At 39.9% G+C, this 60948-nt stretch overlaps 2 protein-coding genes across 2 annotated transcripts; both read right to left on the reverse strand.

The window, feature by feature from the left end:
• Window positions 1–35768: 35768 nt before the first annotated feature.
• LOC135085162 (uncharacterized) lies at window positions 35769–52237 on the reverse strand. Its single transcript, XM_063979918.1, has 13 exons — window positions 52159–52237; window positions 51747–51911; window positions 49211–49418; window positions 48248–48351; window positions 47101–47658; window positions 46693–46879; window positions 42928–43316; window positions 41826–41988; window positions 41116–41219; window positions 39582–39750; window positions 38130–38926; window positions 37120–37673; window positions 35769–35792 (listed from the first exon to the last, which is right to left on the reverse strand). The coding sequence occupies exons 1-13, from the start codon at window positions 52235–52237 to the stop codon at window positions 35769–35771; spliced, it is 3501 nt and encodes a 1166-aa protein (XP_063835988.1).
• A 3480-nt stretch (window positions 52238–55717) lies between these two features.
• LOC135085163 (uncharacterized) lies at window positions 55718–59045 on the reverse strand. Its single transcript, XM_063979919.1, has 6 exons — window positions 59030–59045; window positions 58327–58467; window positions 57421–57646; window positions 56765–56862; window positions 55800–56194; window positions 55718–55738 (listed from the first exon to the last, which is right to left on the reverse strand). Exons 1-6 carry the CDS (start codon window positions 59043–59045, stop codon window positions 55718–55720), a joined length of 897 nt encoding a protein of 298 aa, XP_063835989.1.
• Between the last annotated feature and the right edge of the window lie 1903 nt (window positions 59046–60948).

Genomic DNA, 60948 nt, shown 5'->3' on the forward strand with positions numbered 1-60948 from the left:
GTCGGGTAGGGCGTGGCGGGCTGTTTGCGGGAGGTCCCTCGCATTTGGCGGGTCAATTTAGATAGCTATTAATGTGTCTCGCCTTGAGCAGGTTCGGAAAGTTAATAAATGTATTTTTATTACTTTATAGTTTATATTATCAATTAGATACTTGGTTCTTTATTGCAAATTCTTTGTTACTATGTAGGCCCTTTTCAGAGCATTTTTACACGCTCCGACGATCTCATAAAGGTAGCAGGAAGACGCTGGATGCAGGCCGTCACTAACCGGCCATTGTGGAAATCATTGGGGGAGGCCTATGTTCAGCAGTGGACGTCCTATGGCTGAAATGATGATGATACATGCCCCAATATAGCTTGCTCTACCACCACGTCGGGGCAACATATTCGCTGGTGCTGAGAAGAAGTGGCGGAATAATTGTGTCTTGTCTGCAAAAAGCACGCTGTTGGCCCGTGAAACGTTCATTAGTGACTAAAAATTCATGAAATTATGCAGTTTCCCATTTCTCACGCACGCGTCCCTACCTCGAACAGTTTTTAAAAAAATCTAACGTTGCCATTTGCAAAATTTTTGGCCCACCCTGTACTTTCAGTTGGTGTAAATAGCAGCCTACTTCGACTATAGAACACAGTGAAGTGATAATTTTATAGTAAAAAAAAAATGCAACATAATAGTTTAAAATATTATAGAACACAGCATTCCAGAATTCAAAACTTTAAACTTTCAACTGTTCCCAAAATTGACCTCTAAAAGCACCTAGCAGTGCCGCCAACATAACCACAAAGTACCGAAACGATTACTCGCTTTTCCACAAGCCAGTTTCGCCTCTATTCTTTTCTGTATACGATTTAATGATTAAACAGTTGAAGCTTAAACTGTTAACATTAAAATGGCAAATGTTTCCTGCTCAAATGGAGACGTGACCGAGAGTTAGTTCGCTATAAATAGGCTTTGTTCCTTGTGAAGAGAATTTAGAGTATTTACGGCTTGGTAGGCGGTTAACGGCCACGTCTTTGACAAAAAACTGATTATTACATTCCTGGTAGGGACAGTTTTGGTTTGACAGTAGGTATTTCGTAATCCCCTATTTTCATTGTATGTAACATGTTCGCCAAGGAATGCGAATAAGTATCGCAGGTTTGAAAATTTCGTTATCGTTCTCCTTAGTGTTTTAAAGAGCGTTTTGAGAGATTTGATTAAATAACATCTGAAAATAATCACTAAGTAATATTACAACTAGCTGACATTTAAATTCGTTAGACTACCAGACCAGCCATGGAACATCTAGGAATTCCAGGGTCCAATTTGGAAGGTATCTACAACTTCGAACATATTTTAGAATTTTTTTATCTTTCAATAAAATAAAAGTGCTGTAACTATTATTAGATCCAAAATGTAGCAAGGTCAAATCTTTCTTTTGCCTCTCTTAATATTAGAAGTCGTACCCCTACAGATGATTATAAATCTGTCAACCCAAATGAATACAAGTGCCTGATTATGCAACTTCAACAACTACCTATTGCAATCGTCTCCAGTTGCTCACACTTTAACCAGATTTTTAGGTGTAGAGCTGTCCGCGACAGAGGGCACTAGCCTAAAGACACGTGAAAATTAACTCCCACGAGTTTTGCTCACATATCCTTTTTCCCTTTTCTGGTATAACAACAGACAAAAACCACTCACATTACAGCATCTATCTTAAACGTTCTAACGTTCCCACAAACTATGAAGGTACTAGCCAAAGTACACCGCAAAACCAAATACGTTGGCCGCAAAAGGAGCCTAAAAGGTGTAATTTTAGCTAATTTTACCTAGAAACAAGAATGGGATGTTTGCCGCAGGATGTTTAAGTTAAACTTGCAGTTTGCTGTAACACTTAGTAGCGAGTGCTCCGCGAAACTGCGGTTCTCTTTTTCTAGGCAAATCTTTAGGTTTGCTTCCAGGGAAGGTTGTAGTCACAAAGGCTGAAAACTGATGTTTTTAAGTATTTTTAAAAACTATACAAAACGTGAAAATGTTCGTTAGCAAATCAATAGGGTATTTGCCACCACCAATCAATTGATGTACTTTTTAATACAGCCAGCCAGTGACGTCACTATTTTGTCAACTCAAACTACTTTTTCAATTACAATGAAACCAAAAATCTTACATACTTACAGGTCATTTAGTTTTTAAGACCAGAATGAAGTGCCCTTTTAAAAAAGTTGTGCTTTAGAATTATTGGGGAGTAGTGGCAAATACCCAATTTTTGAAAAAATCATCTCTACATAATATAGACACACTATTTAGCTACTACTTTAGGGGAGTTGAACTCCTCCTTCCTTTGTTCTTCTGCTTAATTTCGTTACAGGTTCAATGATAGTTTAACTTTCCCCCGGGACATACTTGACCTTCACTGGTTGGGTTTTTGGCGGTCAAGTTGTAGATCCTGGATACACAGGAGTTGCAGTGGTGGGAATGAGAGGTGGGATTAGTCTCGTACTTAGTTGCTAGCAGTGCAACCTTGACAATCCTCGTGGATTGCAAAATACAAAAAAAATGATGACAGTGCAGTTAATGAAGAACTCTCCTGACAATTTTAAATGTCGTTGCCAAAATAAAGGAAGAAGAACAAATTAATGTCCCTTTTGTAATTTAGTAATAAATAATTAAACTGAGTTTATTAGTATAACGATCACAGTAATATAACCTTTCGATTTTTAACGCCATGTGATTACATTAATGTCCAGCTGTAGCCGGCATACCCATTTAATTACGTTCAGACGAGAAACAATAAAAACAATATGGATCTCAATTCCAATGCACAAAATATCACCTTTTTATTCTTAATTGAAAACGGAACATTTTACAGGATCGCTTTTGTCATCCATATTTGAATGGCTGGTTATTACGTCATGGAAGCTCTAGCTATAACAAACGGAAATATATTTTAATTGCAATCGACAGAGAGTGCAAATTCAGTTGGCAGGATTTCGCTGCACACTTAAATAAAGACTTACATGCGGTGAAGTTTAGAACTAAATGCTTCAATACAAATTTTGACATCCCACAAAGACGCTAGCGCCACCCGCAACTGCAAACTTAAAATGGTCGTCCATTTTCCCTCGCTTTTTCACGAGGTCATTGTCGGTCAAGAAACAGGTATTTTGCAATGTCGCGATTGATTTTGAATATTAAAATAGTTGAGTTAAGGTGTATTTTTAATCGGTGGCTGAATTTTCTCACGATCAACATTATTTGGTGCAAGTTTTTGTAGCTCCAAATGTGTGCGTGATAAAGTTGGTTTTTGAGGAGCGGTGAAGACGTTTACACGTGGAGATTTGACATTCGTGTTTGCTATCGATACGGTTCCCTTGAACATGAAAGTTTGTGAAAGAGGTGCGATATCGCGAACTTAGTGATAGGGATACATTTTCTGGATTTCTTCGCTTCGTTTTTTACGCATCACAATGTTTTTGGATTTTTGGAATTCATTCGGACTGGAAAGAAGTTTCGACTGGTTTCGTCGACGAAATAAGAAGAAAATTTACTTTTTACGATTTTTTTACCATAATTCTTCAGTTGGCAGTCCTTAAAGCGTATCTCTGAACCTTTATTACATCAGACTTGGCAAATAAGTGTTAAATAACCAAAAAGTAAAACTGCAAAGCTAAAAATACATAGAAAGATAAGATTAGTTCCTTCAATGCTCTGGATTTTCAGCTGTGTGCTAAGCTGTATCGTGTAATTTGTAAAATAAGCGATCGCTAAGCTTCCCACCAGCATGTTATTTATTTACCTACCATTTTTTTCCTAAAACAAAAGAAATGGGCACTTTTACTGGCCACAAAACACAAAGCGGTCCCGTTCGGACCTTCCCGTGACAGCCACTCAGCTGATTTAGAAAAAATGGCCGCCCGAGCATAGTCTGTACCTGGTTTTATAAAAAAGCCAGCGTTCTCAGAAGGCGGTGGAATGCACGACCTGTTTGCTGGAGTAGGGCTGGCAGTGATGCTGTCTGCGACTCTAGATTAAAAAGTAGTTATTAAAAAACTCATTTATTTTTGCTAACAGGCTTTTAAAAAGCACTTTTACACGTCCCAGTACTTACCTATAATCTTAGATTAATAAAACCTAGATGGATAGTCTTCATACAAACGCTTCGTCAAGAGTGAGGCAAAAATCTTATGTCATTAGTGTCAATTTTGTTGGGGAGTGTAGACAGTGAAGGCGATTTTCCCGAAAGTAGGGAAATTTTTAATACGTTTTTAATTATTTTATAACTAACAAAAACAAAACGCATCATGTCCTTATTTATTTATTGAATTCAAAGTACCTACCTAATTACAATAAGATAAATCGACTGAAAAGTCTCGATTTCATAAAAAAGGAAGTGTATTTGTACGGCGAACAATTAGGAAATAAATTTTCTTGTTACTGGTATCATTCCCGTATTTAATTTTTGAAAGCCAAATTCAAGCAAAATACGCGTCGAATCGTAGTAGGGTAATTGCGCCGGTTTTCCGTCCAGCTCCTGTTTTCGTCCATTTGACCGACTTGCCACAAACAAATACGGAAAATTAGAATACAAACCTAACTTTCCGTGCAAGTTTGGACTTGTTACAATCTATAATATCGAAGTAACAGTTCTGCCTGCATGAAAATGTAATTTGACAAGTAATAACTCCAAAAAAATCTACGGAAGTTGCTGCTGCACACAGGTGAATGGAAAACGTCGTCAAGTTAGAAAAAAAACGTGCCGGTAGGGAACTTTCATGATATGTTTAATTACTGTTTTAGCTACTTTACGTAATGTTTTTGGCACATATGTCTAATTATTAGCATAATAAACACTATTTTAAGGGTTTATTAAAGTTTTTGTATAGAAATATTAGATAATTAAGTGGACTAATACTAACATAACAATTTTGGAAGATTTTGGTTTTCGTCCACGTGGACGGAAACCCTGACACCTAGTTAATATTTTTAATAATCATTTTACTTCAATGGACCTACAAAATACAATGTTTTTTCTTCCAATATGATCTTTATTGCTATTACATTAAACATTTTAGTTTACGTCCACTTTTTAACAGTGATAAACCCATAAAAACCGTTAAAAAGATGTGGACGAAAACAAAAAACAGCTTTAAACGTTGTTGTGTTTTCGTCCATGACGTCATGAGCAAGCACTGGGGTGGACGAAAACCAAAATTAGCTATTCCTGTAGATTAGTTTTCGTCCATTTATCCTTCGACCTATTGCAGTATTTTCCTAAATTTAGGTAAGAAACTTATTTAAATCTTTTTGATATCATTTGAAAGCTAACAAAATTACCTTTCAAATGATATACCACAATCCATAGTTACTGTATTGTAGAATTGGTTTTAAGTTAATAATTCAACTGCATCCTTTTTTCTACACAGTGGTCGAAAACTAGCGTACACTAGGACGAAAATTGATTTTTTTGGACGAAAACTAGTGAAATCGCCTCTTTTGCATAAAATATTTTTTATAAAAAAACCCGTGGTATTTACTTATTGTCATATAATATTAACGTAAAGTAGACTATAAGGACTAAAATGACATATGATACATATGAGTAAGGGTATTTTAAGATATTCATTTCGCATTACAAAGTTGGCAACTCCGATAATTGGACGAAAACTAACGCACTTACCCTACTTACTTATGAAATGTAACACTGGTCACTTTCTTTAGTTTTTCTGATGTATTTAGACACCCTTTCACAGCACAAACTGTCTTAATTAATTAAAAGTCGTCGGACGTGTTTACCAATTTTTCACTTTGACAGTTCATGTGAAGTTTACGAGTAAGCCATTCTGGCTTACTAAAATCTGCCTCACCTTTCGTGCACTGACTATCTATCTAGGTTTTATTAATCTAAGCCTATAATAAAATGTGAATGGAACAAGGAAATAGTCCAGGCAGGGAAGCGCTGGACGCAGGCCGCTACCTATCGATCAACATGGAAAGCATTGGGGGAGGCCTATGTTCAGCAGTAGACGTCCTATGACTGAAATTATGATGATGAAGATGATGAACAAGGAAATAGCTGCAACCATCGGTGTTTCCTATAGACTATTAACTGAAAAAATATGGAAAATGGAAAAAATCTAATGAAATAGAACGTGGGGTGAATTTTTAAACTACATAGTGACATTAAACATTTTAAGAGTCTAAACATTCCAAATACCAACATTCTCTAACATCATAATATTTTTTTTATTATTATTACTGTGTTGCCATCGACAACCCTGCGTTGATAAATGAAGCAAAAAGGCGGGCTGCGGCGAAAAGCGCGCCTCTCAGCTGATTTCGCCATTTTGAGGCGCCCGCGTACCACGACACTTGCCGGTCCAACTTATCGCTTTTGCTGTCGCTAACTATCTTGGCTTTAGCCTAGGCGCAGAACACCGACTTTTAGTTGGCCGATAGTTGGGCCCGATTTCAATTTCTATGAAGAATCGGCCGATGCCAAATTGGTGTAATGTGCGCACTTTCAAACACGCCCATACTGATTAACAGCCCGAACCAACTATCGGCCAACTAAAAATCGGTGGTCTTCGCCGCTTATTCTGTCTGTGCCTCAGTGACGTCAGTCACACAAAAAAACTAACGTCCGTATTCACAAACATTACTATGAGGTCTCACAGTGCGACACACAAACCAATCACAGTTCTCTATTCAACTCTGTGTATTCGATTTGCTGCTTCACTTAAGCAAGTATCGCTTGTGAATACGAGCGTAAATAAACATAGATTATCACATTGTGTGTGATGTTTTTAGCAAAGTAGATGGCAAACAGAAAATTCAGTTTAAAGGCTGTATTAGATTGCTATAAATTGGACTCTATCAAATTTTTTCACGCGCCATTCCTATCTGTGGTTGTAGAGGTGACCCCTACGTGATTTTTTGAAAATCGCGATTCGTATTTGTTTTAGTTATTTGACAACATTTTCACGCTCATTTTCTGTTTAAAGAAAAACAATTGCGCATCGTGAATTCTAGAGCGCTTTTTACTGGAGATAATAATAATAATTTAATTTTTTAGACCTGTGAAGAAAAATCTCAAAGCTTTTTTAAATGTGTCATAGGTCCTGTGATTGGACCAAATAAATAATGATGATGCTTGACATTTATTATTTATCATAATCTAGCTAGGGTTTAAATGCTTCGTTCTGTTAATAATAACGCACTTCAGTCGAATCAGCTGATCTGTATTAATTATCCACACAAAAATGCATTTTCAGTGTTACAGTTATGTATTCTAGTTAATGTTGCATTTAGACATTATTGTCTACACATAGTAACTGGCCTACTAATCCATTTTGCCTGTAGTAAATTTGATAGAGTCGTCCTCTTGGATTGGATACTAAATGACCTGATGGTGATGACAACTAAATAGTCTAGAAACTTCTTAAATCGACTATAAAGAATTGTAGATATCCCAATCTTCTACCAGACGTCTAGTTCTCTACGCATGCAAATAATGTTGAATTATATGATATAATTCCAATGCAAAGAATCCAAGAGGTCCCGTATGTAGTCAACAGCACATAAAACTGTACATTTCCTTTGCAAAATAGGTGTTATTCCAACCAAATAAGATACTACAGTGTCAAGCTTGATGTGCTCTCTATACCAACGAGTTTGGAACCTGCTTGAAGTAAAAAAAGCGATGAAACGAGCTCGCCAGAGAAAGGGACAGCAACTGTCTCTGAGGTCTGGGTGGTATTACTTTATCATATAAAAAGTTACACTGTCCGTCTGTTACGTTTACATAAAGTACAAGTAAACCGCTAAATTGTGGAAATCATTGGGGGAGGCCTATGTTCAGCAGTGGACGTCCTGTGGCTGAAATGATGATGATGATGAAACCGCTAAAATGTAGAGAGATGGACCTAGGATAACGCTTTTATTCACCAACATTACTATGAGGTCTCACAGTACGCGTGCGTGACACACACACGAACTAATCACAGCTCTATTCAACGCTGTCGTTCGATTTGCTGCTTCACATAAGCAAGCATCGTTTCTGAATGCGTAAAGAACGTAGAACTTAAGTAAGATACGGACGGAAATAACTTTATTCTGTAGGTAAATAAATATTATACATAGAAAATACCCAGACACTTAAATATGTCTGGGGATCGAATCTACGACCTCTAGCTGTCAAGGACAGGAATTAAAAACAAAATAAAGATGTCAGACTTTCGAACAAACGCAATAAGTACAGCTTTTTATTTTTGCTATTCGTAACAAAATTAAGAGAATCACTAGCAGTCCAGTATGCGAACCACTACACCACTAAGTGTGGGCTAGTCTTAGAGTTACCATTAGTCACGAAAAAAGTGAAAACGATGATGAAAGTGTGTACGAATCAATCATTTATCATGTTGGCGCTATGAAAACATTATTATGTTCTAGTTTAAATCATAGTTTTAGAGTAGACTACAACATAGGTAGTTACTAATAATATAATGTTAGTTGTTGTCAGTCTGGCTAACAATAACTCAACGGTGTAGACAGCAAGAGTTCGATTCCCGTCAAACGCTAGATTATTGTGGTCAACCCACTCTTCACACAAGCATAATATAGCTTACTTAGGGTTACGGGACTACTCCCACCTCTCGTGCCCACCGCTGCGACTCCTGTGTAGCCAGGATCTACAGCTTGACCGCCAATAACCCAACCAGTGAAGGTCAAGTTTCTATAGGACCTAGTAACGGACCCAGTGAGAACCCAGTGGTAGAACTGTTTTTACTAGGGGCTAGGGATATCGCTCACTAGAAAAAACCTAAAAAAGTCTTATTATAAAAAAAAAATAGCCTATACATGTCTCATTCTCTTTGTGCCCTACCAATGCTTCGATACAAACATTTGGCAAGTGCTGAGAAGAAGCGCCGCAACAAACTCAGTCATCACTGTCTGCCGGTATTGAAAGTAGGATTCGTGATGAAGATTTCGTACAGACGAAGCCGCGTGTACAAGCTAGTTGGCATAATAATTGGGTGATATAATACTGTAATATAGTTCGGAGTCAAGTGCATTTTGTTAAGCCCTAAGTTATATTATACACGCTAGTTTATTTTATTAGTTAGCGCGGATTAAGGACACCTGCCTAGTAGTAACTTTTGCTAAGTTCTGTGCATTGTCCTGTGGCTGATATTTTAAACTGATCTTTGGAAGTTTCAATAATATTCCTAGCCTCTTGATCGTGTGAGTGCGGTCAAATACTTGCCTTGTAACGCTTACACTTAGATTAATAAAACCTAGATAGATAGTCAGTGCACGAAAGGTGAGGCAGTTTTTAGGGAGCCGGCGGCACGGCTTACCCGTAAACGTCACATGAACTGTCAAAGTGAAAAATTGGTAAACACGTCCGACGAATTTTAATTATTAAAACGGTTTATGCTGTGAAAGGGTGTCTAAAATACATCAGAAAAACAAAAGAAAGTGACCAGTGTTACATTTCATAAGTAAGTACTACGATTCGACGCGTATTTTGCTTGAATTTGGCTTTCAAAAATTAAATACGGGAATGATACCAGTAACAAGAAAATTTATTTCCCAATTGTTCGCCGTACAAATACACTTCCTTTTTTATGAAATCGAGACTTTTAAGTCGATTTATCTTATTGTTATTAGGTAGGTACTTTGAATTCAATAAATAAGTAAGTACATGATGCGTTTTGTTTTTGTTAATTATAAAATTATTAAAAACGTATTAAAAATTTCCCTACTTTCGGGAAAATCGCCTTCACTGTCTACACTCCCCAACAAAATTGACACTAATGACATAAGGTTTTTGCCTCACTCTTGACGAAGCGTTTGTATGAAGACTATCCATCTAGGTTTTATTAATCTAAGCGCTTACAAATGTTGTGTAGTCTGTAGAGATAGGTTGGACTGTAGAGAAATAGGTACATAGGGTAACATTTATCTCAAGTTTGTACAACAGGTGTTCATCAAATTAACTATTCAAATCCTAGACAGCATCTCTTTTAAATCGGCTATGAACGCAGTCAAATATCTGCTTTTGTTCTGCATAAAAAAACAATATTTTTGAAGTGTCTCACTTTAGGATTTTTGATGATTGCTATATGTATACCATGTACCTTTTTATTTACGAGCCTCCGATATTTCGGCCATACCTACCGGCCATTGTGGAAATCATTGGGGGAGGCCTATGTTCAGCAGTGGACGTGCCATGGCTGAAATAATGATGATGATGATGATATTTCGGCACTGCTCCAAGCGCTATGATCACGGAGTAACTGAATATCTATCGGGTGAGTCTCACTTCAAGATTTCGATATTGCTGTTAAAATGTGTCTAGATCACCTGTTTTTCTTTAACTGAACTCCAGACGATCCTGTAGTTTAACAGTTAATGCTCAATTAAAACTACATCGATTCTCGTTCCAGCATCCGTTATGCCAAACTAGCCCGACCCAGAAACCGAACCTCTTGGTTCTACGTTCCCTAAACCGGTATCAACCACTGAGCCGCCTCGTTGACTAATTATTTTCTGGGTAATCAGCCGGCGGATCTCATGTGGACTCTCCAAAAACCAAAAACATTTTGATACAAGTAAAGATGGGCGATTAAATTAATATTTCATTATCAATTATGGATTTTGACGGATGAACGGACTGCATACTCGTACAAATCTATACTATTACATAATTATAAGTGCGAAAGCCCGCATCCCGGTCCTTCCCGCGACCTTCTAGATCGTCCTTCCACCTAGTGGAAGCCTCTAAGATGTACCATTAGGTATTCTATGCTCTTTGAGTGTGACCTCCGTTGCCACAATCGAAGAACAAAAGGTCATTATTTATGTCAGAGTGTGCCACAATAGGCATGTCTCATTCGACTGACACAAGGCAGATTACCGTAATTAATTAGGTTTTCGGGAAATCAACTAAATCCAAATGCCGTGTGGTGACGGCAGAGTAGAATACATTTCTCACCAACCCCTACTCTTCCCGCGGGTGTCGTAAGAGGCGACTTAGGGACTACACATCAAACAGAGAATGGGCAGCAGCGCTCTCTGAAAAACATCAATCTTTTAAACTGCGATCTCCAACCCGCCTGCCAAGCGTGGAGATTATGGCAAAACCCTCCACTATAGTGGAGGAGGCTCATAGTCCAGCAGTGGACTGTAAAGGGCTGTTGATGATGATGATGATTGATGATGACAGTGTTCCAAACGTCTAAGATGGATAGAGTCCAGTCTACCCACTGGATCACAAGACTTTGTCATTGTAACCATCGTTCGTTCGTTTGTTTCAGCCAAGACCGGTCCTGCGATGCCCGCATCCAGGTCCTTCCCGCGACCTTCACAGATCGTCGGTCCACCTAGTTATTGTAACCATATAAGATGTTTAACTGTAAAAACATATCCCGTTGCTACTAAATACCTTAAACAAGTCGCCCATTTTGAAAACTCAATTCCCACTGCATTTAGTACAAACTACAAATTCAAGTTCTTAGTAATGCGTGAAAAAACAAAAATTCTCCATGCCCGTGTCGTCTGTACCAGAGACAAAGCTAGAGCGTAAATCGAGCTTAAATCGTAACTGGTTTCGTCGCAAAAAAGCAAAAAAGGATTCGTTTCATAATAAAGGGCCGGGCAGTCAGCTGATTCCCGCCAAGCAAGGCGACTGGCGTCCAGTAGACACAATAATTGCTATTGTCCAAAATATCTTGTTAAATATTGTATTTCGGGACAACAATAGACCTTTTTGTCGTCTTAAGACGCATTTTCTCACGTAATTCTTCTTCAAACATTAACAGGAGGGCGCCACTGGCTTCGCGATACGAGCAAAGAGGTTGGGTGTGGTGCCTCACTTCGCCGGCCGCAAACGTAGCGTTGTCTGTGAACAGCTGATTTTTTTTTTTTTTTTTTTTTTTTTTTTTTTTTTATTTGGCTTACAAAACTGGTTACAATCAAATATCATGCAAAAGTAAGTAATGAGTGTAAAATCAATTCATACTGATTTACCCTACTCGATGTAAGCACAGCATGCATATAAAAATAATTAATTTAACCACCTTAAATTAAGAATATTACACAGATGAACCAGATCTTACATTTACACAGAACTAAACAAAATTTGGACTAATTTTAGACTATTTTAAATCAAGAATAGCCGTATTGATACGGCGCTTGGCGGAGACGAGAGAACCAAAAAAGATGTCAAAGACAAAACGCATAGAATTGTAGCAAGTACACATGCGATGTAACGGGGAGTGCTGACCGAGTCGAGTCCTGCACGGAGGGATAGAAAACGTCTTTCGATTTTGCACGCGGCTGCTACTACGAGGTACGGCAAATTTTAAACGTTCCAGTATATCCGGGGCATCGATAAGACCATTAACGACCTTGAAAAGGAAAAGTAAATCAGAAGCTTTCCTACGGATGTGCAATGGAGTAAGACCATAGTGTGAAAGGCGATTTTGGCGCGCTTTGCACTGGGGCGGCCATCTTTAGATATTTGGACGGAACAGGTTCAGTTGCTATGCGTTTGGGAGCGCATAGTTTGTATTCTTGCAGCGTTCGACTTGAGATGTTTATCACGGACCGTTATTCTGAATGAGGATCATTTCGATTTTTAGCTGTGAATGCAGATTTATAGGGCTAAGAAATCCTTAATATACAGTCCAAAAATTTTTGTTCTACGACAAAAATTGACGAAGTTATGGCCAAATTACTAAAAAAGTTCACTGACCGCCCGGCGCGGGGACGATGACGTCACTATATCCGATCCGAACGCTGCCGGCGTACTTCGTGGATAGAAAATATTTTTTTCTAGCCAAACTATCAGTTTTAGAGAAAAGCTTGTAATGACATTTATTCATCAGAATAAAGTAAGCTATCGATAGGTAATTTTTAAAAATAGAAATTGTGAAAAATATCGCAAAAAATCCATATGCTCATACGATTCAATGGAACGCGGAGACGCGATTGGGGTCTCCGCGGTGGTATATTTGGCGATTAATTCAAATAAAGTGTTCATAAGTGTTGTTAGTCATATCTTCTTCCAAGTAAAATATAAAAATGTATAAGTATTAATTTATTTACTTCTAACAATAAGGTATAGCTGAGGCAGATACACTCTGCCTAGGCTACAAGCAAGACATTGCTATGAAGATCATTTCGATGTACACGCAATACCTACCTGTTATTTAGTTTTTCTGAGTTTTACCTACGTACCTACCTATCTATTCGCCGTTCCCATGGGCGGGCCAGCTGCTGCAGGAAAGGACAGCTGCTCCCTCCCGGAAATTATTTAATCTTAGCCTTAGAAGCTGGGTATGACTCCCCTGCCCCCCTCCTCTCCCCAGGTCATAAACTGGGCATGACTTCCCCCTCGGCCAGAAGTTGGGTATGATTTACCCCTCCTTCCAGGCCAGAAACTGATTATGACTTGATCCCCCTCTCCCCTCAGGCCAAAAGCTGGGTAAGGCTGGCCCCTCCCCCCAGTCCATAAGCATAAGCTAGGTATGACTCCCCCTCGGCCAGAAGCTGGGTATGACTTAACCCCCCCCCCCCCCCCCAGGCCTGAAACTGGGTATGACTTGCCTCTCCCCCCTCCCACCAAGGCCAGAAGCTGGGTAAGGCTTGCCCCTCCCCCCTACCCCTAGCCCAGAAACTGGTTATTAGCACTCATATTATGTATTATTATGTTCAATACAAACAATCATAAAGTTACACTCACCCCAACCGCGTCTCCGCATTCCATCGAATCCTATGAATAGTAGGGAATTTAGTGCAAGAACCCCTCCACTTTGGTATAGAAGGCTCATTTTTGCACCAGTTGTTCTTTGGGTGCTCCTGAGTAGATTTCCGTCGGTAGACATCGGGAGCCCCCCCTGTGGTAGCAGGGGGAGGGGGGGCAAGTTTCCTTTTTCCGCGCTTCACTTTAAGGCCCATATCTTCAAAACTATGGATATTAGGGCAAGTGTGGTGTCATTTTTAGATAATTAAAGGATGGCGAATTCATTTCTAGAACAAACTTTTTGCCTTTTCATACAAAAAAATAGAAATATTGAGCAAAATTCACAAAAGCCAAAAAGTATTTTTTTAAATAAACGTCGTTTACTTTTAAACCACTGGAGATAATCTAATAAAAAAAATATATCCTGAAAGCTACATTTATCAGGATTATAAATATATACCATTGTATGGTACTTTTTCGAAAAAAGTAGGTGAAAAAATTTTTTTCTTCAGGACACAGCGGGCGAAATTTACTGCGCGTCGGAAAAAAATATTTATTTTATCCATGAATTCATACTATTTGGTTCATAAGCAAGTAAAGATTATTATTTTAGAATTTATTTAGAGTTCCTGGCACATCAATCTATCATGATTTGTATTTTTTCTTCTATTAATTTTGAACTCTATATGTTAGAAATAAGGTTGAAAATAGCTTAAATACATTTTAATGTTGAAAATATCTTAAGAAGAAAGCACTAAATAAACTTGAATTTGTCTAAACGTCTAATGATTATTATTATTTTAATTAACACTTATTTCTACATACTATTGTACCAGTGATTTAACGGAAAGGTAAGTGTGAGGAAAGTGAGGATTGATAATCATAGTACGGGAGATTATTTTTAGCATAAAGACTACGGCTGTGACCATTATAGTTGTTTTTTCAGACAGCACCAGCTTCTGCACTACTTCTTGCACTTACATCTTACCAGTTCCAGGCAAGCTTCAGCAGCTACGGGCAAATCGGTCCATGTAGGCTCCATGTTGCTATCGACTCTGGTCCATCCCCAACCAGTCGGGTAAAGGGAAGACTGAGTCGGTTGCTTGCAACTGATCCTATACACGAAACCCTTGATATACTGCCAGTAGCCAATGCTGATACAAAACTGTCTGAGTTATCTTATGTAGGGCCACACCTAAGCGTAGTCCACAGCGACCCATTAGGATCTTTATTCTCCTTTTTTATTCCCTATCATCTAAAATAATCCTTTCAATTAGTTAGGTGAATTAAGCGTCTGAGTGAAAGCCACCTAGTAGTCTTCTGATGCCGGATATGCTGACCCAAGCAGACCCATCCTTACAGTATTAAGTGTTTCATGGAACCCACACATTATTCCACATGCTCGAGAGCTTCTGTTGTTAGGCCCATTTTATGGGACATGTGGTTCGTTCCATAATGCCCAGTTTGCGTACCTGTAATTGCTTGGGCTTAACTTTGATGAGTTTTCTCCATGACCCTGTATTTCCCTTTAGGAATTATTTGGAGAGGCTTATATCGTTGGAGCTTTCCCATTCAGCCCTATGCTTCTTGGATATGGCCATATTATGGCCATGAGGTATGCTTTTAGATATAGAACTATCAGTTCTGACCCAATAGATATCGTCTCTGACCTTTGTCTCGCTAGACTGTCGGCTCTCTCATTGCATTCAATCCTTGTATGTCCAGGTATCCCACATCAGGGACACTTTGTCATGCCTTCCGAGTTTGTTCATCTTTAAGATTGCATCTAGAATAATTCTAGACTCAACCTTCACTGAGGCGATGGCTTTGTTTGAGTGCTGCCTGGCTGTGGCTCAGGATGTAGATATTGCGTTTTTTATTCCCCTGTTTTTTAGTGCACACATAATTATAGCGTAGAATTCAGCTTGAAATACTCTAGCAAACCTCCTTAAACGTTCACTGTGTTCGTAGTGTTTACAGTAGACGCCCGCTCCCGTTCCCAAGGCCATCTTGGCTTGGAGCTGTCAGTAAAACAGATTAGGCTGTTCTGTTGGGATTTTGGTCCTTTTTTCTAGTCGTCCCTTGTTCGAGATCTATCCACTTCTAAGCTCAATCTACTGTTTTTTCCCACTTATCATATTAATCCATTGGTATTGTTTTAGATCAAGTACCTCCTACTATTACTTACTACATGCTTGACTATGAACGAGTGCTGTAAGTGCACACCAACCTAGGCAGTTTTGTATCAGAATTGGCTACGGGCAGTATATCAAGGGCAGTAATCATGTCCTTATGATTTTTCCAAGTTATTTAAGATTTAGTAGGTTCAAGGGGTTCACGTATACATCGGTCACGTATACTGGTCAGTTGCAAGCAACCGACACAGTCTTCCCTTTACCCGACTGGTTGGGGGTGGACCAGAGTCGATAGCAACATGGAGCCTACATGGACCGATTTGCCCGTAGCTGCTGAAGCTTGCCTGGAACTGGTAAGATGTAAGTGCAAGAAGTGGTGCAGAAGCTGGTGCTGTCTGAAAAAACAACTATAATGGTCACGTAGCCGTAGCTTTTGTGCTAAAAATAATCTCCGCTACTATGATTATCAATCCTCACTTTCCTCACACTTACCTTTCCGTTAAATCACTGGTACAATAGTATGTAGAAATAAGTGTTAATTAAAATAATAATAATCATTAGACGTTTAGACAAATTCAAGTTATTTATTTAGTGCTTTCTTCTTATGATATTTTCAACATTAAAATGTATTTAAGCTATTATCAACCTTATGTCTTACCCATAGAGTTCAAAATTAATTGAAGAGAAAATACAAATTATGGTAGCTTCATGTGCCAGGAACTCTAAATAAATTCTAAAATAATAATCTTTACTTGCTTATGAACCAAATAGTATGAATTCATGGATAAAATAAATATTTTTTTCCGACGCGCAGTAAATTTCGCCCGCTGTGTCCTGAAGAAAAATTTTTTTTCACCTACTTTTTTCGAAAAAAGTACCATTCAATGGTATATATTTATAATCCTGATAAATGTAGCTTTCAGGATATATTTTTTTTATTAGATTATCTCCAGTGGTTTAAAAGTAAACGACGTTTATTTAAAAAAATACTTTTTGGCTTTTGTGAATTTTGTTCAATATTTCTATTTTTTTGTATGAAAAGGCAAAAAGTTTGTTCTAAAAATGAATTCGCCATCCTTTAATTATCTGAAAATGACACCACACTTGCCCTAATACCCATAGTTTTGAAGATATGGGCCTTAAAGTGAAGCGCGGCAGAAGGAAACTTGCCCCCCCTCCCCCTGCTACCACAGGGGGGGCTCCCGATGTCTACCGACGGAAATCTACTCAGGAGCACCCAAAGAACAACTGGTGCAAAAATGAGCCTTCTATACCAAAGTGGAGGGGTCTCCATACAAATCATTGCACTAAATTCCCTACTAGAAAATGTGGTCTTTGGACATAGCGATACTTATTTTTCACAATTTTTATTTTTAAAAATAACTGGTCGATGGGTTACTTTATTTTGATGAATAAATGTTATTAAAAGTTTTTTTCTAAAACTAATAGTTTAGCTGGAAAAAAATATTTTCCATCCCAATAGTACGCCGGCTGCGCTCGATTCGGATATAGTGACGTCACGCGGCCCTGCGTACGTTGACTTTTAGCGGCAAAAACGGCCTATGTTTATTACTTAATATCTTCGTAAGTAATGGTCCGATTTGGATAATTCAAAAAGATATATCTTTCTTATGTCTTAAAGATTAACGTAGATCCTAGTTTTATTGCATTTTCTACAACAGTACTGATCCTCATTTCAATGGTTTCAATGAACGATTCTTTTGGTTGCTACAAAAAATCTCTGCCTCTTTTGCACTGCACGTCAAAAAACTTAGAAAAACAATTCTTTAAAACGAAAGCGTAGTAATTTTTATGTAATAAATAATATAATTTATTACATTACTTACCGCTACCCATTATGTTAGTGCCAATTACTTTAGAAACTAACCTTCCTGCTGTTTCAATAAGCAAACAAGTAAAAAAATCCTTTGTTCAAAAATACGTCGCCATTGTTCAGTCTGCGTTTGTCGGCATAATTTACCAAAAACTACTTTCTATTCATAAATTATAATCCTATTTTAGGTAAAACTTATTCATAACTGACAAAAAAGTACCAGAACTTACTAGATAATAGCAATTTTTTGGTAATAAGAAGTTTTTAAAAGATATGGGCTACTTGTTCAAGACTAATCCCTTAATAACTTCTTGGTAGCGTTCAACCTTGAAGGGCGTTTAAAAATAACCATGAGAAAACGTAGATAATGGTCTCTAAGCTCTTATAAAATAATATGATCAGTCATTATTTATAGCATAACTAAATGCATTCTAAACTAAGTGGTTTAATCAAGCTCTAATTATTATTGGCATCAATTTTTGTAATAACGGACAACATTACATTAGATGGATTATTTCTGTAGGTTATTTTGTAGGTAGAGCCTACTTTAAAAGTATTTTAGCTATCTACTTACCTTAGTTTCTTGATATAGGTAGGTTAGATGTAGACTCTACATTGTAAAGCTTGTTCTAAGTCCGCCTGGAAAGCTTCCACTATCTTACATAAATGTCAATTGCCATGAAAACAAACTTAACGGCATTGTTCTGTTCCGGCAGTTGGAGATAAGATAGCCAGTTCCTTGTGGTTAAGGAAGCCGAGTGTAGCTCGTTTCCACCTTCGCCCTGATCATCACTTTCCATCAGGTGGGATGCAAGCCACTATCTTTCTCGTTGTCAAGTGGCTAAAACCACAGAACATTCTAAAACTTTAACTAATTATAAAAATTTCTTAGCAGTTAGCATCGCTTCTCAAACAAAATAAAAAACTTGAAAAAATCAAACTGTCTAAGGCGGGAATCGAACCCACGACGTTTCCAAGTAGCTCAGATGGAAGAGCGAAAGGTCGTGGGTTCGATTCCCGCCTTAGGCAGTTCGAATTTTTCAAGGTGTTTATTTATAATTTTAACTTTTAATTTTAACGTTTAAGCGCTAAAGTAGACGAGTGAATGTCCAGACATAAATTAGGTACGGTACAGTTAGTTCATATAAACTGAACTAAATTAACCCTCCGTGTACGAGGTGACTAAAAGTTACGTCCCGTACCAGGTGGGGTATGACACACCCCAATATACAAAGTGATAAAATTTTCATTCAACATTTTTTTAGGTGGAATTTAATATTTAATATTGATTATTTACGTATGCTAATTAGGTTTAAGAAATGCTCTGAGCTGAAAATATGTATTATAACATTTTTATCATAAAAAAACAAAAAGACACAATTTCCGTTGTTCTTGTAATTTAGGAATCAGTTTCCTATGTATAATTTTTAATTAGTGCCTTTAATTATGACAACCGTTTTTATTTAACAAAGTACAAGTATTTACTTATAATTTAAAAGTAAATTAAAAACTGGAAGGGTATAAATTTGTTTTGATCATCGGTTTTCAATTTACCACAATTCTGATGAAAGAAAATGAGTATGCTCAATGCATAAAATGGGAGCGTAACAAATTTATTTATTTATAAAATATGTTATTCCATTTCAGTAGCCCATAAATTGTATCACCAAGTATAAATTGTAGCCCATAAGTGTATGTTCACATACATCTTCGGATCTCAGTACTAAACTACCAGATTCGCACTAAAAGTCATCTCATTTGACTAAAAGTGCTTGAAAATTTCAGATACCGTAAAAATCACGAAAAATAATATTTGTATTAAAATTTATTCAATTGACAAAGCTAAAAATATATAAATTACACCAAAACTGTTAGATTTTTTTTTAAACTTTTTAACAACGTCCCGTACCAGGTGGGGTGTGTGACACCCACACGCACTTTAAAGGCATGTAACTCAGTTGGTAGTCACCGCTGGACTGATTTTGCAACGCTGATCGAAGCAGCAGTGTCATAATTCCAGCTACTGAGAATTTCAAATTCAGCACTTGCAAATTTTTAAAATTGTGGCTATTTTTAAAGGACTGGGGTGTGTCACACCCCACCTCGTACAGCGAGGGTTAAGAACAGAGAGATTAAGGTCAACTTATACAGTTTTAAAATATTATTAAATACAAAAGCAAGGATTGTCGAGCGATTTCAGAATAAACCGCCTCTGATTTAATGCGAGACGCTATAAAAATTACGCAAGAGACAGGTATCTATATTGCTTTACTGTTATCGACAACCGACTGTTAGCACGTGGTTGTTATTAATAAATACAATAATAACTAATTAACAAATTCATTGACTGGAGAAAGAAGGATAAAGAATTCTTTAACCGACTTCAAAAAAGAAGGAGGTTATAATTATGTTCCTTTATTTAGGTACGACTAGCTTTCCGCCCGCGAATTCGCCTGCGTGGAATTTTGTCTGTCACAGAAAAATTATCGCGCGCGTCCCTGTTTCAAAAACCGGGATAAAATTTATTATTTTCCCGGGACTCAAACTATCTATCTATGCCAATCTCATCAAAATCGGTTCAGTGATTTAGGTATCATAGCGACACAGACAGACAGTTACTTTCGCATTTATAATATTAGTATGGATTGCAAATTGCAACAAAGGTGAATAGATTTTAATTGCGAAAGTAACTCTATCTGTCCGCTTGTTAGATTTTCACTGTAGACCACTGAACCAATTTCGATGGTTTGGTGTAAAGATAGTTTGAGACCTAGATGAAAACTTCAGAGAGTTTTTATTGAGGTTTTTATAATTTTTGTATTGGTTTTTCAAAGAAAATGGATACATACTTGCGCGATAATGTCTTTTTGTATTTTTTTTAAAGAATGTTTCTTTTTGTATGTACTTAATTGAGATTAATATTTTCCCAGGTAAGTTAAAATTGTTTAAAATTATAAATTGTCGAAATTGGCAAATAAAGAAAATAAAGCCAGCCACTAGATAACCTCTACATAATAATACTGACCAAGAAGTTTAGACATTTATTAATACATTTATAGAAACTTTTTGCAAGCTTTTTGTTGATTTAGGTATAGGCACGTCGAGGTTCCTTGACCTGGGGGGGACTAACAGGTTGTACCTGTCAAGTGCGAGTCGGATTCATGCGCTAAGGGTTCCGTATTCCATTTAATTCCATCGTACATGCATCGTATCGTATCTCTCTATGTAACGTAACGCTATATATAAAATACAATAAGTAACAAAATAAAACTGCATAATTTAGGCGGTCTTATTGCTTCGAAGCGATCTCTACCAAACCCTGGCGAGATGACAAGCATAATTGAACACACAAACTAAAATACTTAATTGAATTATCCATTAATTTCATTAAATACTTTCGTAAATTGAACAGAGGCAGAGACTAATATGTATTACCACAGATAATAGCTATGTTACCTACATTCTGTGAAAATTTCAACTGAACTAAAATCATTAAGTTTTGAGATTTCGACAGAAACACCGCGAAGACATCTAATAGGGTTCCATTTTTTTCATTTCTGCATGGAACCCCAATGGATGGTCTCCTTAATAATAAAACATTATGGGATCGTCAGTCAGTCAACTTTTCTATCTTTTTATGGCCTGCCGAAACTGTTTTTCTAAATACTATTATTATTAATGCGTATGTAATATTCTATCTGACCTTCTGAGTCGTATTACGGGTAAAAAAAAGCTATAGCTTTCTGCTTGTCTGAAGAAAAATCCCCCACGGTATCAATAATTCCTTCTTTTTACTGTCAGTAGTAACTCCTCTTATGTTCTTCTGATTACTTTCGTTGCGTTGCGTTTCGGACAAACATTACCTTCACTGGTTGGGTTATTGGCGGTCAAGCTGTAGATCCTGGCTACACAGGAGTTGCAGGCTGCAACTTGCAGCGGTGGGAAGGAAAGGTGGGAATAGTCCCGTGTCAGTTGTAAAAGTTGTAATGACAATACATTGCTTCAATCAAATGAAGGAAATGTAAGCTTTATTTAAATGTATTTTTCTTCCTAATTATTCCTAGGTAGGTATTTTTTAAATTAATTGCGATTTTGTATAATTTAATCTAACTATTAATTTAACTGTCATTTTGGCGCCAACTAGACGGACTCTATATTTTTTTTCATCCATTGATGCTTCAATTCCGAATCGTATTACAACCTTTTTAATTGTTGAGAGGCATGTTTTTGTCTGTTTATTTGTAGAATTCCTTTTATCTGGATAGGAACGTACTTGTTATGGTACTTGTTGAAGATTCGCGCGTTCGTAGAATCCTTTAGGTTTTTTTTTATCTGTGAATGAACATCCGGCGTTTTGGCGCGCGTGGTTGACCGATTTGTTCGAATATTTGAATTTGGAAGCTATTTTTCTTTTGTCCGATTGCCACCTACGATCTTTATACGATTGTGATAGTGTTTGGTATTTTGATAGTTTTTTTTTAGTTTCGACAATGGAACGCTGTAAGAGTACCATTTTGTCGGCGTATTAAAGGCGGCGGAATGTTTGGGGAAATTCCCATGGATATGGGAATGTGAGATACAGGAGCTATTGGATTGAACATGGGAAACATCACATCTAATCCTTGTAACTATTGCTCTACCCCGAGGATCGGCGAGTTTGATGGAAATAATTGATTTTGAATCGAATAAAATGGTAATTATTGTAATTAACCGCTATGAGACAAAGACAGATTCGTGATAGATTCAATTCCTTGATCGCTATTAACGAAATTATTATGAATCTCTCAAATAAGTAGACAGAATCTATCACCCCAATAAAATTTATAATTTTGAAAATGTGGGATAATTAAAATTAACTTAAAAGGATGGAGAAATATTGTCTCAGTGTTCTTAACGTTTCTCTTTGCAATTAAAGAATAGGTTTACTCAAATAATTAGAATAGAATAGAATAACGTTTATTTTGCTGCCACATGAATACAATGCCAATGAATTAATAAGATGACAACTCTTATAAAAATGGATAAAAATTACCAGCTTTTATTGCTTTCCGTTGCAATATTGATGACTAATTTAGTAATACAAATTTTATATTAAAAAGGCCACTAGCTGTTTGTCACATCTTCTTTGCCACCTACCCTGCGGTTCAATGACATACTCTAACAGTCCTTGCCCCATTCTTATCCAATAATTGCCCCCAAAACGCAGGAAATTGTTCAACTTCTGCGAAATATGCCCATTTGGGGCAAAACGCGTGTCCCACGGATTGACACGGTTTGGTCACGGTGGCTTTCATCTGCGATTAATATCGGTATTTTTATTGAAAAGGCAAGATTTACAGACTATTTAGAGCTATAGACTCCGCATAGAGAATTCGGCATAATCTATACTAATATTATAAAGCTGAAGAGTTTGTTTGTTTGTTGAAACTACCGGTCCGATTTAAAAAAATATTTCAGTGTAAGATAGCCCATTTATCGAGGAAGGCTATAGGCTATATACCATCACGCTACGAGTAATAAGTGCAGAGCAAAAATGAAAAATGTTGCGAAAACGGGGTTTCACGCGTACGAAGTCGCGGGCACAGCTATTTCGGAGAATATGCCGAAAGAATGGTCTAGTGTCCACCCCAGGACGTTGGACTACCGAAGATAACTGAACACATAAAAATAATTGAAAAACACTGACCATCAGGCCATTTAGTCTCCACTGCAGGAGCCCAACCCTCTCTAGTTTACCAGAGGCAAATGGAGGAGTTGGCCTACACTCCCCACGCTGCACATAGGTGAAATTTACGTAATTTGTGGCCAAAATTAAAAAAAGCAAAGTTACTTCGATTCTAAATTAGTAACCTAATATAGGAACAAGACATATGGCGCCATCTATAAATGATATTAAAAAAGTTTAACACTTTTTATCCAGATACCCACAACATTTGATTTAAACAGTTTTTCTTGTTGAGTAATTTATTATAATTTTTAGCTCTTGTTTAACAACAACGTTTAACTTTTATTTAGTTGATATTTGGTATAAAACATATAGATTCTATACTTCCAGGTTAGTTTATTATTTCTGTATTACTAAACAGTCTACATTACTTACTGTTAGCGACGTCAAGAATAGTCGAGATTAATGTAGGCAGCATCATGTCAAATAGTGCAAATTAGCTAATTAATCTGTTTCATAATTAAGAAAATGAACATGAAATTTTCGCCAAAAAGGCAATACCGTAGCGAAAACCATCAGGCTCTCTCGCTTACTCACTCGGTAGGCCTCTTTCTTGCATTGTCTGATCTCTCACTTCCACAAAATAGCTTCTCTTTCACACTTTTCTGGAAAATCTGGAATGTTCAGGAAAAAATAGAGAAGAAACGAGACGGAAATATCGGACCTCTCGCTTCGAACATTCTAGAGCGCGAGATAGCAATATGTTTTGTCCTTGTCTTGCACGGATGGTCCGTTGCGCGAGGCAATACCGTAAAGAGAGCCGTTTTAGGTTTTTTGTCAATAACTTCGCCAATTTTGGGAATTTTGAGATGAAACTTTTTGTATAATGTAGATAATTTAATTACGCATCTGTAGAAAATAAGAAACCATTGTAAAACTACCTGCCAGTTGGAGAAAATTAGCAAAAACTGTGGATTTCCCGAAGACAGGGATAGCAATAGCATGTGAAAGCGGGACGGAGATAGCCGCTCCCCATAAATACGGAATGAACCGCTCCAGCTGGCATGATGTATTGTTTTGTTCAGTTCAGAGAACAAGTGCTCCAAGCAACAAGTGATCTGAAGAAGCAAGAACTGAGAAAAGGAAGCGAATAATAAACGCGAGAAGTCTCAGCAAGTGAAATAGTGGTTTTATTCCTGCAAGTAGCACCTACTACGCCTGACATAGTAAGGGCAAGCTCTCAACGGCAGTCATCATCGTCCGGTCAGCGCTCTCGAACACACACAAACGCATACAGTCCACTGCAATCCACCACATTTTCCTGGTCCTTCGAGTAGCCGGATTACGGGAATAGCGAAGATGCCTGTCACCAGGTCGGAGAAGCTACGAGGTGCCGCCGCCGCGGCTAGCGCCGCCGCCGCAGGGAGAATTACGTCGCCGCCGGTTCATGGAGGAAGTACTCCGACGGAAACCACGGATACTTCATCAACGCTGACCCCGTATCCCGCCGGGGGCGCGTCCTCACCGCGCATCGCCAGGGACCACGCCGCGCCGGCTGTTAGCACCCGGGTTATGGGAGAGCCCGGCGTGCATTTGGGAAGAGGGGAACCAGCACCGCGCTCCTACACAGAGGAGATAACCGCCGACGTCACGAAGCCACACGAAGCACTAAGGGCCCGTATCGCGGAAGCAGAGAAGAGACGTGCCGCCGCCGCCGCCGCCGCCGCCGCCGCAGCCGCCGCCGCCGCCTCCACGCCCACCGCGGCCAATGTTGCCGCCGCCACCGTCGCCGCCGCCAACGCCGCCGCCGCGACTCCCGCGACTACGGTGACCACCGTGCCGACTGTTGAAGGACAGTACGCGCCACCCACGCCGCAAGTGCATGAACAAACGCCGCGACTGTCACGAGTGAATCAAGACACGCGCTCCGTCCGCTCGTCAAGAAGAAGGGCAGAAATAGAGGCCAAATTAAGAGTGGCCCGCCAGGAACTGGAAGTTGCCAAAGCGGAATTGGAGTTGGCCCAATTGGATTCCGACATGGAAGAGGATCCAGAAGAAGTGCAGTACAGGCAAATGCAGGTCGAAAATTGGTTGGACCACTCAAACACCATCGCCGAGAGGGTCCCGCCGGAACCACAACCGATACCGCTGCCACCGCCCGCCGCGCCGCTGCCGCCGCCGCCACGAGTTCTACCGCTGCCGCCGCCACCGCCGCCGCAAGTGTTACCGCCGCCGCCACCGCAGCCGCTACCTACGGAAGGGAGAACAGACATTCAAGAGTTAGCCATGGCCATCACCAAGCTGTCACAGAGGGCAGAGGGTGGCCTCACGAGACAACTGGTCGACCTCCCAAGTTTCAATGGCGCATGTGAAGAATGGCTCGCGTTCAGAAGGTCATATGAAGACACCGCGCGCTCCTTCACGCCGGCACAGAATTTGGCGCGACTACGAAGGTGTCTCCAGGGACACGCGAGGGAGGCAGTCAAGAGCCTCCTGTTCACCGCCGAGGATCCAGAAGAGCTGATGAAGAGCCTGGAGGTCCGGTTCGGCAGACCTGGAGCCATAGCCCTGGCGGAGTTAAAGAAGATGGAAAGGCTGCCAAGGGTCAACGAGTCATCAGGGGAGATCTGCATGTTTGCCAGCCGAGTCCGCAATGCCGTGGCCACCATCAGGGCACTCGGCAAGACAGAATATTTGTGCGCACCAGGGGCCGTGGAGTGTCTAATAGAGAAGATGCCGCCGACCATGAAATCTCGGTGGCTGATGTACCAACGCGAGCGCCGGGCAGAGGGAAAACCAGCGCTCGAACTCATGTATGACTTCATGGAAGTTGAAGCAGATATTAACAGTGATTACGCTCCCCCGGAAGTGTCCTGGGACCAGAAGAGAAATATGTTCAAGAGGCCGGTTCACCATGTCCAACAAACAGAAGGACGCCGTGAAGAACCGAAGACTGACGCGAAGAAGTGCCCAGAGTGCCGTGAGGACCACTGGTTGTACGAATGTAAGAAATATAAGGAAGCCAGTGTTGAAGATAAGTGGGAAATGGTGAAGAAGGCAAGAATGTGCTTCAAATGCCTGCGCTTCAAGCACTCAAGGAACACGTGTCGGGCACAACCATGCAAGAAGTGCATGAGATGGCATCACATCAGTCTTCACTCAGAGAAGCCCGCAGCGGCGAAGACTCAAGAGAAGCCCGCCGAAGGAGTTGTATCGTCGGTACACACCACGAGCTGCGGAAAGGCCTACTTGAAGATGACGCCGGTGAACCTCTACGGGCCCAAAGGGACAGCAAAAGTGCTCGCGCTCCTGGACGAAGGGTCCACCGTCACGCTGCTGGACTCATCAGTGGCAAAGAAGATTGGGGCGCAAGGAAAGCCGGAAGCCATCACCATCGAGATGGTCGGGGGGAACGGTATGCAGAAGAGCAACTCCCAGAAAATCAACATGAAAATCAAAGGGGTCCATTGCAGAAATAAGCTCAACATGGAAGCAAGAACTATCGACAACTTGAAGCTGGTGAAACAAGGGGTCGAAGAAAGAATGCTTCAGAAGTGTAAACACTTACAGAAGATCAAGGACAAGCTGGTCTACGACAAGGAAGAACCACAACTACTGATCGGGCAAGATAACTGGGGGCTCATAGTCACACGGAGACTACGCAAAGGGAAGGCCTCCGAACCAGTTGCCTCCTTGACCAGCTTGGGATGGGTCTTACACGGATGCGACGCCGGAGGACGTGTCCCTGTCAAGTTCGTGCACCACAGCAGGTTGATGGAAGATGAAACAGAAGCCCTGGTCCGCCGGCACTTCGAGATAGAGTCGCTCGGGGTGCAAGCACGTCGGCCAAGTAATGACGCCGACAAAAGGGCACTCGACGTCCTAGAGAAGACCACGAAGAGGCTACCAAATGGACGGTTCGAGTCTGGGCTGCTGTGGAAAAATGAAAGGGAAACTCTACCGAACAACTACCATCAGGCACACCAGCGTCTCATCAACATGGAGAAGAAATTAGACAAGGACCCAGCACTGAAGACTACATATGAAAAACTCACCGGAGAAGAGAAGAATCCCCAAGTTGTTACCACATTGAAGGTCATACCACAAGTCACTCCGGACCCGAAGAGATTCTCCGACTGGACTCGACTGCTACGCAGTACAGCGCGCATATTCCAGTTCATCGACCTGCTAAGAAAAAGAGTAGCGGAAAAAAGAAGTGTCCACATCGTCAGGCACCGAGGATGGAAGAAAGCGCCGAGTCACGTCCCCCGGGAGAAGAAAGAAGAAAAGGTCTTCTTAACGCTGGAAGATAAGTTCATACATAGGGCAGAAGAGGAGCTTATCAAGAGGAGCCAGCAGGAAAGCTTCTCCAAAGAACTTTGCTGCCTCGAAAAAGGGAGGCCATTGGAGAACTCGAGCCGACTAAAGAAGATTGACATATACCTGGATGGCCGCGGAATCCTAAAACTGAGGACGCGCACCAGGAAGATTGGTTCGGGAGAAGGACGAACCAACCCGATCATACTGGACGGGAAAAGTCAAATCTGCCGGCTCATCATAGGGTTCTATCACAAACGGTTCTACCATGGCAACTCCGCAACGATAATCAACGAAATAAGGCAGAAGTTCTGGGTACTCGGCTTGCGCAGCACCACAAGATGGATCACACATGGGTGTCAATGGTGCAGAGTCCACAAGGGAGAGCCTCAAATACCACCCACCGGAGACTTGCCGGCCGAACGATTGCAGCATCATCAACCACCCTTCACCTGCACAGCAGTAGATTACTTCGGCCCGATGCAAGTCACGATCGGGAGGAGAACTGAGAAGAGATGGGGAGCCCTGTTCACCTGCTTAACGACCCGAGCGATACACCTGGAGCTGGCTAATTCATTAAGCACCAGCTCCATGATCATGGCCCTGCGAAGAATGGCTGCACGAAGAGGGACGCCGAAGATAATCTTCAGCGACAACGGGACTAACTTCGTGGGGGCCAATAGAGAATTGCAAGAGGCCGCCTCAAGGGAAGGAATCACATGGCGATTCATCCCACCTGGATGTCCGAATATGGGAGGCGCCTGGGAAAGAATGGTCCGCTCGGTAAAGACATCATTAATGACCGTTCTTAAAGAAAAATCACCACCAGAAGAGGTCCTACACACGCTCCTCCTCGAAGTGGAACATATCGTAAACTCACGTCCCCTTACCCACATCAGTATGGATCCCGAAGACGAAGAAAGCCTAACGCCGAACCACTTCCTCATCGGAAGATCCTGCGGAGCAATGGCGCCGGGCGTGTTTGAAGACCACGATCTCATCGGGAAGGCGAACTGGAGGACAGCGCAGCGCTTGACGGACCACTTCTGGCAAAAGTGGCTGAAGGAATACCTGCCAACTTTGATGCCGAGGAAAATAGCCGGCCGGGAGACCGAAGACCCTCAAGTCGGCGACGTCGTATTAATAGTCGACGCGACGCTACCAAGAAACACTTGGCCACGAGGGGAAGTGCTGCGAGTGTATCCTGGACCGGACGGCAGAGTAAGAATCCTCGACGTGCGAACACCCGGAGGAGTGCTGCGGCGACCGACGCGACGAGTGGTAGTCCTGGTTCCTGCCAAGACGTCGCATCCGGAGGAAGGAGTGCTTCGCACTGCGGGGGAGAATGTTAGCGACGTCAAGAATAGTCGAGATTAATGTAGGCAGCATCATGTCAAATAGTGCAAATTAGCTAATTAATCTGTTTCATAATTAAGAAAATGAACATGAAATTTTCGCCAAAAAGGCAATACCGTAGCGAAAACCATCAGGCTCTCTCGCTTACTCACTCGGTAGGCCTCTTTCTTGCATTGTCTGATCTCTCACTTCCACAAAATAGCTTCTCTTTCACACTTTTCTGGAAAATCTGGAATGTTCAGGAAAAAATAGAGAAGAAACGAGACGGAAATATCGGACCTCTCGCTTCGAACATTCTAGAGCGCGAGATAGCAATATGTTTTGTCCTTGTCTTGCACGGATGGTCCGTTGCGCGAGGCAATACCGTAAAGAGAGCCGTTTTAGGTTTTTTGTCAATAACTTCGCCAATTTTGGGAATTTTGAGATGAAACTTTTTGTATAATGTAGATAATTTAATTACGCATCTGTAGAAAATAAGAAACCATTGTAAAACTACCTGCCAGTTGGAGAAAATTAGCAAAAACTGTGGATTTCCCGAAGACAGGGATAGCAATAGCATGTGAAAGCGGGACGGAGATAGCCGCTCCCCATAAATACGGAATGAACCGCTCCAGCTGGCATGATGTATTGTTTTGTTCAGTTCAGAGAACAAGTGCTCCAAGCAACAAGTGATCTGAAGAAGCAAGAACTGAGAAAAGGAAGCGAATAATAAACGCGAGAAGTCTCAGCAAGTGAAATAGTGGTTTTATTCCTGCAAGTAGCACCTACTACGCCTGACATAGTAAGGGCAAGCTCTCAACGGCAGTCATCATCGTCCGGTCAGCGCTCTCGAACACACACAAACGCATACAGTCCACTGCAATCCACCACACTTACTATGTTATAGATATATAGGTTTGAATAGAAGTCTATAATTTTAACAGTTTATTTTTTTCAAACAGTGAAAAAGTTCATGATCAAGCGCGATCAACCCGTTTCTTTTACATATTTCGAAAGAGCATATCTATGGCTTTCATATGACACCAAAATTAGCTGCGTCTAACTGCGTCACCTAAACAAAATATTGCAAAACTGTCAATTTTTATGAATTTTAAAAATAGTCATAATATGTTTTCAGGCAGTTCCCAGAATAGCATTCCATTAGTATTTCCTATCCTTAAGATGTAATAAAACTTTTAAAATAACCAAAAATAACTTCTGCATCGTAATTGTATTTTTTTTAATTTATCAAATTTTTAACAAATTATTAGTAAGACTAAATACATCAATGAAAACATTTGTTAGTTTTTCTTTTTAAATCACCTTTAAACTATTATTTTAGACAGACTACAGCAATATATAGGCATAAACACACTTAACGTAATTTTGGCCAACTTTTGAGCAAATTTCACCTGTGTGCGCTGGCCAGACGGGTTGAAGAGAATTTCGATTTAAACACAAGTAATATCAGTTATGTAGGAGGTATTGTTGATATTCTGGATCGATGTAGAGTCAACGAAGTTGGACCTACCTATCATCAACAGCCATTTACAGTCCACTGCTGGACTATGAGCCTCCTCCACTACAGTGGAGGGTTTTGCCACCTACCTAACTGGAGGAAATTCTTGGGGGAGGCCTTTGTCCAGCTATGGACAGCAGCTATTGGCAGACCGTGGTGGATGACTGAGTTTATTGTGGCGCTTCTTCTCAGCACTTGCCATATGTTTGTCACGGAAGCGCTGGTAGGGCAAAAAATAATGAGACATGAGAAAGCTCCTTATGAGCATTTGACGATTTGTAAAAACTCGTTTAATTAGTCTAAAGACACTTTTGATTTTTGGATTTTAAGGTCATTTAGCTAAAACGAACGTAGAGTCTACGCCCCCAACTGGTCTACATTCCTAGCAATACTTACGATTTCAAAACCCTGTCAGGAACAGGTAGGTTTGAGTAATAGCGACCAAAACGAAAAATGGCCGACTTTTTTTCGTTGTTTTTTCACTAGCCCCAAAGGTTGTGGGCTTGTGATTATTTCACTGACCACGCTCTGAAAAATGATAGCTTTTGTATTTTTTTTATTAATTCACATTCCTGGTGGATTCAGGCGCAGTGGGATACCAGATCATTGGTATATCTGATGTAAGGTTTGGTATTTGTGAAAATATGATTCGTTCCCACCATTTCATTGAAACTGCAAATGATTCTTCTAAAGCTCGCGGTTTCATCAACTGTTATCTCTAAAATCAAGACTAACTTATCAGTTTTGAATTGAAATAAGGGTGAAATCTACACTAATAATATTGTTTGTTGGTTTCTATTGAATAGGCTCCAAAACTACTGGACTGATTTGGAAAATTCTTTCACCATGAATCCTATATTTTTCGGTTCTTAGGTGCGCCGGGTCAGCTAGTTTTTAAAGGCTTTCTATCTACAATATGAAAACTCCATAAATTTTGATGCTTTTGCTGATAAATTATGTGACTTTCTGTGCCGCAGTAGGTACTAGCGATATCAGCACTAAACTCCAATTTTGCCTTCAAAATGCCTATAAGCTCGGGACTATTCCCACCTCTCGTTCCCACCACTGCAACTCCTGTGTAGCCAGGATCTACAGCTTGACCGCCACAAAAACCCAACCAATGAAGGCCTATAAGCTCGTTTGAAAAAGCTCATTACCCTGATTGCTCGATCAATAAATAAAGCAGTTTTGCCGAAAAATGGAGTTACTGCTGATATAGCTAGCACGACAGTATAACTGGCAGATTTTTTTCACAAACTAAGGTATACGAGTAGAAACTCGGGCACACTTTGTTAATCTACTTAACTTATGTTTTCATTAGGATTAATCCTCGGAATGGAAACCAAATTCCACCACGAAGGATTAAACTTATTGAAAACTAAAAAAAACTCGACTTCTACCGATTTCTAAATCGAAAGTCAACAACATTATTTGTTTTGTCCTTGCCAATGTTAAAATAAATAAATAATGTTTAACAGCTGATTGTTAAGTTTAGGACTTTAGGGTGCCATTGTGGAAGCAAGTGCCGTGTTCGATGCCCGGATGTGCCACAAAGGGTATTGTTGAGTTTGTTTTATAGTGTTAGTTAGTAGCGGAGATTTTTTGGACAGACATGGTAGAAAATGGACGTCTATTATTGTCGTAATATTATGTACATATTATTATATCTGTAGTACCAACGACCTCATAAAGGTAGCGGGAAGGCGCTGGACGCAGGCCGCTACCAACCGGGCGATGTGGAAATCATTGGGGGATACCTATGTTCAGCAGTGGACGTCTTGTGGCTGAAATTATGATGATGATGATATTGATGATAACTTACATTTTGTATGGAAAAGTAGCTTTTTTCCAAATTAATGGACTTAAATCAGGTTTTCAGGGTTATAATAATTTTGTTTTCTTTGAGAAGTCTTGCCTTGAATTTATTGGTTAAAGATGTCAATGAGGGTTTTCGCGAATGAAAGATCCGCTAGATGGTGGGACGGCATGATGACGGCATTAGGACGTATTGCCATCTGGCGGATTTTTCATTCTCGAAAACCCTCATTGAAATGGACTGGTTTCTTATCGCCATTGCCTAGCATAGTACACTGGATGACATACTCTAAAGGTCATAGCAGACATATCAACTCTGAAAGGGATCAATAATCAATACGGTCATTCTCACGATTAGGCGTTCTCAGCCTAATTACCGTATCATTTTTGAAATTTGGCTTAATTGACTTAAAAGCATTTAAATATAAAACACCTGAAAAGTACGAATTTAACAATCATAAAGGCGTCAAATTATTCCAAGCGGTTATCGCGTAAATGAGACCCAAAAATTTTATGGTCACGGTAATTAGATAAGGCTAATACTTACTCTAACGGTAATTAGAAAAGATATGTAAAACAACGAAAAAACAATATCTTGCATTGATGAATTTGTACACAAGTATATAGTGTCATGAAATACACTGTAGGTACTCTAAATAATCCTTTGTAAAAAGAAAAAACATTAATATCTATTATTTATTGAATCAAGATATTATTTTCAGTATACTGCAAGAATCGAGCCTATAACAGGAATACTTAGTTTCAGCAAGATGGGGCTACGTGTCACACTTCAAATGAGAGCATTTAGCTGAATCAGAATCTAAATCATCATTTATTTGCTTTAAATGTGGTACAAACGATGGATACAGATAATGGATCAGGTCTCACAAATACATAAGTAGTTTTTTTCCCCTTTTTAATCTATCTGCGATCAGCCATCAGCCATTTTCAGATTGGATTGAATTGGTAATAATGACAGTTCCAGCTCTGCACATCCCATGATGTGTCACCTCGATTATAATAAGTTTTCAGATTGATGCCATTCGCTTTCTCCTGAGCCTGAATGTATAGATCTCAGAATTCAGAAGGGATGCAGCAAGCAGATTTCATAACGCTGAAGTTTTTTTTAGTAATCTTTACATGACTTTTCTACATCCTCTTTGACGTTTGGTATCTCTAGGTATTCATGCACTTCAGTGGACTTTGTAAACTAAGGTGCACAGTTCAAGATTTTTAATACTTTATTTTGAAAACGATAAAGTATTTCTACATTTGAGAGGCTGGGTCGATACAATAATATGTCTATATGGGTCTTACAATGCATTTGTAAATCAGCAGTTTGTTCTCCAGGCTTCTTCATCCCAGTATCTATTGCATATCACCAAGTTTTTTATGCATAACAAGGCAGGCATTTGAACACAATCGCACCTGGTGTTAAGTGGGATGCAGTCTAGGATAGTACAAAGTGCCTATGCACTCTCGCGTTGAAAAGGCCCGTTGTCTGTTCATTTGTTCTTAATGTGTTCACGCCAGGTGAGTGTTACTGTTGGACAATATTCGCGCAGGGGTGACATCTCCGGGCCACCAGAAAGCCCCGAATTTACTCCAGCAAACTTCTTTTTGTGGGGTTACCTTAAGAGTTGAGTATACTCTATAATCCAACAACCATGCAGCAACTGAAGCTGAACATTCGTGATGAAATCGAATCTATTTCGAGGTAACTCTAACGAAAGCTTTTTAAAAGTTGATGTCAGATTGGAAGAAAAGTCCGTAAAGATGTTATGCGAAAGACTAGGTATTTTTTCATATTTTTTCATCATACGTATTCAATCGTGAGTGCAATTTGTAAGTAATAATTTCATACAACGGTGATTATAAATATATGGTAATTAGTACCATGGAAATTATAAAACGATAGTTTTTCTTCAAAATTTACAAAACCTACAGGGTATGCAAATACTGTCTTACTACAATGTACTGAGGCCAAAGTACTGATTCTATTTAAATTAACAACGTGGATCTACCATTATAAATCTAGTTTAAAAATAAGGTTATGTTAATTAGAAAAATTGAAAACCAAAGATACGGTAATTATACACTTACGTAATTCATCGACGGTACGCCAACGCAATAGACATCCACTTGCTAACAGGTCAAGGCACTAACTAAGGGCTCGCGCCACGTGCGGTAATGATGTATCAAATATTATTATTTAGGCTGGTATGCCCACGAACAGAAAACGTAACGGTAATTAGGGCTTTTGCTCGGACAAGCAGTTTTTTAATTCTAATTATTTACAGAATGGTTCTATTGAATAGATATTTTGCTATGCATAAGACAATCTTTTATACTCTTTAAAATGTTGAATGGATTAAATCAAATCTATACGACATAAAAATTACAGCCAACTTTTAACATTAAGTCGGTGTGCGGACGCGTCACGGTAATTAGAGAACAGAGGTTCATGAAATTAATTTAGCCACAAATACTTAAAATAGAGGCCTATGATTTAATGCACAACTGGATAGGGTTGTTAAGTAACATACAAAAATACTTGCATACCTCTAATTTGACATTTTAAACGATTTAACAGCCCGGACACGCAAAAACTAGCTAATCTGAGAATGGCCGAAATCCTATCGCCTTTTGCGCGCTGTCAATCGTGAGGCGAGGCGTTGTTACGGTGCGGATAAGTGTGCGTTATAGTAACGAGGTTCATACAACGAATACTGACCGCCTCGAGTTGATACGGTTACGATCCCTTTCCGAGTTGATAAATCTGCTATGACCTTTAATCTGTATCTTATCGCCATCGCCTCGCATTGCACACTGGATCACATACCCTGAGAGTGATATAATATCTCTCTAGAGGTTTCCACCTAGTTCCGTGTATCCTAAGTTTGTCCAACAATATTCTATTGTGCTGCTCACTTGACATTGTCACTATAATAACCACAACAGCTAATCAACCTACCTCAAATGCCGAGCCAAACCTATTTTGGATTTTAAGTCTATTTTGGATAAAGTTCAAAATCGATCCATGTGACTTAAAAATGTTCCCTGTGGTACACCAGCGGATGACGGATTTCGGATAGCTTATTATGAACTTTAATACTGTAGGAATAGGGTTCAAAATGCAAGTTTTGGTTTGGAGACTCCATACAATGACTCGCTAGGAGGTAAAGCGGTTTGAAGCTTCCGTCAAATCGCGTCTATAAACTTGTTATCTTCAATGGACAGACGACAGCACTGACTATAAGTTTTTGTTGCAAAATCACCCGTATCGCAAGTGCATAAGGTCCACAGTTTTTCGCTTGAAGTACTGTTGTTTGGACAATGACACTTATTTATGTATTTAGAAAACAAATTTGCATGCGCATAATAGGTTTACAAAAGTGACAAGTTGGAAATGAAATAATCTAATTGATCTGTCTGTTCTGTTTCTGTAAAGAAAGGACGAGGCACACTTATCAACCCGGAAACGGATCGTAACCGTATCAACTCGAGGCGGTCAGTATTCTTTGTATGACACTCCGTACTGCAACGCACATTCCACACCGTAACGTAAGCGCCTCGCCTCGTTGTGCGCCACTGTCTTGATCCCTTTCCGGGTTGATAAGTGTGCTATGACCTTTAATAGGACCACCCCCACTCTTCCTGTGGATGTCGTAAGCGACTAAGGGACAAAATATAAAACGTCTGGCCTCCCCAACCCGTCTGACCAGCATAGGAGTGTAGGCCAAACCCTCCTTTTGCCTTTGTACATTAGAGAGGGTCGTGCTCGTGCTCCTTCAGTGGTGACTAAAATGACCTGATGTTGATGATGACAAATCTGTCAGAGGGTGGACAGTACGTCACTGACTGGCTTTTGAAGTGCAGTCAGTTTTTTTGGTGCAGATTCCAATAAGAAAGGTCTAAGAATAGATCCTTGTAGGACTCCTAAATCAAACGAACAGTGTAGACTTTGTTCAATAAACTTTATTGTAGTAAATCTAAAAATACCCAAGCCTAAGAATTATGTACGATTAAAAATATTTACAATATAAAAACGTATTTGATTGTTACATTCATTCAATAAATCATTGTCGTCGGCTTTTTCACATTCAATGGTTCAAAATCTATGGCAAAGTTCATCATTTATTTATATTGGTCTTTTGGCGACCGTAATAGTAATGTAGGTACCTAATGTTTCGTAAGATGTAAAAAAATGTATCAGTTAAAAAGCAGTTATCACCAAATTCGTCATCATCAGTAGAAGTATACCTCTCACAATTTAAGCTTTTCTTTCAAAACGTCTTCTTCGTCACTATAACTCGTCATTTCATGAATTGCCTTAATTTTACTTCTAAAAGACATTTTATTGTTATCACTTCCAAACTTTACAATGTCACTGAAATTAGCTCGGCTGTTATTAAACCCTACAGCTTTGTATATGTTAGATTTTAATACCACTTCTTCATTGCTATAGCTTGAAAGGGCACGCAGTTTGTTTTTATTTTTGTGCTCATGGAATGACCTTCTTAGCGGTTTCAAATACAATTTGTCGTGTCTCATTGCATCGTAGAGGTTGAATCTGAGTGCATTTTCTTCATCACTATAACTACTCGACCTTCTAAAAGTTGATTCTGGTATATTCATATTCAGTTCAAAATTTTCATTAGACTGGAAACTTCTTGGCGAATCCATCGCAGGATTCTGATTAAATTGATAATTATAATTAACGTTTTCATCGGGACTTCTCGATATTGTCTTTACTATAGGATAGTGAACCCAATTTTCTGTGGTTTGCACGTTTTCAAAAGCTTTGTTGGGAGGCGCTGTGTAATTTTTATGATTCTCTTTTACTTTTTCATTGGCTTTATTATTAGTGGGTACTTCTTTCTCAATATTGTTAAATGTGTCTTCCAGGTGCAATTCTTTTGTATCGTTGTATTCGTTGTTCAAATTAAGAGTGAGACACTCTTCTGATAGTTCTCCAGAGTCATTTATTTTAGTTTTTATTTGTGTTTTTCTCAATATGTAATGCTTTAGTAAGTGTTCATAGTGTCGTTCTATATCTTTGAACTTTAATTTCTTTGTTTTCTTCTTCTGTCTGCTTTTCTTTCTGTGTTGTTTGTGTGATTTGCTCTTATGTTTACTCTTGTGCCTGCTTTGTTTGATATGTCTTAAGTATTTTTTGTATATCTTTGGATGCTTATGTCTTAAATGTCTTATTTCTTTTTTGCTCAAGTGAGGGGGCTTTGAATGCTTATGATTACCCTTTTTATGTTTCGGCTGTATCGAAGATTCGTATGTTTCTTTTATAGGCTTAATTGTGGTTGATGCTGAAATAATTAATAACAAATTGCTATTGATTTTGTTGGAAAATTTCGAGGATTTTAAAGGAAACTCGATTTTCAAAACAATTATATTTATTTTACAAAATATTTTGAGTGAAAACGGGACGCTTATAGCAATAACTACCACGAATTGAATTGAAGAAAAAAATGAAGAAAGAAAGAAACATTTATTATGATGAACATCACTTAATTAAGGACAAAGAAGGTATACGGAAAAAAAGACAGAAATAGCACATAAATATTACAAGGAAATAAAAAGTGAACTGAGCAGTGCTACCCTGTCGCAACAGCGATGCCCATCGCAATGGGACTCCACGCAGCATATGCCGTGGACCGCGGTGGGGAACGCCACGACCCTGGTTTTCAGTGTGCCCCATTGTTAAAGCAAATAATTCTTTATATTCAGTTTAAAGAGCATTATGGAAGATTTTCATTACGTACCTATTTCTGGAGATTCTGCTGAATTATTTTCCTCCTTCTCTGCTTCTTCATCTGTAGTGTCTATAGTATTATTTGAAGAAGCTCTTAAAATGTTCCGTTGAGCTATTTTTGTGATTGTATCATAGGGTTTCGCTTTGAATTTTTGATTATCAATACGTTTGTTTAGCTTATTCCCAGGGCTTACTCTTGCAAAAATGATTTTGTTTTTCGGTATCACATTATTAGGCATCAACTGCTTTGTAGTTTTTGCTGTATATGTATTGTTTACTGTAGTCTTTGTCAAATGGATGAAGTACGTCGGCTTATTAATTTTTGGCTTAACATTTTCTTTTGGTTTATATAAGATTATCGTTTTATATTTAGGTTTTCTCGTTTCTTTTTTAGTATGTTGCATTGTTCTTGACTGATTATTTTTATTTGATACATTGATTGCAGCTTTCAAATTCTTTGTAAACGCTGTACTGGCTTTAAGTTTCGGTCTCGTAAAAACTTTTGTAGTAGGTCCACGAAGAATAATGTGTTTAGTATTTCTTTTGTTATTAGTGATCTTGTAATTTCTGTTTATTTCATAAGTAGTACCAATTGTTTTAGCAGTCTTAAAGAAATTGTAATGGAATTTATAATCGCTACTAATATTGCCTCTTTGCCTCCTCTGTACACCTTCTGGAGGCATCACATTATGGTTCTCTATGACTCTATTCAATGAGTCAATGAGGATCTGCTTCTTAGCTGTGCCGGCAAGCCTTCGGACTGGTTCGTAGAGCGCTTTAGATACTTTTCTGTGAACTTCTGTGGCACTGGAATACAATTAAAAGGTTAAATGGTACAAACAATTACTGAGTTTCTTGCGCTGCTTCTTCTCAGCACTGGCCCATTTGTTGTTCAGGGTTAAAATAATTACCTGCTTGCAAAATCAATGAATTAGAATTTTGGAAATTTTTAAAAATACTGAAGTCTCAATTCCTATAGGACTCAGGGCACAGGATTATAGTGACGATGACGTAGCCTGAAGGTACTTTCTTATAAGATTCTACTTTCAATTTGTTTGTTTCATCAATGTTTGGTTACCCTTAAACATACAACAGAAATATTGTTACAAACATGTGTGGACACACATTTTTTAAATACTTCTAAAAAAACTCCTGTCGCCGAGCACGTAGAATTTCGTCCAATGACCCCAAGCTCGCAAGTAATATTGCTCTCGCGACTGTGCGACTGTCGGCCGTAGTGAGTGTGCGATCGCGACAGCAATATAATTACGCACGAGCGATAAGGATGGGTAGCTTGGGGTCATTAGACGAAATTTTACGTGCTCGGCGAACGGACTATAAAAATCAATATCCAATTTTCGAACCCTTTCGCACGACTGTCAAATATTTGTAACAATATTTCTTTTCAATGCAGTAGTGCAGGATCCTGCAAAGCTGGATTGCCGTAAGAACAAGCCCTTACCTAAGTCCCGACTTAAGTTTAAAGTCTTTGACGGCCTCCACAGCTCTGAGCAGCTCCACACCCTCGTGGTCCTCATACAAGGAATCGATGTAGTCGATGACGGAGTTGATGTCCTGCGTCACACCCTCGCGTCGGTTCACCATGGTATAGTGGAGCATACTGGCCGCACCTGCAGTTTGAACATCATCATCATCATTTTTTTTATGCAAGACAAGGCAGCGCGTACCGGAAAACGCAGCGTAGGACGTCCACCTACAAGGTGGACCGACGACATCGTAAAGATAGCAGGGAAGCGCTGGACTCAGGCCGCTACCAATCGATCAACATGGAAAGCATTGGGGGAGGCCTATGTTCAGCAGTGGACGTCCTATGGCTGAAATGATGATGATGAGACAAGGCAGGTTCGTTCGTTCGTTCGTTTCAGCCGAAAGACGTCCACTGCTGGACAAAGACCTCCCCCAAGGATTTCCACAAAGACCGATCCTGCGCCGCAGAGTGACTGACATAGCCCGCAGAATCGCTAACATAAAGTGGCAGTGGGCGGGGCACATAGCTCGTAGAGCTGATGGCCGCTGGGGCAGGAAGGTTCTTGAGTCGCGACCACGAGCCGGAAGACGTAGCGTGGGCAGGCCTCCCACTAGGTGGACCGACGATCTGGTGAAGGTCGCGGGAGGTGCCTGGATGTGAGCGGCGCATAATCATCATCATCATTTTTTTATGCAAGACAAGGCGTTGTTGTTGTTTCAGCCGAAAGACGTCCTCTGTACAAAAGCCTCCCCCATGGATTTCCATAAAGACCGGTCCTACGCCGCCCGCATCCAGGCACCTCCCGTGACCTTCACCAGATCGTCGGTCCACCTAGTGGGCGGGGCACATAGCTCGAAAAGCTGATGGCCGCTGCAGCGCTGGGGTAGGATAGTTCTTGAGTGGCGACCACGAGCCGGAAGACGTGGCGTAAGCAGGCCTCCCACTAGGTGGACAAGGCAGGTATTTGACCGCAATCGCACCTGGTGTTAAGTAAGATGCAGTTGAGGATGGTACGGTGCCCGGTAAGTGCCTATTCACTCCAGCCTTGAAAAGGCGCGGATTATATGTAGTGTTCAGGAAAGACAGCAGCAGGCAGCGAATTCCAGTCCTAGCTGTTCGCATTATAAAAGAGTCATCGAAACGCTTAGTGCGAGCTGGTGGATAGTCGACAATCATCATTTCAGCCACATGACGGACGTCCACTGCTGAACATAGGCCTCTCCCAATGATTTCCACATCGCCCGGTTCCTAGCGGCCTGCATCCAGCGCCTTCCTACTACCTTTATATGGTCGTCCATCCCACGCTGCGTTTTCCGGTACGCGGCCTCCACTCCAGAACCTTGCTGCACCATCGGCCGTCAGTTCTGTATACTATGTGCCCAGCTAATTGCGACTTTCTTAAGTGAAAAGGACAATAGATACATAGTCCTAAAGGCCAGTAGATTCACGTACTGTTGTTCATGTTTTAATTTAATGTTTTTAGAATAGAATATAATAATTGTCTTACTTTTTATGACGTCTTTGGCAAAAATAGACAAATGATTGGCTAAACTCTCCATGCTTGATACGAAAGGCTCGCCGAAGGTTATCAGAAGGTGCTCCACCTCAAATCTGAAAAAAATACAGTCTTACAAATAAACAGATTATAAAATACCTAAGTATATTCTGCGAACATTAATCATGGTAACTATGAGCCTCATAAAAAGGCTCAAGGTCACCCAAAGGGCGATAGTGTTTACTATGCTCGGAGTTTCGGCAGTGGGCGGGGCACATTGCACAGTGCTGATGGCCGCTGAGGCTGGGTCCACTTAGTGGACCGACGATCTGGAAATTCACGGGAAGTATGTACCTGGATTCGGGCAGCGCAGGACCGGTTATTGTAGAAATCCATCGAGGTTTTTGTCTAACAGTGGACGGAATTCGGTTGAAATGAAAAAAAAAACCCATCCAAGAAGATGCAGGCCGCCACCAACCAGACATTGTGGAAATCATTAAGAGAGGCCTATGTTCAGTGGCCATTCAGCCCATGCGCTGGACTGACCAGGTCAAAACCGTACTCAATGGTCCACTCCATGAGTGCACAAGAAAGGCCACCGGACCTGGCGTGACGACCACGACCACTCTGGCAAAAGTGTATCGACGAAGACGAAGAATGTTCAGTGGACGTCCTGTGGCTGAAAAGATGATGATGATGAGTACAACAAAGACTTGACTCACAATCTCACCGCCTCGTTCTGCGCCTCCCACTTCAAGGCGGTCAGGTCTTCGTCATCCATCCTGTTCACCACCTCGAACAGGTTGATCAGGAACATCGAGAAGAAACCCATCTTCAGGCCTTTCATGTCCGCTATCAACTGCTTCAGGTATGGACTGAGCCGTCCTGAAAAAATTTAGGTAAAACTAAAGAACGAAAACGCCCGAATTCACAAAAATTACAATGCGGTCTCACAGTGCGCGTGGATGCACAGGGTGACACATGAACCAATCCAATCACAGAGCTCTATTCCACGCTGTGCGTTCGATTTGCTGCTTCACTTAATCAAGCATCGTTTGTAAATACGGGCGTTATCAACCCAGAAACAGATCGTAACCGTATCAACTCAAAGCGGTCAGTATTCTTTGTGTGAAACTCCGTACTGCAATGCACACTTATCCGTACCGTAACTTAAACGCCTCGCAGTTGACAGCGCGGCGAAAGGCGATACGGTGTTGATCCCTTTCTGGGTTGATAAGTGTGCTATGACCTTAAAAATTCAATGACAGATCTCAAACACTCGTACGATGTCGCCGCGCACAGTTAGGCTGAGAACTGACGGTGAAACGCAACTGCAACGAAACTGCAACTATCTGAAGATTCTGATGAATGAAACTGAAACTGAAAGTTTCAAACTGGTCGCGTCATGTGTGGTCTCTCAACGGACGCAGAAACTTAGATGCAACTCAAAAGTAACTAGCAGTTGCAGTTTCGTTGCAGTTGCGTTTCACCGTCTGTTCTGGGCCTTAGTCCTACTAATATTATAAATGCGAAACTTTGGATGTTACTCTTTCACGCAAAAACTACTGAACGGATTTTGATGAAACTTTACAGTATTATTCTTTGTAACCCAAAATAACATAAAGGCTATAATTTATGACGATCTGTGACAAACTAAATTTCACGCGGGTGAAGAACTAGTAATTGACCCTCTTACTAATAAAAAGATAAGTACACAGTTGTTGAACACTGTTTTAAAATGACATTACCATACTAAACGTCACTTTAAAACACTGTTCAACGAGCGTGTAAGTTTTATTAGTAAGGGGGTAATAAAATACTGACCAATATTAGGCCCATCGAAATAAACTGGTATATTCTCCTTCATAGGTCCTCTTCCAGGTTCGAATGTCCTTCTTGTCAGAGCTTCTGTAGTTGTTGGGATATACGCAGTTCGGGCTGGAACGCCAAGGATTAGATTTTGTAATCCTGGAGGCACTGTGTCTTCCTGTGGTGCTTGTATTTCCACCATGGGTTTATCAACCACAGGCACATTATCATCATCCTCAGCAGGGTCTGGGCCTTGTCTGACGTGTTCATTTTGTTGAGGTTCTGTTATGACTGGGTTTGAATTTTTATCTGGAATCTGAGTTGGTGGATCTGTGTTTGGTTGCGGGGTTTCCTCAGGCCTTTGCCTTATTTGGTCGGGCTGTGGTCCAGACTTAGGCTGTTGCCTATTCGGGTACGTATTTTGAGGGTTATAGTAAGGGCTATATGGGCCTTGATTTGGTTGTTGACCGTATTGGCCCATATTTCGTGGGTCGAAAAGGGGTTGAGAATACCTGCCTGGGTTGTGTGGTCTTTGTCGATACGGCCCTTGTGGGTTATAAGGACCAGGTATCCGGTTTCCACCATATTGGTTAAAAGGCGCTTGTCTTAATGGGCCTAGATTGTATTGATTGTGATTGTTTGGCCTTTGTTGATAAGGCCCTGAATTTGGCTGGTTATAGACACCTTGATACGGTCCTGCATTTTGCAGGTTCCTATAAGGACCTGGTCTTTTTGGGCCGAAATATTGTGGGTTATTGAAAGGACCCTGGTTTGAAGGTTGATTATATTCAGGTGGGCTAGGATTTTGCGGAAAAGGTCTGTAGTTTCCGACATTTGGTGATGAAGGTACTAATTTATTTAGCGTTGTTGTAACTGCATCAGGTATCTCAATCCGGTATATACCATCCTTGACTATGTTTGGAAATATTTTGCTTTGATCTGGACTTACTATTATTTTTGTATCGGGCGCTAGTTGTTTGAGGTCTTCAGCAATATTATTAGTTTTTACTATATCAATTAATATTGGTTTGTTTTTGTCGTTCTGACGTCCAATATTATTGCCCTTCACATCTTGTATGACGTAATCGAAATCCCCTATATCAAAGTCTTTGTTTATTCGTATGTTATCAGCTATGGAGCCACGAAAGTTCGAATCGTTGTTGAATTTCTTTACTATCAATTGATTTTGGTTGGACAAAACTGAAAACTGGCCATTGCTATCTTTCTGAATTACTGGAAGTATGAAACTTTCGTCTTTATCAATGAATGCTTTCGTTGGTACTGTGTATTTAGTCGTAAGTTTAGTTGTAGCTGGTGTTTTAATAGGACTAGTATTAGTGACATTATTAGAACCTTTTGTTGCATTTGTAAATAATGGATTAATGTAAACCTTAAAGTTGCCTTTATATTTATTTGTTCTTTTTGCCTTTTTAAGACTTGATGCAGCCTTCTTTAGAGGAGTATTGGCTCTCAAATCTTTATGGATTCCCAAAGTTATCTTTGCACTTTTATGGGTGATATCTCTATAATCATTAGTCCACCATATCTCTTTATAGTTATAGTTATGTATAGGTTCAGATATATCCTCGTAGCCCCAGCTATCTATATTTATTTTTGGCAAAGCACGTCTTTGGTTTCGTAGTTTTTTCCTAGTGTCTCTTAGTTGTTGTGCGAAAGGAATTCTCGAATCTGTTTTTGAAGTTGTAAAAATGGGGATTTTTACTTTTATATTGTTTTCAGCGGCTGAAAACACAATATTAATTTGACTCATAAATTCATCGTTCATTATCAGGACGTCCACTGCTGAACATAGGCCTCTCCCCAATGATTTCCGCATCATCCTGTTGGTAGCGGCTGTGATCCAAATATTATGATGTGAAACATAAATCGTAGGATTATTTTATTTACCTGTAGTTGTTATCAAAATTGAATTTAAAATAAGTCCGGTCCACAACACAAGCAACATTGTTTTATACAATAATTTAACTGCGGTTTTATCGGATTCATAAACTGGTTTGTGACGTCTATTTAAATAATTGCTTTACTATAGCCTACTTATTTTTAGGTGTACAAACGAAAAAGATGGTCAGATATGTACTGGTGAACACTGTTATGACTCGAGAAGTAATTTAATTGACGACTTTCGAATTGCTGACCATATTTAAGATACAGCAATAAATTATTTTTATGTGGTACTTATGCCTTCTAGCTTGGTGTAGTGGTGACGACTTGCGAAAGGAAGTCTAGCTTCTGCTGGTGAAGATAGATGCGACAAGCGACGAAAATGGCTCGCATTGGGGGAGGCCTATGTCTAGCTCTGAACTGATTAGGCTGTTGATGATGATGATGAAACGGCCATCAGGGGCCTTCATTAGCAGGCGCTTTACTAAATTTTACTAACTAAAAGTGAAAGTGATTGAATTAATCAATATTCAACATACCCCATCCACCAATCTCACATTTTAAATAATTTTTAGAGTAAATCCTGTTTAAACTTAAGGTGTAACATGTTGGGAAATAATCGTAAAGAAAGAAGTCCTAGCGAGTAATAGTGTAACTGGTTGGCATTGTCCCGAGTCACACTGCTACTGGATGCAGTGCTCTTTGGGAAAATAAATTAAATAGTTATTCTATCGAGTAACGGTGTGACTCGATGGGATTTTTTTTTCCTAGGAGTAACAGGGTTACTCGTTTGGATGTGACTCATTGGGGTCAAGCGGTAGTAGGAGAGGATATTCGTACGCATAGAGTTTATTTATTGATAACAAATTACAAAGTACATAGGTCAATGCTATTAAATATTTTGCAATTCATAATTTTAACTTCTCCTTCAAAGTATCCTCTTCATCGCTGTAGCTAGATATCTCATTAACTGGTTTGAATTTCTGAAATCTTATCTTCTTAACTTTACCTTCATCAGTATCATTGTTTGCTCTTCTGTTTATTTCATTAAGTTTACTGAAATTTTGAAATCCCAGACTCTGATATATTTTTGATTTCAACACAACTTCATCACTGCTGTAGCTTACATCAATATCTTTCTTAAATCTTTGCTTAAAATTGTTTAATCTTCTTTGTGGTATAAGAAATGGCTTGTCATGTCTCATGGCGTCGGAAATTTTAAATTTTAAAACATCTTCTTCGTCACTGTAGCTGGATAACGCTGCAATTTTATTTTTAGCTGTTACACTTTTGAATTTAACTGTGGTAAAATCTGTGGTTGCACTATCTGAAGATTTGTTAGTTTTATTTACTTGAGAATCTGCTATTTTGGTAGGTTTCAGTGATATCTTATTAAGGCGACTTTTTTCTATGCCTAGCTTATTTGTTAGTTTATTTAGTTTCTCATTAAGTTTCTTAAGTATATTTGTTTTTGCTGCAACTGCGTTGTTTTCAACAGTTGAGTGGGATTGGTTAATAATATGGGAACGTATTCTTTTCGTCGCTACTTTAATTGATTTAGTTATTTTCAAAATCTCTGCAGTTGTATGACTTTTTTGAGTAAACTGAGTAAACTGACTTGATTTCTTTGTTCTGTTAAATTTTTTTGATGGTAATTTCGATGCTGAAACCCTAAGGGTAGATTGTCTTCCTTTATTGAAGACTTTAAATTTAGTTTTAGCCTGTTTCATTTTATAAACAATAGCACTAAATTCTGAATCATATGATTCAGAATCACTTAGATATTCGCCATCAAAATCAGTATCTGATAGATTTAATAGCAGTTTGTTTTTCAATTTTTCCGCTTTCATTTTGGAATATCTTTCATAACCGTGCAACTTTGGGAACATGTTCCCAAAATATCTTTTCTTGAACTCTCTAAACTTCTCCTTTTTCCGATGCTTCTTATGCGCTTTCTTCTTCAGTTGCAGGTACTTGTCGTATATTTTTGGATGTTTTTCTTTGAAGCCCATTCTTACACGTGACTTTTGCTGAGTTGTGTGATATGTAGGTTGTGAACCTGTTACTGTAAAGATAAACATTTTTGATTAATAAGCAAACCCAAAATTGATACCTATGAGAAGAGGTTGCATGACATTTACGATTCGAATTGTTCCAAATTCCAATGGCTATCGAATCTATAATCGAGAATAAGATGTAATTAAAAGATTCGATTCATGACACTAAATCCTACTAAAATAAATTCACAGTGACCATGAAACATTGGCTAATTGTTAATTAATATACCTGCTGTTGGTTCCTTTCTTGTTACTTTTCTAATTTTAACAGCTGCATTTTTAATTTTCATATTTATTTCTCTAAGTTTATTCTCCGCATCATAGGTTTCTCTCTTAGTATTTGTGACACTACTTCTAGGTGTGTTCCGAGTGATCGCATGTTTCGTTTTACTACTTGTCTCTCTTCCCACCACAGCGAACCTTGTTTTATTACTATACTTTCTTCTAGCATCCGTTATATTCAAAACACCGAAAATATTTTTCTCTCCAAGTAAGGTGTAGCCGACCTTTTCTAAAAAATCATTCAGAGATTCTACGAGAAGTTCCCTTTTGACTGTACCAGCTAATCTTTTGTAAGGTGCGAACAGAGAGTCAGAAATGTTCCTGAGGATTTCGTAAGAGTTCCAAGTGTTTTTAGGGAATAAATTCAGAGCGTCTAGAGATTGGACTAGAGCTACTCCTTCATCTTCATTGTAAAGACTATCTATGTAGTCCATTAGGGAATTTAGTTGGTCCGCAAAGTATTCCCTTCTGAAGTGTATGCTGTGTTGCAAGATTTGGGCTTGACCTGGAATTAAAATGAGATTATTGTAACTTCTAGCTTTGCAAATCTTTCATCATCATCATCATGCCAAATGTTGGTCTCGAAGCGCTGGTAGGGTAAAAAGATTATGAGACATGTAGAGGCTCCTTAAGAGCAAAATGACGATTTGTAAGAACTATTTATTAGTCCAAACAAATAAAGAAATTTTGACTTTGACTTTGACATCCTGAGGTCATTTGGTTTCCACTGAGAGTGACCTTATCTTATTTATCAGAGGCTAACCGAGGATTTGGCTTACACTACGCCACATGGTTTGGGAAGGCCTGATAGTCTCGAATCACTGCTGTGCTGTAATTCCTAACCCCAGTGTCCCCAGTGGAGGAGGAGGTCTTGGCCTGCTTGATGCATCTCACCTGATGGAAAGTGATGATCAGGCCGAAGATAGAAGCACGCTTCACACCGAATCTTCAATCACAGAATTACTGGCTATCTAACCTCTAATTGCCGAAACTCAATAACTGTGCATCTTGACATTTGATAGAAGTTTTGGAACTAGATGAGTGATAATGATTGTAGAAAAGAATTATGTTATCAATTGAAGGCGTCAACTTACTTTTGATGTAATCGGCAGGCAACTGTCCCATTTGTTTAACGAAATGTTCAAAAGCGCCAAGGAACGGCTCTCCGAAGCCAAGAATGTGCTTGTCATCATCATGTCTGAAAGCGACAGGTCACTGACTGACTCACTCATCACGAAATCTCAGAAACTACAAGTGCTAGGAATCTCAAATTTTGCATGGGGGTTCATTTTACGTTCATTTGTTCATTTTTGACGTTTGTTACAGGTAAAGTAAGAAGAGCGCTATGGGTAAGTCTTTAGTCAAATAAACCTTGTGAACACTTTGAAAGTGAAGATTTGAATTTATTTTTTTTTTATTTTTTTTGCTTTATTAACTATACCTAGTTTAAATAAATATAAATAATAATTACAATAAAAATATTTCAACGCGCGGGGTGGGATTTCAGGGCGTTGCCGAGTTTTAAAATAACATCTATAAATTAAATTAAAATAAATCAAGTTACAAATCCTTAGTCGCTCCTAAAGCTTGGCGGTGCCTTTCGGTTTCACCCTGCGTAAGTATAATGTATCTATACAATAAAAAGAAAGAAATGTATAAATTAATAAATAACAATAGATATTATAATGTACGAACATTATTGCATGTCATGGAACTCTTTTTTAGCTTAAGTGCCACCATTGTAAGAAAAATATTCAAAAAAAATGTAATATAGCTGTTGAGTTTCTGAATAAACTAAATAAATAAATAAATAAAAGAGCGTAAAATACATAGTTATGTTCGTTATATCCACGAAGACACGCCCCACCAATGTTTGGTCGAGGGAAGCCTGGGGTGCGGGGAGTTTGATCCGAGCAATCCGAAAGTTATTATAATATGTATAGTGGATCATTATAATAATCATGGATGATTTAGCGTGTACCGATAGAACTCAAAATTAGCGGAAGAATGGTGGGGCGCGTCTTCGTGGATGAAACGATCTATACTTAATTACTTACAGCCTATGAAACTCCCTTTCTAAAGACATGCTGAGCAGCCTCACGTCATTGAAGGACTTCTCGGAGACGATGTGGGAGCCCAGGCTGACGAAGACCGAGAAGTAGCCCATACGGTACAGGTCCATGGCTTTCTGGAAGGGTAGCAACAGGCTGGGGGGTTCTTCTTCCACGGAGGGCGGGACGGCTGTCGTGGTGGTTGTGGTTGTAGCTGAAGGAACAAGGTTAGTTTTAGTCTGCTTCAAATAGCTCATGATTGATTCACCCAAAGTGGGTACATAACCAATAGTTCGCAACACGTCTTTGTTACTATTGGACTAAGGTTGCGTTGTTAAGTTCTTGGCCAGTTTGGGTGTCACGAAGTATGTATTTAACGCTGGATTTACGTAGTTGAGCGTTTGGGACGAGTGTTGTTTAATCTTTCAGAAAAGTTAAGGTGGTTAAGGCGAACATACTCACACTGTTGTAATATTTGAATTCAGAACACACAAATCAGTCGGAATATAGATGTCCCACGCTGAACTGTCCCACCAAACTCAATGACAGGGGGGCGCTACCATCGTTCAACTATATGGTTTCCAACATAGCAAAAATCGGAACCAGCGATCCGGTATTGACTGAACTGAACTCTTTGCGTCCAACTCGACACTGGATGACGGGGGACATGAGCCACCGATTATACCAAGGTGTGAGAGCTGTATGCCGGATATCCGGTTCCACCAAAGCTCAGTACGCCTGGCTCTATTTTCCCTGGATATCCATAAGTCGAGTGGGCCCGATGGAATCCCTCCTATCGTGCTGAGGACGTGCGCTCCAGAGTTAGCACCGGTTTTAACGCGCCTTTTTCGGCTCTCCTACCTCTCTGGCATAGTCCCGACCTCATGGAGGACAGCTTTGGTGCACCCGATCCCTAAAAAAGGTGACCGCTCAAATCCGTCCAACTATAGGCCGATAGCAATCACCTCCTTGTTCTCGAAGATAATGGAATCCATTATCAACAGCCAGCTCCTTCGGTACCTAGAGGCCCACCAGTTGCTAAGTGACCGACAGTACGGTTTCCGTGGAGGTCGCTCGGCTGGTGATCTTCTGGTCTACTTGACACATTGTTGGGCACAGGCGATCGAGACTAAGGGGGAAGCATTGGCGGTCAGTTTGGATATGGCGAAGGCCTTCGATCGGGTTTGGCACAAAGCGCTTCTTTCGAAGCTCCCTTCCTATGGGCTTCCCGAGAAATTATGCGGATGGGTCGCCAGCTTTTTAGCAGACAGAAGCATTAAGGTCGTTGTCGACAGTAAATGCTCAGACTCTATGTCTGTGAATGCTGGTGTCCCCCAAGGCTGTGTGCTATCGCCTACGCTCTTCCTTCTGCATATCAATGATATGCTGCAAATTAGCGGCATTCATTGCTATGCGGACGACAGCACGGTTGATGCCGCTTATACCGGCCGCGCAAATATCTCTCGGGAGAACGTCATTGAGAGCCGTAACAAACTTGTGTCCGACATTGAAACCTCCTTGAAGGAGGTCTCAGACTGGGGTCGACGCAATTTGGTCCAATTTAACCCTACAAAGACACAAGTTTGCGCGTTCACCGCCAAAAAGTTGCCGTTTGTCGTATCCCGCTGTTTCGAGAGCACTTCCCTAACTGCCTCAGCCAATATCGGAATCCTTGGTGTCGACATATCGAGCGAAGTCCAGTTCCGTGGTCATTTAGAGGGTAAGGCTAAATTAGCCTCGAAGAAGCTTGGTGTGCTCAATAGATCGAGACGGTATTTCACTCCAGCCCATCGTCTGCAACTTTACAAGGCGCAGGTTCGGCCTCATATGGAATACTGTTCTCATCTTTGGGCAGGTGCACCCCAGTACCAGCTTCTCCCTCTGGACCGCATTGAACGGAGAGCAGCTCGAATCGTTGACTGCCAGGACATTTCGGATCGGCTTGACCCCTTGGCGCTGCGTAGAGATGTATCCTCACTGTGCATATTCTATCGCATGTATCACGGGGAGTGCTCCGAAGAATTATCCGGACTTATTCCTGCCGCCACTTTTCGCCACCGATCTACCCGACAGCACTTCCACCCCCAGCACTTAGATGGTTGGCAGTCCACAACAGTACGTTTCTCTAGAAACTTTCTGCCCCGTACAACCAAACTGTGGAATGGACTGTCGTCTGCGGTGTTTCCGGACGGATACGACCTGCAAGCTTTCAAGAGGAGAGCGTATCTTTACCTTAAAGGCCGGCAACGCACCTGTAACGCCCCTGGGTCTGCGGGTGTCTATGGGCGACGGTAATCACTTACCATCAGGTGATCCGTTTGCTCGTTTGCCTCCTATCACATAAAAAAAAAAAAAAAAAAAAAAAAAATTGACGGTGGCGCCCCACTGTCAATATCATGAATAGGACAGTTCAGTATTTTGGAACTATAATATGCAAGACATCGCGCGACAAGCGTATACAGATACAAATCTTTGCTTGTGTTGATCGCCTCAACCGTGTCTAACTACTTATTCCTATTTTCAGTTTTAAAATTATATTTACCGCGGGTAGTAGTGGTACCCCAGTAGTTAGGATGCAGCCACGGCGGGGGCTTGTCTGGGTAGTTGTCTGGGGGGCCTGGGGGGCCAGGGGGGTCACCCTGTCTATGGATGGCATTTTCCGTTGTTAAGGCCCAAATGTTTGCTGTGGGAGTTTGGTGGATAGCATCTGAAACACACCTTATGATGTGCTTAAAATACACCTGCGTTATTCTAAAGACCTTGGCCGCCAATTCCCTTGTCTTAGAAGCTGAATAGCTACACAATATTTGAGATACATAAATCATTAATCAGCTAGCAATGAAAGTAGTGGATAGTAAGGTTTCGTAGAATCTACACAAGTTAATGATGATGATGAAACATTTTTCCACAGTAAGCAAAATAGTAATAGAGTTGAATCTAAGAGTTTAACTCACGATTTAAGTCGTAGTATCTTTTAAGATCACCGAGGTGCCCAATTTCGAGTTTGCCAACTTCATTTCCGGTGACATTCATCTGTAGACTTTCAACTACTTTATTATAAAACAAATTTACGCTATGATTACGTCTGAAAGCGTCTTTATTTAAGTCAACTCTTTGTAAATTATCGTGAACACGATAAGGTTTCGTAGTTTCAGTTGTATTTTTATCTTTAGTGATCTCAACAAGCATTCTTTGTATCTGCTTATTCCTAGCCTTAATTTGAGCTAGTTTTCTATCCATCAATCGGTTTTTTATGTTCTCCTTAAAATCGCCTTTATTCATTAATTTAAAGTCAAAGCCTTTTAAGCCGTTTCTTATCAAATTGAGCTTGTTTCTGACAGCTTTATCCATAGTAGTGTTGTGTACCATCGTTTCGTCAGTATGTGTGTCTATTACACTTGGTGCTTCAGTAGTATGTTCTCCTGTAGTATGTTCTTCTGTAGTATGTGCTTCTGTAGTATGTTCTTCAAGGTATATTTTAGGACTCTTTATGCCTCTGTAGAAGTCTCTTATGGTCACCCACCACATATCTCTGTACTCGTACTGGTCATGACGGAACAGGTCTTCGCCGCTGATGCTGAGGTCATAGTGTGTCAATTTGGGTGCTACGTGGGGGACAGTTAAATTGAGGAGAGTCCAGGAGTCCCCGACCCTTTTATTCTTTGGTGTGGTCCCAACGAAGTTGTTTGTGTTCTCAATTTGGTAGGCTACAGGAAAAAATTGTGAAAATAAATGAGCCTGTTCAAGTTATTCCAAGTGTGAGAAATTGGTAAAATTTCATCATCATCATTTCAGCCACAGGACGTCCACTGCTGAACATAGGCCTCCCCCAATGACTTCCACATCGCACGGTTGGTAGCGGCCTGCATCCAGCGCCTTCCTGCTACCTTTATCAGTAGGTAAAATTTCAACTCTGACTTATTCAATATCCGTTAATTGGTTTTTCTTCTGGAAATGGTATATTGATCAACTGTGGATATTAAGACAAAGAACTTCTCTAGTCACTCAAGGTCTAAATAAAAATCGCCGTTCAAATTTTGGCCTAACAAGATTCTGTAGTTTATTCGTTGACAGCCCAATGACGTCCACTGCTGGACAAAGGCCTCTCCCAAGGATTTTAATAACGACCGGTTCTGCCCTGCCCGCATTCAGGTAAAGATCGTTTCCACTCGGACGCGCCCCACCATTCTTCCGCGAATGTTTGAGTGTTATCGGTACACGCTAATCATCCATGAGTGCACACGCACACTACAATAATGACGCTCGGATTGCTCGGATCAAACTCCCCGCACCCCGCGCGACCGAGACCAAAAATTGGTGGGGCGCGTCCTTGTGGATGAAACGATTTATACTACCCGCGTTCTTCACCAGATCATCGGTTCACCTAGAGGGGGGCCTGTCCTACTTCTCCCGGCCCTGTTTCTATAACTGTAGATAGGAATTCTATTTTCAAACGACACCAACAGAAATTAAACAAAATACAACTATGATCAGATACGTACACGTTACCAAAGTTTCTTCATGAACCAAACAATAAATAAACAGAATAAGAAATAACATTTTAACTATTTCTAGTAAAATATGTTTATTGTGTAAATAAATCTAAGTGCATTTTTATGCCTTAGGAATAAGTTTTGATAAACGTTGTAGGAAAGTAAATATTAAAGTTTTTGATATTTTCTAACCATTGTAACCACGAATTTAAACTTATAATAACTATAGCTTCGAATTTTTCATTGGGTAATAAAAAAATGCCTCATTGTTACAATAAATCATGGATTATCTAAAAATCCAAAGAATGATAATGTAATAAAAAACAATAATGTGACTTTTAGCAGTCCTTTATTTTAATAAAAATACAAAATAAGATTCAAATAAAATTACATTTCAATCAGTAGTTATTGTCTAAACATTTTTAACTTATCTTTTAAAACGTTCTCTTCATCGCTATAGCTAGATATTTCGTTTACTGCTTTGAATTTTTCAAATATTTTAAGTTTCACATCATCACCATTCATTCTACGTTCTATATCGTGTTTCCTAAAGTTTTGAAAACCCAATGACTTATAAATGTTTGATTTCAATACCACCTCTTCACTACTGTAACTGGATAATTTATTAATTCTATTGTAAATTTGATTATTGTCGACATTATTTGCTCTTCTATGCTGTTTAAAATATTCTTTATTATGTCTCATGACATCAGATAGGCGAATTTTTAGGGTATCTTCATCGTCACTATAACTTGATAAAACAGCTATATTATTTTTAATTGTTTTATCTTTAAGTCGGACATTATTTTTATCTGTTGTTGCACATTTTTTGCTAGTATCTAGACGTTTTTTTGAATGAAATACTTCTTTATTATAAGGTTTTAGTAAGTGATTATGGGAATCTGTTACAGCTCTATTGTTATTTCGGAGTTTATTTACACTTTTGACAGATTTGTTATTTCTGGTCTTTGCTTTTTCAGAAGTAATTTCGGCTGTAAAATCGGAAACATCAACTTTTAGGGAACCCATCTGGGATTTTTTAGTATTTTTGATTTTGTGTTTGCTTTTGTATGAAATAGTTGAATTCTTTTTTAGAATTACTTTATTCGATGTTGTAAGAGTTTTATGGGTAGTTTTCTTAACTTTATTTACTTTAGAATTTGTCGATTTTATATCATCATCAATGTTAAAATCTGTGTGATATTCAGAGTTACTAGCATATTCTTCATCAAAATCGGTTTCCGTTATGTTTAGTTTTAGCTTATCTCTTAATTTTTCCGCTTTAATTTTAGAATACTTCTTATAACCAGTCAAATTAGCGTATTTTTTGTGTTTTCCGAAATATTTTAGTTTGAATTCTCTAAGTTTTTCTTTCTTTTTCTTCTTATGTTTTCTATGTAGTTTTAGTAGCACGTACTTTTTGTATATTTTCGGACCTTCAGTTAATCTGATTCTTCTGTGTCTTATCAGCTGAGTTGTAAGTTGTTTAGGAGTCTTTTGAGATCGCTTTACTGGAAAACAAGAACAAAATGGTATTATAAGTACAAGTAACTAGCACAATAACATAACTACAGTCACTGAACTATTGAACTGTGTGCTTACCATGAGTTTACGTTAGGTGTGCTCGCTAGCGACTGCGTAAAAAAATGACATTAATTGTATGACATATTGTGCAGCGCCCCTAGCGGCTACTTTCAAGAAACAAAATCTTCATAGAGATTTTTGACGTACTCGCTAGCGAGCACACCTAACGTAAACTCATGGTAGGTACACTGAGTTATTCACCCGTATTCACAAACATTACTATGAGGTCTTACAGTGCGCGTGGACGCACAGGGTGACTTACTTACCAATCACAGAGCTCTATTCAACGCTGTACGTTCGATTTGCTGCTTCGCTTAAGCAAGCATCGTTTGTGAATACGGGCGATTGAACTGTTTGTATTTACCTGTCGTTGCTTTTTTGTTTATTTCTCTGTGATATGAAGAATTTCTAATCTTTTTCATCATTCTCTCCTTAGTTACATTTCGATATATAACATCTTTATCACATCGGTTTGTACAAGGAAGTCCAATAAAATTATTTGCAGTTTCATTTCTAACCTTAGTTTTACTATCTTCACTAACTTCTGCAAACTTCGTATCAAAGTTCAGTAGCTTATTCAGAACGCTGTTATTTCCCATGAATACCCTTCTGGCAGGTATCGTAACATAGAATAGTCCAACATACTCGTTGATGGAATCTACCAACACCTTCCTCTCATTAGTACCGGCCAGTCTTCTGTAAGGCGCAAATAAAGCAACAGAAATGTTCCTAATGACGTTAAAAGAGTGCTCTGAGCCGTTAGGGTAGTTGTTTAAAACTTCAAGGGACCTAAAAAGGTTTATACCCTCATCTTCTCTGAATAAGAAGTCAATGTAGTCGATCAATGCGTTCAGATCGTCGGTGAAGTGGTCTCTTCTCACATGGATGCCGTAGTTCAGGTTTCTGCAGTGAGCTGGAAAAATTCATCCAATTTTGGTTATTGTATGGCCACCAACGCGTTTGGACAAAGTGAGGAGTGTAGGCCAAAGCCTCAATTCGCTTGTAGTAAATTAGAGAGGTAAATGATCCTGCCGTAGAGACTAAACTTCATAGCAGACTTATCAACTCGGAAAGGGATCAACACCGAGCTGTCATCGCCTTTCGCGCGCTGTCGAACTTGTACGTTGTTTACGTTACAGTGCGGATAAGTGTGCGTAGCAGTATGGAGTTTGATATAAAAAATACTAGCCGCCTCGAGTTGATACGGTTACGATCCCTTTACGGGTTGCTAAATCCTTAAACGACCTAATGATAATGATCGATATGATCGACTGGATATTGCTGCTCCAGGCAAATGTTGATTTTTCTCGTAGAGAAAATTTAAGGAGAGACAAAAATGATCTTTGAAACAACTCATCTGGGGAGAAACTATGTCGTCTATGTCCAAAGATTACTAGGTATCTCATAGACTTAGTGTCTTTATTGTTTTAGCTGAGCTGACACAACGCAGAAAATTTTGGTTCAAAGCAATTAAAAAAAATACCTTTGATATCGTCCACAGGCCACTCTCCCAATTGTTTGGCGAAACTTTCAAAAGCACCTAGAAACGGTTCTCCAAAGCTCCGGAGGTCGAACTTTTTTCTGAAAGAAACAGAAACAATAGAAGTTTTATTGTTATGACTGCTATATTATTATTACCGTTTACTGCCGCGAAATGAGTAGACAGACAACTTGCACACTTACGGGACTATTCCCACCTCTCGTTCCCACCACTGCAACTCCTGTGTAGCCAGGATCTACAGATTGACCGCTATAAAAACCCAACCAATGAAGGTCAAGGTTATCCCGGGGGAAAGTTAAACTGTCATTAGACCCGCAACGAATTAATCAGAAGAACATAGGAGGAGTTCGAAATTAAACTTCTTCTTCTTATTCGTTACGCTCTTGGCAGAGCGGTCGTGGTCACGTTGAGGCGTTGTTCACATCGGTTGTAGAGACGGATACAACTCTCCGCACGATCTCCCTCCATCTCTCTCTATTGGCAGACTGTCTGGTGCTGTCACATAAGCCGTCTCCCACTGCTGCTTTCACTTGGTCGGTCCAGCGCATTGGTGACCTGCCACGCGTTCGGGTTCCTTCGACTTTTCCCTGGACGACCAGTCGTTCTATGGAGTTGTCAAATTAAACTTGCACACTTACAAAATCTCCAACTCAGGGGCCACAGCCAAGCTTAGTTTCCTCACTTCACTGTCAGTCTTATTACTGATGATGAAGGCGCCGTGGCTGACGAATATGGAGAAGAAGCCCATCTTGAAGACGCCCATTTCGATCCTGAGTGGTTCTAGCAGGTCTCCAGGCCTTAGTGTCCAGGCACTGTCGTCGTACATGGGAGATGGGGTTTGGGTGGTGGTGCTTCTTGTCACCTCTGTAGAAGTAAACAGCTGTCTGTCTCAGTTTTAAGGTACATCAGTGGCGGATTTACAGTTTTGCCGCCCGTAGGCTAGGGTGGGGTTGGATCTTTATTTAACTTTTATCTTCTGAAATCGAGTAAGCGTCGCTGCCGCCCCTAGGCCGCGGCATATACGACTTATTGACAGATCCAGGACTGACATACATCCAAAAAGAAGATAGGTATAGAAAGAAATTCTAGCTTAAAGAGGACCACAGGATGGTTGGAATGAAGAAATGATGGTGGATTTAGAATGTCATTACTCATTACCGAAGGACGGAATGATAGTAATATTGGTGTTATTATTTCTGATCGTGTCTTAGGGCTTATTATGGATGCGAAAATTATGCAAAAGAGAGAGGCATTTGCATATCAAATATTATTGGAGAAGATCAAAAGCCAGTAAGCTGGGTGGAGAGGTAGACGAACGAAGAGGTAATTTCACATGTCAAGGAAAAGATATGAGTATTAGACTATTGAATTCAGAGAGGTACTAAAGGTGGTAACCTAAAAATTTATACAGGGAATTGATACATGTTGGGAGAGTTGAAAATGGTCGTTTGGTGCCCGGCCCAGGATGTTGGGCTATTGATTTGAAGATGAGCTAAATCTAATCGCAGACAGAATATGATATTAGTAGGGATTGTACACATTACCAAAACGAGTGGTATCGTGGGAGGGGTGGGTCATCCACGGCAGCCAAGGTGCCAAAGTGGCGTCTTGAGGCGGCAGGCTTCCAAAATCGGGCTCCAAAGGTGGCTCCGATGTGTCAGGGTACTGATACTGACCCGGCTCATCTGGTGAAAGAAATACAATAAAATACACCTAAATGATTAAGATTTAAATGATTATGGGCCGTTTCCCACAGAGACATCCCATTATTTGTAGGATCCCGTGTAGTATAGTCTCATGTCATCCAGGACGATGCGCCCGCGCGCCCCACCATAATTCTTCCGCTAATGTTTGAGTACCCCGCCCACTGCCACTTGATTTTAGCAATTCTGCGAGCTATGTCGGTTACTTTGGTTCTCCTGCGGATCTCCTCATTTCTAATTCGATCACGCAGGGAGACTCCGAGCATAGCCCGCTCCATCGCCCTTTGGCATCGCACATAGCTCGTAGAGACGATGGCCGTTGGGGCAGGAAAGTTCTCGAGTGGCGACCACGGGCTGGAAGACGTAGCGTGGGCAGGCCTCCTACTAGGTAGACCGACGATCTGGTAAAGGTCGCGGGAAAAGCCTGGATGCGGGCAGCGCAGGACCGTTCATTGTGGAAAACCTTGGGGGAGGCCTTTGTCCAGCAGTGGACGTCATTTGGCTGAAACGAACGAACGAACGAATGTTTGAGTGTTGTCGGTACATGCTAAATGATCCATGAGTGCACACGCACACTACAATAATGACGCTCGGATTGCTCGGATCAAACTCCCCGCACCCCGCGCTTCCCTCGACCAAATTGGTGGGGCGCGTCTTCGTGGATGAAAAGACAATGCCGGAAATTGGCGTCTTTTTTTTTTCGCGCGGCCATCGACCAAACTTTGTTTTTTGATTACAAAATAGTGTAATAAATCAAACTTACTATGACATGTACCTCTAAACTCAGTCTGAACTGAGTTACGAGCATTAGAAGTTTGATGATTTTCATACTAGATTTGCTTTTTGCGCGCAAAGTTTTGTAAGAAATTGCAACAAACTAGTGAGATTGTATGTGTAAACAAACAATACCATCCATTAAAGGCTCCAGACATCAGTATGGAGCAGAATCAGTGCAATAAAAAAATAGCGCAATATTTTGTTGCAATTTCTTACAAAACTTGCGCACAAAAAGCAAATCTAGTATGAAAATCATCAAACTTCTAATGCTCGTAACTCAGTTCAGACTGAGTTTAGAGGTATACATGCCATAGTAAGTTTGGTTTATTACACTATTTTGTAATCAAAAAACAAAGTTTGATCGATGGCCGCGCGAAAAAAAAAAGACGCCACTTTCCATACAAAATCTGGCATTGCCATTTCTCTATATTTTGAATTTGGACGCTCACCAGTTGTAAGTCGCACTTCTGCTCCAATTCCTTGTCTGTTGATTGCGGGTAGTGTAGCACTGGCAATCATGTCGGTAACAAGATCTCCATCTGGAATAATCGGTGCAATACGTTGTAATCTGTTCATTTTGTTTCGTGCAAACCCCATTTTTGATGGATTTTAGCCATAAGAAGAATTTATTACCAACATCGTTTAAAAAACTATAGTCTGGTCTGTGTGAGTGTTAAGGATGGGTAGCTTGGGGTCATTGGACAAAATTCTACGTGCTCACTGACCGGGCTTTAGTTAAGAGGAAATAAAGAAAATATAACATTACTAGCGGCCGCCCGTGACTTCGTACACGTGGACACCGTTTTACCCCTTTAACCGTGGAGTTTCCGTCCGTTCTTAGCGATGTCTACACCCTTTAAGTTACCGTGCTTTAAGGAACCTACCTACCTGCCTTTCAATTTTGTAGGTGTTATAGTTTCTAGCAGATGTTATAGAGGCAGGCAAACCATATCACGAGAAAGAAAAAAGGTTTTATACCCGTAAAAATACTTAAATCTCACAACAAGGCAATCCTATATCAGCCGCCGTCATTTTCCCACCCGTTCCTAACATTGAGTTAATATTACTACAATGGTTCCTAAGGCATTTTGATCTATTAGTTTTCAAAAAAGTTCCAAAGAACTTACCACTCAACCCGTAAAATCTTTTGATGTCTTCAATTTCCTCAGCAGCTAGCATCGGCATGTCGTTCTCACTAACATTCATCTGATGGCTCTTCACTACTTTGTTATAAAATACATTTACATTCTGGTCATGCCCTGTCTTGAATACATCTATTCTTTTCACTCTATCATCAACATGATTTGGTTTTGCGTTTGGTTCTTTATTAGCTTCTACTTTGTGAGATGATACTTTCAAATCTTCAACATACTTCGGTCTTGCATTTAGTTCCCTCATAGCTTCTATTTTGTGAGTTGTCCCTCTTAAATTGTCATTGACAACAGTAGGTATTGTAGCTTCAGTAGTTTTAAATCTAAATACATTCTGAACCATCATCTTATGAATCTGGTTATGCCGCGCTTTTACATTTGCTATATCGTACAGCAATGGATTTAGTCTTTGTCTCTTCAAATTAGTATTATCGTTGGCGTGTGAATCTATTGGTACGTTATTTTGGTGTGTCCTCATTCCACCATAGTCGACCTCATAGCTGGAATTTCTCTCGGGGTCAGCAGGGTCTGCACC

The sequence above is a fragment of the Ostrinia nubilalis genome, chromosome 28, assembly GCF_963855985.1.
Source record: "Ostrinia nubilalis chromosome 28, ilOstNubi1.1, whole genome shotgun sequence".
Taxonomy (NCBI): domain Eukaryota; kingdom Metazoa; phylum Arthropoda; class Insecta; order Lepidoptera; family Crambidae; genus Ostrinia; species Ostrinia nubilalis.

What these genes read in the sequence shown, in the direction of transcription:
- LOC135085162 (XM_063979918.1), bottom strand. Translation starts at nt 52,237, where the DNA reads ATGAATGTCACCGGAAATGAAGTTGGCAAACTCGAAATTGGGCACCTC. An exon ending in GGGTACCACTACTACCCGCG is followed by an intron (nt 49,419 to 51,746) that starts GTAAATATAATT and finishes TTGTTCCTTCAG; the next exon opens with CTACAACCACAACCACCACG. An exon ending in TTTCGATGGGCCTAATATTG is followed by an intron (nt 41,989 to 42,927) that starts GTCAGTATTTTA and finishes AAATTTTTTCAG; the next exon opens with GACGGCTCAGTCCATACCTG.
- LOC135085163 (XM_063979919.1), bottom strand. An exon ending in CCACGATACCACTCGTTTTG is followed by an intron (nt 57,647 to 58,326) that starts GTAATGTGTACA and finishes TTACTTCTACAG; the next exon opens with AGGTGACAAGAAGCACCACC. An exon ending in GTGAAGATAGTAAAACTAAG is followed by an intron (nt 55,739 to 55,799) that starts GTTAGAAATGAA and finishes GATGTGATAAAG; the next exon opens with ATGTTATATATCGAAATGTA.